This window comes from Copadichromis virginalis, linkage group LG3 (assembly GCF_057382275.1).
Source record: "Copadichromis virginalis isolate Kocher_CV1m ecotype Utaka linkage group LG3, C_Virginalis_male_GT1.1, whole genome shotgun sequence".
Lineage (NCBI taxonomy): Eukaryota > Metazoa > Chordata > Actinopteri > Cichliformes > Cichlidae > Copadichromis > Copadichromis virginalis.
In genome coordinates this window covers 11,350,642-11,422,730 of record NC_140620.1, presented here as the reverse complement: position 1 = coordinate 11,422,730, position 72,089 = coordinate 11,350,642, and the positions used below count along the sequence as shown (strand labels likewise).

Sequence of the window (72,089 nt, the reverse complement as noted above, 5' to 3'; positions counted from 1 at the left end):
CAGGTGTCTTTTATACAGATGATGAGTTCAAACAGGTGCCATTCATACAGGTAACGAGTGGGGGACAGAAAAGTGTCTTACAGAAGACGTCACAGGTCTGTGAGAGCCAGAGATTTTCCATGTTTGAGGTGACCAAATACTTATTTTCCACCCTGATTTACGAATAAATTCTTTACAAATCCTACCATGTGAATTCATGGATTTTTTTTTCACATTCTGTCTCTCACAGTTGAAGTGTACCTCTGGTGCAAATTACTGACCTCTGTCATCATTTTAAGTGGGGGAACTTGCACAATCGGTGGCTGACTAAATACTTTTTTGCCCCACTGTATATATATTTTAGGGGTGCAACGATATTCGTATCGATATTGAACCGTTCGATACAGTGCTGTCTGTGTTGAGCGCTCAGTGGATCTGTGCTCGACAGTGCAGCCTAGGCGGAGTAGTCGAACGCAGATTCACTGAGCACAGGGCAAGCTAGCGAGAATGAAGTTAAGCTCTCATTGCAACATGGCAAATTGAACCTCCCCCACCCTCATTCATTCACCCTCTTTTCCAAAGATGAGTGATTCCTCGATCAGATAGATTTATTTATTTTATTACTTTGTTGTTTTAGCAACATTAAATCTAAAAACTGTACTTTTGAGTTAAAATATATATTTATAATTTCAATAAATGACAAATTTATTAAAAATATCTAACCGTGACACCAAAGTGTCGAACCGATCCGAAATGTGAATTTTGTGTATCGTTGCACCCCTAATACAGGGAGTGCAGAATTCTTAGGCAAGTTGTATTTTTGAGGAATAATTTTATTATTGAACAACAACCATGTTTTCAATGAACCCAAAAAACTCATTAATATCAAAGCTGAATGTTTGTGGAAGTAGTTCTTAGTTTGTTTTTAGTTTTAGCTATTTTAGGGGGATATCTGTGTGTGCAGGTGACTATTACTGTGCATAATTATTAGGCAACTCAACAAAAAATATATATATACCCATTTCAATTATTTATTTTTACCAGTGACACCAATATAACATCTCCACATTCACAAATATACATTTCTGACATTCAAAAACAAAACAAAAACAAATCAGCGACCAATATAGCCACCTTTCTTTGCAAGGACACTCAAAAGCCTGCCATCCATAGATTCTGTCAGTGTTTTGATCTGTTCACCATCAACATTGCGTGCAACAGCAACCACAGCCTCCCAGACACTGTTCAGAGAGGTGTACTGTTTTCCCTCCTTGTAAATCTCACATTTGATGATGGACCACAGGTTCTCAATGGGGTTCAGATCAGGTGAACAAGGAGGCCATGTCATTAGTTTTTCTTCTTTTATACCCTTTCTTGCCAGCCACGCTGTGGAGTACTTGGACGCGTGTGATGGAGCATTGTCCTGCATGAAAATCATGTTTTTCTTGAAGGATGCAGACTTCTTCCTGTACCACTGCTTGAAGAAGGTGTCTTCCAGAAACTGGAAGTAGGACTGGGAGTCCTACTTGACTCCATCCTCAACCCGAAAAGGCCCCACAAGCTCATCTTTGATGATACCAGCCCAAACCAGTACTCCACCTCCACCTTGCTGGCGTCTGAGTCGGACTGGAGCTCTCTGCCCTTTACCAATCCAGCCACGGGCCCATCCATCTGGCCCATCAAGACTCACTCTCATTTCATCAGTCCATAAAACCTTAGAAAAATCAGTCTTGAGATATTTCCAAACTGGTGGCAAGTGGCATCTTGGCAGCTGCACGCTTGACTTTTCTCAGTTCATGGGCAGTTATTTTGCGCCTTGGTTTTTCCACACGCTTCTTGCGACCCTGTTGACTATTTTGAATGAAACACTTGATTGTTCGATGATCACGCTTCAGAAGCTTTGCAATTTTGAGACTGCTGCATCCCTCTGCAAGATATCTCACTATTTTTGACTTTTCTGAGCCTGTCAAGTCCTTCTTTTGACCCATTTTGCCAAAGGAAAGGAAGTTGCCTAATAATTATGCACACCTGATATAGGGTGTTGATGTCACTAGACCACACCCCTTCTCATTACAGAGATGCACATCACCTAATATGCTTAATTGGTACTAGGCTTTCGAGCTTGGAGTAAGACAACATGCATGAAGAGGATGATGTGGACAAAATACTCATTTGCCTAATAATTCTGCATTCCCTGTACATTGGGAAGATGGCCCCAACTGACCGAGTGCTCAGTGAATACCTCAGGCAGCAGAAACCCAAGAAAGAGGAGGGAGACTAGGAACCATCATGGAAGGACAGGCCCCTGCACGGTATGTACCACTAGCAGATAGAGGAGGTGGCTGATATCCAGAAATCCTACCAGTGGCTGGACAAAGCTGGACTGAAAGACAGCACAGACGCACTAATCATGGCAGCACAAGAACAAGCTCTGAGCACAAGATCCTTAGAGGCTGGGGTCTATCACACCAGGCAAGACCCCAGGTGCAGGCTGTGTAAAGATGCCCCAGAGACAATCCAGCACATAACAGCAGGGTGCAAGATGCTAGCAGGCAAGGCATACATGGAACGCCATAACCAAGTGGCCGGCATAGTGTACAGGAACATCTGTGCCGAGTATAACCTGGAAGTCCCGAGGTCAAAGTGGGAGATGCCCCCAAGGGTGGTGGAGAATGACCGAGCTAAGATCCTGTGGGACTTCCAGATACAGACGGACAAAATGGTGGTGGCTAACCAACCGGACATAGTGGTGGTAGACAAACAGAAGAAGACGGCCGTAGTGATCGATGTAGCGGTTCCGAATGACAGCAATATCAGGAAGAAGGAACACGAGAAGCTGGAGAAATACCAAGGGCTCAGAGAAGAGCTCGAGAGGATGTGGAGGGTGAAGGTAATGGTGGTCCCCGTGGTAATCGGAGCACTAGGTGCGGTGACTCCCAAGCTAGGCGAGTGGCTCCAGCAGATCCCAGGAACAACATCGGAGATCTCTGTCCAGAAGAGCGCAGTCCTGGGAACAGCTAAGATACTGCGCAGGACCCTCAAGCTCCCAGGCCTCTGGTAGAGGACCCGAGCTTGAAGGATAAACCGCCCACAGGGGCGTGCTGGGTGTTGTTTTTATATATATATAAACAACACCCAGCACGCCCCTGCGGGCGGTTTATCCTTCAAACTCGGGTCCTCTGCTGCAGCTTGTTGCTATGTCAGCTCAAATCAGTGATGTGATTTGGAGATGCAGCACAAAGAGGGTCAATTACACTCACCTTCATTCCATTTACAGAGTGTAACAACTAACCACCTGTGTGAAATCTGAAATGCTCAAGGTGTTGATTCAAATGTGTTCTGGCACAATCATAGTCATTGGCTGCTGCTGAAAACAAGACATAAAGATGAAAACAATGAATTCCCCCTAATAAACTGTACAGTGCCATGAATCATAAAGACAAATGACAAGCACAGACTCCATAATCCTTCCCCACTTCTTGCTACTCACACCATGTTGTCTGTTCCTAGAAACACGTCTACCTTATTTGCTTTTAGGATTTTACCTGCTTTAACAGCTTGATTTCCCTAATGATTTGCATGTTGGTGAAGTAGGTTCACCTTTGATAACCTTGCTTGTGTTTCTTTTTAGCCCAGAGGTGCGTCATTTCCAGATATGTTTTCTTTTGGAGAAGCACAGGTATGAACACATGGGCAATAATACCACTATATTTAGTTTTCAGAGCAGCACAACTACATGTAGTTGTTTTATTGTCAATAAAACTCTTTGAAACATGAGCATTATAGAATGCTTTATTGGTCAATATACCATAGAAACGCGTTAAATAAAAGCTTAAAGTTTACTTTGGTGCCACTGCGAAAACATTTAATGACATAAAAAACCTGTTGGCTTTATAGAACATCTGCAAGTCCACTTATTACCTTTTTAAAAATTACAGATAGGCCAGAATTAGAAAAGGTAAGGTGATAATCAATAAACTGGTTTTGCCTTTGATCAAAGTTCAGAAAATGCACTAAACATAATACTGCAATAGTTTAGATTAAAGTGTTTATAGCATTTGCTTATCTACACGAATACAATAATATTATTAATTAGCATTTCTTAAAACATTTTTATTACCATACCATTTTCATAACTCCACACGTCTTCACTTTCCACAGAAAGTTCACTCCCTCCTGATGTCCTCATTTGACAGTAAAATATATTAAGAGATCAAATCAAATCAAATCAAATCACTTTTATTGTCACATCACATGTGCAGGCACACTGGCACAGCACATGCGAGTGAAATTCTTGTGTGCGAGCCCCACAAGCAACAGAGATGTGCAAACACAACAACACAAACGAGCAAAATACAAGAATGGCCAACCTGAAACTAATAAATATATGTACAATATATAATAGTGTATGCATTTCTGGATGTGTATACTAAATATTTTCCTACGTGTGTGTGTGTGTGTGTGTGTGTGTGTGTATACACATTTTTACAAATTAAATAGTAAAAAAAATAAAATAAAATAAAATAAAATAATAATAATAATAATAATAATAATAATAAAATATATAAAATATACAGAGTTGAATATGTGCAAAACAAGTGGCATTTATATACAGTGTGGAGTGCATAATGTTGAAGTTCCAGTAGTGAAGCTGAGGTGTCTATGACGTGTTCAGCAGTCTGATGGCCTGATGGAAGAAGCTGTCTCTCAGTCTGCTGGTACGGGACCGGATGCTGCAGAACCTCCTTCCTGATGGAAGCAGTCTGAACAGTTTATGGCTGGGGTGACTGGAGTCCTTGATGATCCTCCCCGCTTTCCTCAGGCAGCGCTTCCTGTAGATGTCTTGGAGGGAGGGAAGCTCACCTCCAATTATCCGTTCAGAGCACCGCACATCAAATAAACACCTTGTTAAACGTCAGCCCCAGTCAGCAGATGATCAGATGAGCTGCTTTACTGTGAGCTTAACTAAAAAACTTAATAGACTGGAGATAAGAAACCTTAATGTTAAAAATGTGTGATAAAAATGTTGGTACAATAATAATTATGACTATATCTGTTATACAGATTCCAAGACTGGATGGAAGGTGTTCACTGTTCATCCTGCTGCTCTCAGGTCAGTAATATTAATATCTTCAACATTTGAAATATAGCTTTTAAACACACTAAAGAACACTGATGTGATTTAGGTAATCAGATTACATGTAGAGTTAAAAAAAAAACGTCTATTCATTAACACATCAACCACAAGAACAGAGAGAAAGTCTTTGCCTCACCATACCATGATTCTTATATTCATTTTAAGTTATGTTACATATAAAAAAATAAATATTGGATTTATTGATTTATTTATTTGGGTGTATTTTATTTATTTATTTACTTTTTTACAGCTATTTCTATGATAGCTATTGAACCAAATAGTTACTGTGAATTACTGTCATGAACAACAGCCAGTTTATCCCTCTTGCCAGTCCTAAGCCCAGATAGAATAATTACATTTCCATACTGGATTGTTAGCACCCCGAGTTAACACTTGCCAACACCAGTGCTGTTGATGAGCTTGGTGCTGGCACAGGAGGAGGATAGGTGAATGTGTGTAAAGGAAAGGCAGTATGATGGTGAGAGTAGGGATTTTGAATATAGTGACTTTGACTGTAAATGGAAAGAACTGGCTGGTGTGTTGCAGACAATAAAGGTACAAACATTGGTACTGGCATTAAATAAATTAACGATGTAAACTTAATTTAAAAAACAATGCTGATGAATAAAATTGTTTTAATTAATTAAAATGTTGTAATTATATTCAAGATCATCTATTTTCCTTCATTTGAGATAGTTCAACTTATTATTTTTGATCAACTTCAACTATTTTGCACCCAAGTACCTTCTAGTTTTTGTTTTTATTGGTTTTCTTTTTTGAAATATTACATAAACATTGTAAAAAAAAAAGCTCTCCGCTTGTTTACTTTTGTTTGAGTTTTGATGTTCATTTTAACAGCCACAATAAAGGCTCGCTTTTTGTTTAACTTCAGTTCAGTTGTCCTGTGTCTGCTGTTTGGGTCCGTACCTTAAACACACCGGCTATCCAGCCGTGACATCTGCGAAGCCTTAGGTCGGGTTGCTGGCCAGATCAACCTTATGGGCTCAAAGTGTGGTCATAAATATTTTGTACTTGTAAATAAGCTTACCAGTACGAATTTTGAGCCAATTTTTCCTCCTTTCAGCTGATTGTTCAATCAAAACATTTTTGAACAGAACAGATTGGTTGGTGGGGTACTGAAGCAATTGATTGCCTTAAAATTTTGACCTTTTCTCTGACATGTTTCTTGAATTTTTTCATGTCCAGATCTTTGATTTTTGTGTAATTAAAAAAAAATACAAAAGTGAAAAAGAAATATTGAGTTTTGCTAAACAAAAAAATGACTCAATCCTTTTAAGTTATGTTCCAAAAATGCTGTAATACTTGTATTATTATTTGTACTATATTAGTTGTACATGGTTGCACTACACATAGTTGTTGCAGTTTAACTACAGAGAAGAGAAAAAGAAATAGAACTAAAATATAATTAAAAGTATAGGTCACTCACCAGGAGACTTTTTTATGTTATTTTCCCTCCATTTAGACTCAAAGAAGCTTGATGTCTGAAGGCGCGCCGTGATGTGAAATACAAACTTCCCCCAAATATGTTGAACAAAGAAATGTGATAGATCAAAGGCTATAAAAAAAAGGGCAGAAATCTATCTAAAACAGTAAGGAGTAAAAGCAAAATACCTGAATTCTACTTAAGTACAATAACAAATTACTTATACTTTGTTACTTTTTTTAGTTACTTTTACTTCCTGCCTCTGGTTAGCCTTACACCAAGATGGCCACATGTACATCATGTGAGGCCCAGTGTCTCTTCAGATTGTACCAATTTGCTGTGTTTTTCCCGCTCATTTCGTGTCTGCTCATTCAGAACTTTTACATATTACACCTGACAAGAGCTTTTGGATTTAGGTGTCATGGTCCTGGGTCATTGACCCAGCGTTTTGTGTTTTGTGATTATTTTCCTCTGTTCTAGTTATTCTGTGTCCTCCCTCCTTGTGTCCGGTTTGGGTTCTAGATTTCCTGTTTTGTTCTGAAAGTCTGTATCTGTTGTCATTGTGTTCAGCTTGTCTCCTCCGGTCCTCATGTGTATTGGGTTCAGCTGTTCTTCCCTCCTGTGTGTGATTACCCGATTACCTTGTGTGTGTATGTCGGTCTGTGTTCATTGTTGGCTCGTCTACGTTCATCGGTATCCTGTTCCTTAGTCTGCGTCTCTCTGCTCCGTTATGATTTCAGGTTTGCTCTTTAGTTTTTCCCAGTTTAGGTTTCCATTAGTAATTTCTCATGCTTCGTTGCCTGTTTCTGCCACTGCCACTTTGTAAATATTTATATTTATTTATTTATTTAGGACAGTGCATGTTAATGAACATAAATGTAAAGAAGAAATTACATGAATGTAAACATACCAGATTATAGCCAAGGGCTAATTTCCATCTGTTGTCCTTAAGCATAAAAATAGACATAATAAGTCATAAAAATTCATCATTCATTCATAAAAAAAAACTCCATCACCAAACTTACACATACACACCATTGTGTTCCCAAATAAAAATATTAAAACTATACAACTCATACATGATCACACACTTGATTTGTCCATAACCAGTTTTTAACCTTTGCCTTAAACAAGTTGAATGTCGAGCATTCTCTTATGGGTTGAGGAAGACTGTTCCACAGATGGCCACCCTGGACAGAAAGGACGTTCTGCCCAAATGCTTTCCGTCTGTGGGGTATAAACAAGTCTCCTCGGATTGAAGCTCGAGTGGTCCTGTCTGAGCTTTCTTTATGCCTAATGAACTGCTTTAGTGGTGGTGGAGCAAGGGAGTGTAAGACTTTATATATTAAACTCACTCTTTTAAGTTTCACTAAGTTATTGAAGTTCAGTAATTTATGTTTTTTTAACACATGACAGTGGTGGTGGGAAGTCGGTTTTTTGTCAAGTAGTTTTAAACTTCATTTATAAATGTTTTCAATAGTTTTAAGTGTTGTTGGACAAGCAACTGACCAGGACGTCAAACAATAGTCCATATGAGAGATGATCATTGAGTAAAAATAAGTTTTTGCAACATTCATATTTAAATTATTACGTATATGATTAAAATTTCGATTATTAAATTTAAGTACCTGGGACACTTTATTTATTTGACTCTTGAAGGATAATGTTGGGTCTAGAATGACCCCAAGATATTTAAATTCTGGAGCTAATTCAAGCTCTACTCCATCCAGGAATATGTTTGACTGCTTCAAGTTTAAGGGGCGTTTTGAAAAATACATACAGACAGTTTTTGAGGTGTTCAACATTAGGCATGAGTCCTCCAGCCAGCTATGCATTAATGCTAAAGCAGCTGTAAGATCTTTTGCCACCTGCTGGACACTATTTGCTTGCGTATATATAACTGCATCATCTGCATACATTTGAGTAAATATATTTGGACAGACTTCAGGTAAGTTATTAATAAAAAGAGAGAACAATAAGATAAGATAAGATAAGATAAGATAAGATAAGATAAGATAGAACTTTATTAATCCCTTGGGTGGGTTCCTCTGGGAAATTCGACTTCCAAAAAAAAGCACAGCAACGACCGAAGTTACAGTTACAGAATTGTTATATATATATATATATATATATATATATATATATACACACACACACACACACACACACACACACACACACACACACACACACATATATATATATAAATACAGAGACAAATATAAATAAAATATACAAAGGGGATAAATAGAATAAATAGGAATAAAAAATAAAAATACAAGTGAATTGCACATTTCAAGTATTGAGTCTATTGCACTGTTGACTATTTACAAAAAGTATTGCACAAGGTATTGTACAGTGAGGTGCAGAGGCACTACAGCTTAGTTGTTCCCCCCTCCTTTGTCCTCCTGTTTCCTGTTTCCCCTCCCTCTCCCCTCCAGAGAGGAGTTAAACAGTCTGATGGCGTGTGGGACAAAGGAGTTTTTAAGTCTGTTAGTTCTTGTCTTGGGGAGAAGCAACCTGTCACTGAACAGACTCTTCTGGTTGTTTATGGCCGTGTGCAGAGGATGCCCAGCATTGTCCATAATGTCCAGCAGTTTCTTTAATGTCCTTTTCTCTGCCACTGTCACCAGAGTGTCCAGCTTCATGCCGACCACAGAGCCAGCCTTCCTGATCAGTTTCTCCAGCCTGGATGAGTCCTTCTTTGCTGTGCTGCTCCCCCAGCACACCACAGCATAGAAAAGTACTTCAGCAACCACTGACTGGTAAAACATCCTCAGGAGCTTCCTGCAGATGTTAAAAGACCTCAGCCTCCTGAGGAAGTACAGTCGGCTTTGGGCTTTTTTATACAGGTGCTCTGTGTTGCATGACCAGTCCAGTTTATTGTCCACCCACAGCCCGAGGTACTTGTACTTGTTGACCACCTCCACCTCCTCCCCCTCTATCTGAACCGGCAGTGGACCTTCTCTGGACCTCCCGAAGTCCACAACCAGTTCCTTAGTCTTTGAGGTGTTGAGTTGCAGGTGGTTTGTGTGACTCCATGCGACAAAGTTCCTCACCAGACTTCTGTACTCCTCTTCCTGATCATCCCAGATACACCCCATGATGGCCGTGTCATCTGCAAACTTCTGAATATGGCATAATAAGGGCCCAAGAACAGATCCTTGAGGAACCCCTGTATCACAGTCTAAATATGGAGATTTAACCCCATCCAACACCACACACTGTTTCCTGTGTGAGAGATATGAGGCAAACCACTGAAGAGCCTAACTGGAGATATTAAACCGAGTCAATCTGGACAGCAATATCTTATGGTTTACAGAGTCGAAAGCCTTCCTCAGATCTAAAAATATAGCTCCAACACAGGGACTCTTGTCCAGCAAGCTCTTCAAGTTCTCCACTAACATACACAGGGCAGTATCTGTGGAGTGATGTGCCCGAAAGCCAAACTGCAATGGATGTAATGAGGGTTGGGTGTTTTCTAGGTGAGCAGTGAGGAGTTTAACCACCCACTTCTCAGCTATTTTAGATACGACCGGGAAGTATGCTTATGGGGCGATAATTAGCCATGTCAGTCTTCACACCTGCTTTGAAAATTGGTGTAACTGCAGCAATTTTCCAATCTGTTGGAACAATGGAGTGTTTGAAAGACATATTCAAAACATGAGTTGTTGGACGTACAAGCAAATCCATATGTTCCTTTAGGAAGTTTGTGTTAATACCATATACATCAAGTGCTTTTGATTGTTTTAAACCTGTAATTAGTTTAGCAACTTCAGTGTCTGAAATATAAGTTATGGTGAACAAATTTTGACAACATCATTCACATTATCAGAGCATACGACTGAGTCAAAGCTCTGACTGATCTCCTTAACAGATGAAATAAAGAAAGTGTTTAAGTTACTGGCAATAGATAGAGGCTCTCTCATCACCAGTCGCTTGCCTGCATTTTGGGTCCTTTTCCTCCTACACCACACGGCTCACCCCGCCCAGCCGTGGCATTAGGACTACAAAACTTGAACTGTTTTATCAGTAACCTTTGGCTTATCCCTGAAATATGAAGAACACCAGATGCTTCGCAGGCTGCTCTGTCGACTGGAAGTGCTCGAAGACAGCACAGGGATCATAAACAAAGGCAGGGGAAATGCGGACAGCTAACAGCTAAGCTAAGGCTAACACCATGCCGCATTTCTCTACCCAGCATTTTGCTTGCTAACATGCAGCCCCTGGTGAATAAAATGGATGAGTTACAACTGTGGATCACTGACAACAGGACACTTTGAATTGTAATGTCGTGTTAAGTTATGTGCATCTTAGGTCAGCCCATAACTGCTCTACCACCATCACACTGGCACTCCACAGAGCTGTGTGCTGAGCTCATTCCTCTATCACCTTTTGACCCATGACTGCAGACCTAGGGATGGATCTAACTCATTCATCAGTTGTGCAGATCACATGACAGTGATTGGTTTCATCAGTGACAATGATGAGTCTGGCTACAGGGAAAAGGTAAAGCAATTAGCTATGTGGTGCGCTGACAATGACCTGCTCCTGAATACCAGAAAAACCAAAGAGCTCATTGTGGACTTCAGGAGAAAGAAGAGAGACACCCATGTCTCCATCTACATAAAGGGCACAGCTGTTGAATGGGTCTCCACCTTCAACTTCTTGGAGATCCACATATCTGAGAGCCTATCCTGGTCAAGGCTCATCAGCGCCTCATCAGCGCCTCTTTTTCTTGAGGACACTGAAGAAGAGCCACCTATATACTGACATTCTGCTAACTTCTACCGCTGTGTGCAGAGAGCATCCTGACCAACTGTGTTACAAGTATGGGAATTTCTCTGTTGCTGATTGAAAGACACTGCAGTGGGTGGTGAAAACCACCCAACACATCACAGGGACTCCACTTCCTGCTATTGAGGATGTCCACAAGAAGAGACATCTACGCTGAGCATGCATCATTCTAAGGAACTTCTCCCATCCTGACAATAAACTCTTCCAGCTCCTTTCCTCCGGAAGACGCTGCAGGACCCCACTGACTAAAGCCAGCAGATTTAGGAACAGCGTCTTCCCCACAGCTGTCACCCAACTGTATCCCCTGTGTCTCCCGCCTTTCCTTCCACAATCATTAGCACTTCTACACTCCTCTTCCCCCTTATCCCTCCCAATGCCTGTGATCATGACTGCCATTCATTCTCAACATTCATGCTCACATTGGTTATTTCTATGGTTTTAGGATACCGACATAGCATAGTGTCTGTTATAGTGCGTACACTGTTCAGAGCGTTTCACTTCAACTACTGCAGTTTTATTCATATTCAATTACACCTTAGAACACACATGCATCAACACTACAATGAGCGGGTGGAGGGAGGTTTGGAGTCTTCTCTCACCCCCATTCTCTGCGGCCTGCTGGAGCGGGGGGGCTAGGAGGAGTTGGCCGTCCGACTGCGGTCTGGGGTGTGGGGCTTCCCTGCTGCTGCGGAGTCGGGGCGGTCTGCCTCTCCCCACCGCAGGGAAAAGGGTAACACCACCTGGGTCTGGGTGCAGTTCCCCCCTCCAGGGGCAAGGGTACCTAGACCCGGTTGGTAGAGTACGCTTGGGGAGTGTGATCGTGTATACAGCGTCTCTTTATGTCTGTCTCCACGTCGGTTGAGTGTGGAGTAAGTGCATATGAGAGCATGAGGGTGGGAATGGATGTTTGTGTCTGTGTGTGCCTGTATGTCTGTGTTTATATGTCAGGTTGGGTATCAGACGCCACCTCTCTGGGGACATCTCAGGCCTCCAAACCTTGGAGGGCCTATCTCCACCCACCACCACTTCCCCTGCCGGTGGCGGACTCCCTCAGGTGTCGGTGCGTTGGTGGTTCTTTGTGTCTGGGGGTGGGCGTCCGGGTACACACCGGCTCACTCCTTGGCGGCCGCTTATTGGGGCTCGCTCAGGCCATTTCGGAGGTGGGGTGCCCCCGGCCTCTCGGCCTGGGGCTCGGTCACTCAGGCACAGCTGGCTGCCGGCGGAGCTCACGGGCAGGTCACTGCAGCTCCCCCTGGCTTCTGCTCCGCGGCTGCTGAATGAGCCCTCATCTGGGACTCTCCTCAGCTCTTACTAGAACAGTGGCGCGGCTGCCCCTCTGTGGGTCTTCCTTGGTCTCTTGTGCTCTGGGGGCCTCTGGATGTCTGGAGTTTTGATCTCCTCCATACCTGCTTCATACCATAGAGGACAGGGCTGTGGCTCCCCACACTCCCTAGCAGATCATTACATGGAGAAACCTTTGGAATGCAAGCATGCTGATCCACACAGGTATGCACACATGGGTATTCACAGACGCGGACTACAGCTTTCTTGGCTGCTGCCTCAAAGCACATTGTGCGCTGTCTATCTTGCGTGCTGCACAATATCGTTTATTATTTAGTAACTATTGATATCTATTGCTAGCTAGTTTATTGTTCTCTTCTGGTTTTTTTTCTCCATACAGGTGATCCAGGTGTTTTGTTTTTTTTGTTTGTTTTTTGTTTTTTTTTTTTTTTTTTATCTCTTCCCCCCCTTCTCACTGTCTCTTCTCCCTTTTGGTTTTCTTTCTCTCCCTCTCTTTCATTCTTTCCCCCTGTCCTATCCCACAGTCATGTCTGTCCCGTTTGTAACAACTGAAAATAAAATAAACTCATAATTATAATAAAGGTCAATCAAATGGACCAATATGGCAAGGCCACGATGATCCACTTGGTAAAATAAATCTGCTTGGCATCTTTCTTGGCCTTAAGACAACAATTCTGATGGCTAAAGATCCAAACGGGACAAAAAAAAAAAAAGAAAAAAAAAAAGATTTATTCATAGGACTTTGTAGATCTGTTTAACACACACATGGTGCATCTGTATATATGCAGCACATGTGTATATTTGTTCATAGAACATCCGTATATGTGCCCATCTGTATAGCAATATAGAACATCTCTATGCTATACAGATATCTGTATATCTGTACATTTGTATACAGCTGCACATCCGTACATTAATTACTCTGTAGTTCATCTGTATAATTCGTCTCTCTGTAAAGTGTAAAGTTTGCGTGTTAGTCCCCATAGGGAAATAGTTCCTCTGCATTTAACCCATTCACCCAGTGAAGCAGTGGGCAGCCACCAATGCAGCGCCCGGGGAGCAGCGTGTAGGGACAGTACCTTGCTCAGGGGTACCTCAGGGTAGCTGTTCAGTGGTGTTGAACCCCCGACCTTCCGATCATGGGGCCACCACTCTACCTAATGAGCTATCCCTGCCCCATAATCTGTTCATAACTATACCATTATTCTAACCTTATCTGTATATATCAGTATATCTATACATTTGCCCTTAGTACATCTGTATATTTGCTCTCTTCTTATCTGCATATGATCTTCTCTTATTGCACTTGCACTTCTGATTAGCTGCAAACTGTATTTCACTGTGTAATGACAATAAGGTTGAATACTAAACAAAACACTATGTGACTATTTCAATGGTTGTAAGTTTTCAGTCTTTTTCAGTGATTCAGTTTCCACAATAAAACCTTTTCATTTCTCTCAGGAGGACTTTCCACTCTTCCTCCCCACTCCAGAAAATACCACTTTGTGAACCAGCTGATGACCTGGACTGACGCTCAGAGTTACTGCAGAGAACACTTCACTGACTTTGTCACCATCTACAACAGCAACATCAACCAACTGCTTCAATGTCGCCAAGGATCAGTGCTTTTGCTTGGATAGGGTTCTATGATGATCCTTACAGCTGGAAGTGGTCCATGGAGGGAAAACTTTTTTATGTTGGCAGCACACATGAGTTTTTGATCTGGGCTAACGGCCAACCAAACAATGAAAATACAAATGAATACTGTGTGGCTCTTCAGGGACAAACACAGATGGATGATAGACCCTGTGGAGCTTCTTACCCTTTCCTGTGTTACAATGGTAGGAAAAATGACTTGTTGCCATAGTTATCCTACAATTTTAGGAGATTCATAATGTGTGTTTGAAAATTCATCCTTTTTAATCTTTCACAGCAAAAAACACAAGTTATATCTTAGTGAAGGAGAGCCGCTCCTGGTCAGCGGCTCAGTCGTACTGCAGGACATACCACACAGACCTGACCAGTATAAGAAGCAAAGAGGAGAAATCCAACATCACGCTCGCTTTGAATGGATCAGGGGTTCAGTATGTGTGGATTGGTCTCTACAGGGATCCCTGGGCCTTCTGGTCTGACAACACCACCTCCACATTCACTAACTGGTGGTCCTCTCAACCTGATAACTTCAATTCAATTGAGTACTGTGGAGCATTTAATTTAATGTCAGGGGAATGGGCTGATGGCTTCTGTGGGTTGAGACTCTCTTTTTTCTGTTTCAGAGGTGAGGTCCAGAATGCAAACACTGTAAGATCCTGTCATCATGTAAAACACTAATGTTTGTGTTGTTATATGTGGTTCATTTTTAGCAGTGACAAAGCAAACAGTGGTGAAAATGAAGCTTCAGTCAGAGGCAGACATGCACAGCACAGAGATCCAGCAGCAGGTTTCACAGCAGGTCAGCAGTTCAGTCACCAACACAAACTTGACACAAGTTCAAACTATGCTTCATGTTTTTCATCATCTGCACATTTTGTCCAGCTGTCAGGCCTCATGCTGTCAGAAGGACTGACAGACTTCAGGATTCGTTGGAGGAAAGTCCAGAGTTACCGTGACGACCAGTCAAAGAAGCAGGATGTGGACGGTGGCTGCAAAACTGAAGTCTGACTGGACTGAACCACTTCATGTGTGAAGTTAATAACATGCTGTGCTGAGCTGTCTCATCCTTTGAATCTTTCAATGTTTCAGAGTGTAAAGTTCCACCAACAGCTCATTTGTTCAGCTGCAGTTGTAGTTTGGTAGAAAGTCTTTAATCAGAGGTCCACTCACTAGTTTTCCTGATAGGCTCTAGTCTCTTGTTTTCTTTTGCAGCATCTCTTTCAACACTTTAGACTCTGTCCTTCTGTATAAGTCACTGTACAGGCTTTGTCTGTGTGCAGTTTATTAGGATCCATAGTTCCGTTTCATTCTGACAGCAACCTCTGCTGACTTACACAAATGGTAAAGAAAACAATGGATCATGTAGGCAGATATACACGAAGTAATACTTAATGACTGAGTCCTCTGTGGGTTTTTACACAGAGTAATAAATCAGGTAACATTGTTACAGATCCATGAACACAAAAACCTTTGACGCTGAAGTTTTTTGTTTCTTCTGTTTGAACGTTTGAGGTCCATGTTAAAATCAGAGGTATTCAACTGTAAATGTAAAATGTAAAAATCTGAATGTGATTTCTTCAGTCTAGGAAAGAACAGCTGTAGTGGAAACGGGAAGGCTAAGAAAAAAAACCTGACTGAAAACTCCAGAGAAACATATAGTTAAACCGGTCTTGGAAACTATGTTATACGTATGTTGCACTTGTGCTTTATAGTAGAATTGTGTTTAATATGTAACTTTACCACTTTATATTTTTAACATATGATATTGTACTTTATAAATGCATTATAAATGTCCACAATATCAATCGGAGCTTTGTTGTAAAGTGTGAAACATGTCACCATTTATTTATAACCAAAAAAACATTTGTAAAAGTATAACTGGGCCTTACTATAAAAAGTAGAAAGCACCTACAGTTATTTATTATTGCTAAACTTACATACAAGCCTTTTAAAGATAGCTAAAACTATATAAAGGAAACAAATCATATCCCTAAATTCACCACTGGCATAAAACAAAGGAATGCATGCCATGAAAGAGTTCGGGTCTTAGGAGGCTAAAATATGTGAATGACAAAATTCAGCCATAATAAAATTGTTTATGGGAGAAATGACAACAGAGAAGAATATAAATTGACACAAAGTAATGGCATAACCTTTATGCTAATTAGTGAATGACATCATAATCTAAATGTTGTTAACTTTGTTTTGGAAAGATTATGATAAATGAATGATAACTAGTTCTAGTTGGAGCTTTAATCTTATGAACTATGAAAATGAATCAATCAAGTTAGACCTGGCTGAACTCAATTTGGAACCAGATGTCTTTAGGAATGAACTGTCACAACACTTAAAGTTAACTGACTAAAATCTTTTAATCAACACAATGGCAGTAAGAGAATTCCACTGGGATTTATAAATTATGTAATGTTTATTTGAAGACTGTAAAACAAAAAATAATGCGTATGGAACAAGTCTAGTTTCATACTTGTAAGGAATGATAGCTGACTTCGGAGGACATCTCTCTCTCCTTCCAGTTCTTCAGTTCTTATCTTTTGCCACTCCAGTTTCTCCTTAATAAAAGTTTCTCTCGCTCCATGTTAAGAAGGGCAGTTGCAGTAGAGCAGGATTAGAAGAAGAATCTAAAGAACAAACAATTATTAAATTACAGTGCTAAAATAAGTTCTAATCTAAACTTGGGAAACTCAAATAAAATATTGATTAAAAGCGGATACAACTTGAATTTATAAAAAGCCACTTTGGAAAAAAGTTGGGAGACATACACTAATGGAATGGTAATGGTAATAAAGGGCAAAAAAACAAAAAGCAACAAAATAAGCAAACAAAAAATACATATATAAATCACCTGGATCACCTGTTGAGAAAGAAAAAAGAAAACAAGCAGAAGAAAAAGAGAGCAATAGAATAAACAACAACATCATGATGATATATGGGAATATAACAGTAAAATACTAAATATTAAACATTATTGTGCAGCACGTAAGATCAGTGTGCTTTGAGGTAGGAGCCAAAAAGAGTGTAATTTGTGTGTGTGAGCACCCGTGTGTACACCTGTGAGCATGAGCGCGCTTGTATTTAAAAGGTTACCTCATGTAATGATCTGCTAGAGGGTGTGGGCAGCCACAGCCCCGTCCTCCAGGGCATGAAGCACACCGTAAAAAAAAATCCTAAAAATACAGTAATATTCTGGCAGCTGGGGCACCAAAATAATACCAGAAAATAACGGAAAATAACTTTCTAATGAAAATACGGTGATTTTCAGTAATGACAATAGTCTGTTGCCCTAATTTTACATTTTTTTTCATTTACATTTCATTTAATTTCAAAAGGGATTTTGACTTTTTCAAATGCTTTTAAACATTAAATTAGGAACATTTTAATGTGATTAAACAATGAAATTACCTATAAACAAGGTCAATGAATGCGGCAATATGAATCATAATACGTAAATGTACAGAAAATTTAAATAATAATGGATTGCATTAAGATAAGATAAGATAAGATAAGATAAGATAAGATAACCTTTATTAGTCCCACACGTGGGAAATTTGTTTTGTCACAGCAGGAAGTGGACAGTGCAAAAGTTATGACGCAAAAATTAGAATACAATAAGAATAAATACAGTACACAACTGTACAGAATAGAATAAAATAATATACTATATACAGTAGAATAAAATAGAATAAAAATATACAATAAGATAAAAATAGAATACGAATGCTATATACAACTGAGTAAAAATACAACGATGCCAGAAAAGATTATTGCACTTAGTGTTATTGCACATGTGTGGATGTGTGTGCTTGATCAGTTAAAGTCTTTGTTGTGGAGTCTGACAGCAGTGGGGAGGAAAGACCTGCGAAATCTCTCCGTCCCACACCGTGGGTGCCGCAGTCTCCCACTGAAGGAGCTGCTCAGTGCTGTCACAGTCTGCTGCATGGGGTGGGAGACGTTGTCCAACAGGGATGACAGCTTAGCCGCCGTTCTCCTGTCACTCACCACCTCCACTGGGTCCAGAGGGCATCCTAGAACAGAGCTGGCCCTTCGGATCACCCTGTTCAGTCTCTTCCTGTCCCCAGCAGAGATGCTGCCGCCCCAGCAGACCACACCATAAAAGATAGCAGAAGCCACCACAGAGTCATAGAAGGTCTTCAGGAGTGGGCCCTCCACCCCAAACGACCTGAGTCTCCGCAGCAGGTACAGCCTGCTCTGCCCTTTCCTGTAGAGGGCGTCTGAGTTATGTTCATATAGTGTTCATCTTTTAATTGCAAGGTTGCCAGTTCGTAGCTTGCCATCACCAGTGTATGAATGTGTGTGTGAATGGGTGGATGATTGTGTATAGTGTAAAGTGCTTTGGGCTCCTTAGGACCAAGCGCTATACAAATACAGACCATTTACCAGTTTACAGTTGTGCCATATGTTGTGAAATCAGTTTTACCTCGGTTCTTTTTATTCCTCGAGCATCCAGAGATGGCAGCGGAACTCAGTAGTTATTTTCACAAAATCTTTATTCATCTTTACTCATCTTCATTTATCTTTACTCATCTTCATTTATCCTCATTTATGCATGCACTTCTAGAAGGGAAGATGAGGCCGGTGTCCCTCTCCAAATCTTCACCCCTTTGTTAGTTACAGCCAGCTTTATAGAGGCTGTCCCCATCGTAAAACCCCCCACGGTGTGCTGCAAACTCTGTGTCTGTGTCTATGTGGACGAGCACATGAAACCTACATGTGCGCGTTCCCGCGTGCCTATGTGAGTGCTCGTGTGTGACTGTGTACGCATACCTGTGTGTATGTGTGGATGCACATGAGTGAGTGTGCATGTGGATGTGTGTGCGTGACAGTTAAAACACTGTGGGTGTAGGTGACTCCCTAGAGGTCATAAAACCCATCTCCCTTCCAGACCACAGTTATTCAGTTACAAATGTTGAGACCCCACCCCAAACATCCTCTGGGGAAATTCCACTCTGTTTTAGTCAAAGGAGCTTGCAAAGAAAAGCGTCTGGACTTCTTTAAGTTACTTGAAGACGTTTCACCTCTCATCCGAGAAGCTTCTTCAGTTCTAAGGTCAAATGGTGGAGAGTCCCAGATATAAACCTAGTGGGAGTGACCCCCCACAGAGGGACAAAAGGACCCCCTGATGATCCTCTAATCGCCTGAGCCAAGGTGTGAAATTGGGTGTGGGTCCCAATCAGCCAGAGTTTCGGGTGAGTTCATTGTGAAACCTGGCCCCACCTTATCATGCGAATTCCTGAGGTCAGATGGCCCAGGATGTGAGTGGGCGTTAAGGCGTCTGGGAAGGGATCTCAAAACTGGATTATAGATGGCAGAGAGTTGGTGTCGTAAACCCCCGCCTCTGTTCAAAGATGGTAGCTCACAGTGGACATAGATGGCTTCTTTCACTCCTCTTTCAAACCATCTGTCCTCTCTGTCCAAAATGTGAACATTGGCATCCTTGAAAGAGTGACCTTTGACCTTTAGATGCAGATGGACTGCTGAGTCTTGTCCTGTGGAGGTGGCTCTTCTATGTTGTGCCATGCGCTTGTGAAGTGGCTGTTTGGTCTCTCCAATGTAGAGGTCTGGGCATTCCTCGCTGCACTGTACAGCATACACCACATTGTTAAGTCTGTGTTTTGGCGTTTTGTCTTTCTTTGCAAGCTCCTTTGACTACGATGACCTGGATGACTGAGAACCTTCACAGACACTCTGTTTTACATTCACAGTTCAAGTGGGGGAGGGGTCTCCTACAATCTACACCTAAGTTCACGACACAGTCAGCCTTTATTATACTGAGGGCAGTGTCAATGTCTCTACAATAGTTCTACATTCTATGTTTACACATTTCTAAACTCTAAAATAAGCTAAACACTCCTACACATACTCCTTCCATTTCTGAATGATGGCTTGAACAGTGCTCCGTGGGATGTTCAAGGCTTGGGAAATCTTTTTGTAGCCTAAGCCTGCTTTAAATTTCTCAATAACTTTATCCCTGACCTGTCTGGTGTGTTCTTTGGACTTCATGGTGTTGTTGCTCCCAATATTCTCTTAGACAACCTCTGAGGCGTCACAGAGCAGCTGTATTTGTACTGACCAGTGTTGGTCAAGTTACTTGAAAAAAGTAATCAGTAACTAATTACTGATTACTTCCCCAAAAAGGTAATCCCGTTACTTTACTGATTACTAATTTTCAAAAGTAATTAATTACTTAGTTACTTAGTTACTTTTTAAAAACACGATTTACACCCTGAATAGGTGATAAAGTGATAGATCTTTCAGCCCAATTCTACTTTTTCTACATAATCCATCATACAAAATGTAATCAAATGGAAAAGTCTCTTTTTAAAACTTGTTTTATTAGTTTTAATCTTATAACTTTATGCATCAAGCAAAAATTTAACTATATGCAACATTCTCTGACTGGAAGAAATTTGTTTAATATTTAAACCTATTTTCTGCACATTCCAGCACATAAAATATATATATTTTTTGTGTTTACACTCAGTCTTTCAAATAGATGCAAGTAAAACACAGCAGAAAATAAATTAAGTCAAAGACTAGCGGTCCTGTCGCTCTATTTTCTCCTGTAAAGCAGGAGCAGGGTAGGCGGAGGTTTACCCTGGTGCAGGTGTGCCGCAGCGGTCAGTGGAAGAATCCGCGAGTTTCTCTGTGAGTTTCCCATTACGTCATTGCGCACTCGGTGCTTGCTTGAAAGTTTAGGGGGTTTTTTTGCAGTAAAAAGAGTTGTAGAAAAAATATTAACGCAATGTAAATTTAAGACGATGTATTTCTGCTTTATTCTTTATTTTTCACAGGTTTAGTTTTTGGTCCAGTCCCAATGTGCAGCATAAGATCATTAATCAGTAAACCCTCACAGACTTAAATGACATCACCTAGCCAAGAGAGATTAAAAACATTAGATTCACACTGTATCCCATAACAACCATGTGTTTCTACACCTGTTTGGACCAGATCCACATCAGCCCAGAGATTTTCCCTATCTGTAGAAGGGAAAGTATTTACTGTTTACATCGTCAGTGTGGTTAATGCAAATGTCATTATAATCAGGCTTAAAATGTCAGAAAAGTGGTGCTATGTGTGTTTTATTCTTTGATTTGAATTTTATTAAATCTTGCACATTCCAGTTATATTTAAATAAATAACATCATTTGCAAGGCATTTGATGACATCCAATGTAATATGTGTTTTAGATATGTAAATTTACACATACATGTCATTTTAATCATGAAAAATATAAAAATTTCCCTAAATAATGATTTCCTTAATTAGTTACTTGCAACAGGGTTTTCTGTGTCTCCCAACATAACCTTAAGAGTATGGCAACAATATCAGGTTATGGACTAACTCTCCAAGTCCAGGTTGGGTCGTGCAGGCAGACTCCATCCTTTTGGGGTGGTGCTCTGCATTTCCCGCTCACAGTCAGTCCACCTGTAACTCATCAGCCTCACCAACAACAGTCTTTGCAAGATTATCTGCCATCATAGTGCGATAAGTAGGCTAAGCCAAGTTTCCTTGTATTACCTTTTATGCTATAACCTTTCTCTTCCTCTGCTTCCACTCACCTGTTTCTAGTGATGGGCAAGGCAAGACTTTGTGAAATGCTGAAAAATTCGAAGCATTTGTGCCAGAATCGTATTGAGGTTGAAACAACCTGAAACCATCTCCACAGTGATGCCTGCTGGACACTTTGGCATCGCCACATCTTGATGATGCTGTTCTGTGAAACAGTGACACAGACGAACCTGCAAAATTCAGAACTAATCTATTTATTATACTAGACTGTTAATAACTGTGATCATCACAGGTTTTATAGAAATCCTCAAACAAGGAAATAAAAATAATCAGACTGCTAAAGCCAGGAAGATGTAATTGTAGTGATCAGTGTGCTTCAGCAAACTTCCCCCTCTGTTAGCATTGGTGTTGCTTACAATAAATCAAATTATGAAGTCAAACATACAGAGGAAAGACTACTGTGTTTACTGCAACACAGATTTATAGATGTTTTTGGCCTCAGGCAAGGGAGTCACATGTTTCTGTAAAAGTCACTACAAGACACTGATTTCATGGTTCTATAGACTCTGATCTGTAACTAAGATTCCACGGTAAACACTTTTACATCACAATTCATCTCACAGTAACTGAGTAAAAGCATTCAGACAAAATCATCTCAGCTTATTACAATAAACTCATGAACATTAAAAAAAACAAACAGAAATACAACATTCCCACTCAAATAGTAATAAAAGCAAACTGTGGAGCATTTTACAACAATCACTTATTCAGATCTTCAGATAAATGACACCCTGATGATCCGAGGGTTGCAAGGAGGATGTTCTGCTTTGACCCTGAATAACTGATGAGATGCTGAAACAGTAACGACTCTCATGCAGCTGTTTGTGATCTATAATTACGTTAACATCAGAGCCGGGAGCTATTCTCGTTTGGATTCAGTTATAGCTTCAGTTTATGTTCTGCTCATTTCCAGAGAAGCTTTGATTGTTTTATTTTTTCATTATGGATTTGGAACAATTATACATTTGCTACTTATATTTATTTATTTTATTTTCTTCATGATCAAGGATCTTAAGGAACCGCCTGTCTGATCTGAACACGTTCCAGGCTTTCGCAAGAAGAAATGATCAAGTGATCAATTAAATGATCATTAGGCAAAAACTGTCACAAACATGGATTTACAAACTAATTGCATAATATGGTCCACTGATTTCTTGTGAACTTCTGTTTGCTTGATGTTTATGAGTGGCTTTCTTACATGTTTGCTTGGTTACATTTTCTTCCTCTTCCTCTCTCCCACACCACACCTTGACCCACACATCAAAGTGTGAGTGTGCTGATGTTTAGGACCAATATACAGCACTGTCACTGAGGAGACATTACAAGTGTAAGTTTATCAGAAACATCAAGTCCCAAAGCAGAATTGTTAGCTTCTCTGAAACCTTCACGCCTTTCCATTAATCTGAGAGAAAGCTTCAAAAAGAAATAAAAACAACCTTATTAATGTTTTAATATGCAATCAGATCCAGGTGTTTGCCTGGAGTGGAGTTTCACTCTTCCTGAACCAAGTTCCGTGGAAGCGGAGCGGAAAAGCCGGTGTCACGGCTGGGGAGGCGAGCCGTGTGGTGTGGAGGAAGGAGGACCCAAGATGCAAGCAGTGGATGAAAATACTAGTGAAGTTTATTTACAAGGTGGTGTAGTGGCAAACAAGCAGTGGGGCATGACAAAATAACTGAAGACACCTAAACTGGGAGAACTAAAAAAACAGACCTGGGAGCATACAACAAAGGGATGAGAGGCAGAGAGGCAGAGGAAAAGCAGCACACCAAGGAACGCAGACTGACACGGAGAAACACAGACGAAACTAAGCACACTCACGTAAGACACAGACCTTCACAATAAAACAGGAAACTCAGACACAGGGAACCAGACAAGATGCTGAACTGAACAGACAGATTCACAAACAGACGGGGTGACACCATAGACAGACAGAGATACAGACGCAGACTCAGAGGCAGACCGAAGAGAACTCAAACAATAATAATCATCATAATAATAAACTAGAAAATGATAATAATAAACTTAAAGCGCTGGGTCACCGACCCAGGACCATGACAGTTGTGGCCACAGCTGGATGAGGGAGCCCCTGGTGTAGGTGAGCCTTGGGGTGATGTCGAAGTGTCGGAAACAACAAAATCAGAAAAATGAGGAAAAAAGGAAAAGAATACAACAACAAAAAGAGCATTAAAGCTAGTAAAAGAACACAAAACTGCTCCGCTGACTGGCCGGTCGACCACATGAGCAGCGACCCGGGACCCGCATGTCAGTAATAATACCTGTGTGAACACATTTTGAAAACTAGTCATTTGCATGCGTTTTTTCTTTGTTTTTCTCATGTTGTGTGTTCCAAGAACCACATTTGAGCTTATTTGCTTATGAATATTTTCACCTCTGTTGTCTCTTCCTCAGAAACTGGTCTGAGCTTAGATTTTCATTTGATTTGCATGTTGGTGAAGTAAAATCACCTTTGTGTAACCTGGCTTATTGTTATTTAAGCCTTTAAGCACATTATTTACAGGATTTATGTTTTATAGAAACAGGTCACTTGAACAAATATACCACCACATTCAGTTGTGGCAGTCGCACCACATCCAGAAGTAGATGTTGGTTTATTTTTAATCTTTAAGTCAATGAAATGCATACATTTGTTGGTCAATATCTCAGAAACATGAAATAATTAAAAATACTTGTCAACATGTCATATATAGAAATTGTAATTTTGAAAATCATCTGTTATATTTCTTTATTCGCTATATCTCTTAGATATCTCTAAGGAGCTTGGAAAGAAAGGTTTCTGTACTTCTTTGAGCTTGTTGAAGAAGTTTTCGGCTCCCATCCAAGAAGCTTTGCTTCAGTGGAGAGATCCTACAGACAAAAACATTGATGTGCCATAGGCTCCCTAGTGTCAGCCATCGTAGCTAAACTTTACATGGAGAAAGTGGAAAGTAAGGGTTTTGGCTCTTGGTCAGGTTTAGAGGTGTGGATGATTTTGGTAACCTTGTCTGAGGCATTTCATTTACAAAATGTATGTTTCCATAGGTAAAGCGCTATACAAATGCAGGCCATTTTTTTTTGTATGGTCACATAACCAAAAATACCATGATATTTGGTTTTGGCCCTGACCACACTTCCAAAATTACATGTTGGTTTATTTGTCAGGAAAAGTCTTAAATCATCAAGTTTTATCTAAATAAAGGGGGGTTGGTTTAGGGCCCGGATGGGGATAGAAGCTCCTCTTGAGTCTCTCTGTCCTTGCCAGAACAGTTCGTTGCCAGGATGGGACGGGTCCTTCAGTATCCTTTGACTGTAGGTCAATATATCATAGAAAGTTAAATACTGGCTCACTTACACAGGATATCAAAGCTGACATATACAGTATTCCACACAAGCTTAAAACATAGACAAATAAAGTACGCAGTTCTCTTTCACTAAATTATTTTTACTTCCCCTCACACACTAACTCATCTTCACTGTATGTTACCATGCTTTCTATTGAAATTCACTTCCTTCGGGTGTCCTCATTTGATAGTGAAATATATGAAGGGATCAAACACAGACTTCTTTAAAAGTCAGTTTCACTCACCACTTGACAAGAGAGGCTGTCGGGTAAGTTACTCCTCATTTATCTTTCAATTAATGAGACTTAAACATTTTAAAATATGAACACGATCATGTTTTTGGTTTCTGATTTTTTTAAAGACATGATAGAGTTGAATAAATATTGCAAATAATTATTTTAGAGATGTGCACTAAACTATAAACTAAATAACGTATTATACTATGGATTATAATTATGATACAGTAATAATCATGATGACTCTATTCATTACAGAGAAGCCAAGAATGAAAAAAGCCTGTTTATTGATCATCCTGCTGCTCTCAGGTCAGTAATTGTAATATCTTGAAATTGAAACCGTAGCCTATAAATATACTGGAAGAGACATTTGGGTCATCCGTTTACATGAACAGGCATTTATTTCATATCACAATAACTACATTTATTTTAAATGCAAGGGTTTTTTGTACAATATTTATATTTTGATGAAGCGAAAAACGTGTTATAGTTTCTATGATCATATATCAAACTAAATAGTTGTTCATGTTTTGAATGCTATAGCACAGTTATAATTCTTTTTCCTCCTTCTACTTCTTTTTCTCCTCATTTTCATTTTTACTGTCATCAATCACAATACAGTCCTAGTGTCGGTTAGCCCGGATAGGAGAGTTGTGTCAGGATTGGCACCTGGCATCAAGTCTTTGTCAGATCAAATTGTAGATAAGAAGGAAATTTTAATACCAAATTTGGATGTGAGAAGAGGAATTAATTTTGCTTTCAATTGGCTCATTAAGCTTAATCATGTTCCCCAATAAAGCAGCTTGGCTCATAAGAGCTTTCTGTACCGTTCAGTGTGTGCTGTAGTGATGGTAGATTTGATTCCTTTTACTAAATCCAGTTTGAATGAGTCACTCAGCAAAATAAATCTGTTTTTTTGAATCATCTGAGTCACTGAATCAATTGCCCAGAGAGTGCAAAAACTGTACATTTTCACTCAAGCTTCATTTGTTTCTCTTTTCATGTAAATGCTACTGCTAAGACGATTGATTGAAAAAGAAAACTATTATATAGAGCAAAAAAGAGCAAGAAAATTAAGATTTGTAAAGGGAACATTTATTTTTTTTCTGTAGAATATCAATGAAATTGTTTGTTTTAATAGTTTTGGAACTGAGTTCATATATTTTTTTCCTTTTGTCTACTTATAATCTTTGCAAAAAAAACCAAAGTGTAGACTGAATGTAATATTGCATCAGTCAGACTATTAGATTTTATCTCAGGTGAAGGAGCGACTCTCCACGGTAACGCGCTCAGCAGCTGAGAACCGGGAGCGAGGGGTGAGTGAGTTGTATGCAGCACGAGCGTCCACTGTGCTGTGAGCCAGGGGCCACTAATGCACCTTAATATTGGTTGTAAACCAAGAAGAAGAAGATGAATAAGATGAGCCAGGCGGGAGGGGTTGGGAGTGTCCGTTGTGGCCCACCATATCCTAGAATTCATAGCGCGGCTCAGGCAATTCCAGTTTTCAACAATGGCGGCCGCTACTAAGTTTTTAATATTACTCTTATTAATCTTTCTGGATCACAAAATAAACTTTTAACATATTTTCAGGCGAGAGTATCACATATTTGTAAAAGTGCTCCGACGTTTTCAGAGATGTCTGTTATCCACCTGCTCTATAGCTAGCCGAGAGCTCGAGGGTGATTAAAGCTGAAGAGAAAGGCACAACTCCTGTACGCATGCTGCGTTACCGAGTTACCAAACCGTGATTTTGTTTTTGAGAGTGTCTCATGGCAATAACGTAAGCACATGCAACGTTAATGGTAACAGACATGCAGCTCAACAATGGATAATATCGAGTGCAGGAGAGAGTATGAGCGTGCAGCATTTAAAGCGTGGAAGTACTGACCTTACTTTGAGGTTGATTCCGTAAAAAGTGACAAAAACATTAGCGACTGCTGTTCACTGCGTGGGAAGAAAACTTCTTTTTACAGCGAAAAAAACCCCTAAACTTCCAAGCAAGCACCGAGTACTCTGCCACGGGAATGGGAAATTCACAGAGAAACCCCGGAATCCCAGACGCTGACATGACAGCTGTGGCACCGGTCAAACCTCCAACTGCCCCACTTCAGTTAAACGGGTGAAAATAGGTTTAAGAGAGACAGGATTTAGTGCCACTGAGTCTTTGATTTTATTTTATTTTCTGCTGTGTTTTACTTGCATCTATTTGAAAGAGTGAGTGTAAACACAAAAATCTTTATTTTATATGCTGGAATGTGCAGAAAATAGGTTTAAATGTTCAACAAATTTCTTCAAGTCAAAGACTGTTGCATATAATTACATTTTTGCTAGAACCAATGTGTATGAAGTTAAAAGATTAAAACAAATGAAACAATTCTTTAAAAGAGACATTTCCATTTGATTCAGTTTTATATGATTATGTTCAGCACCTCCACTGAGGCTACAAACAATATCACTCTAAACTTTAATAATAATTTATGTACTCAGCTTGAACAATGTTAAGTGAAATATTAGGAAATAGAATTAATAATATGGTTGTATTTTTTTTCTTTCTTTAAAAATATGTTCAAAATGTAACCATGAATTATAAGTTCTTGCCTCCTTTATGTCTTTGAATGTGATGAGTGTGATAAGCGCTACTGATGGATACACCATAGTAAGTTTGATATTTGAAGGCTCAGAGTAATGTAAAAATACAAACTTCCTCAAATGTGTTAAACCAAAAGTAATGAGCCCTATGTTGGAAATGTTAGGAGTAAAAGTACAGATATCTTTTTATTGTACAGAAGCAAGGTAATTGGTTTATATTTCAAATTTTTATGTTTGTGAATTTGCCTTTTTCTGTGATTTGTTTAGAAACCCAGTTTCACCAAAAAAAATTATTTCTCTCAGGAGGACTTTCCACTCTTCCTCCCCACTCCAGAGAATACCACTTTGTGAACCAGACAGTGACCTGGACTGTAGCTCAAAATTATTGCAGAGCAAATTTCACTGACTTGGCCACCATCTACAACAGCAACATCAACCAACTCTTTGTCGCAATGGCAAACAAAATTAATGATTGGGCTTGGATAGGACTCTATGATGATCGTTACAGCTGGAAGTGGTCCATGGAGGCAAAACATTTTTATGTTGGCAGTACACATGAATTTTTGATCTGGGCTAACGGACAACCAGACTCTGTAAATGCAAAGGAATACTGTGTGGCTCTTCAGGGACAAACACAGATTAATGATAGACCCTGTGGAGCTTCTTACCCTTTCCTGTGTTACAATGGTAGGAAAAAAGATTTCTTGCTCTTGATATCCCTACAATTTTATGAGATTCATAATGTGTGTTTGAAAATTCATCCTTTTTATTCATTCACAGCCAAAAACACAAGTTACATCTTAGTGATGGAGAACCAAACCTGGTCAGCGGCTCAGTCGTACTGCAGGGCATACCACACAGACCTGACCAGTATAAGAAGCAAAGAGGAGAAATCCAACATCATCCTCACTTTGAACGGATCAGGGGTTCAGTATGTGTGGATTGGCCTCTACAGGGATCCCTGGGCCTCCTGGTCTGACAACACAACCTCCACATTTACTAACTGGATGTCTGGTCAGCCTGATAACCTCAATTCGAATCAGTACTGTGGAGCATTTAATTTAATGTCAGGGAAATGGGCTGATGGCTCCTGTAACTACAAAAGCTATTTTTTCTGTTTCAGAGGTGAGGTCCAGAATGCAAACACTGTAAGATCCTGTCATCATGTAAAACACTAATGTTTGTGTTGTTATATGTGGTTCATTTTTAGCAGTGACAAAGCAAACAGTGGTGAAAATGAAGCTTCAGTCAGAGGCAGACATGCACAGCACAGAGATCCAGCAGCAGGTTTCACAGCAGGTCAGCAGTTCAGTCACCAACACAAACTTGACACAAGTTCAAGTTTCTTTATTTGTCATATGCATAGTCATACAAGTATAACACACAGTGAAATGTAGCCTGACACGCTCCTCGACATGTGCAAAAATGGGGGGGGGGGGGGGGGGGGGTAGAGGAAGAACATTATATATATATATATATATATATATTAGGGGTGTAGGGGTATATTAGGGGTGCAACGATATTCGTATCGATATTGAACCGTTCGATACAGTGCTTTCGGTTCGGTACGCATATGTATCGAACAATACAAAATTTGTAATTTATTTTATCAACTTTCCTTCTGACGATGCTGTCTGTGTTGAGCGCTCAGTGAATCTGCGTTCGACTACTCCGCCTAGGCTGCACTGTCCAGCGCAGATCCACTGAGCGCTCAACACAGACAGCATCGTCAGAAGGAAGAGCGCAGGGCAAGCTAGCGAGACAGAAGTTAAGCTCGCCTTGCAACATGGACCTCCCCCACCCTCATTCAGATCTGCCGTTTGGAATTATTTATTTTGGTTTTCATGTGACGTATGACCCTGAAGGTAAGCGAGTCATGGACTAAAGTAAAACAGTATGTTGGATGTGCCATGCAATGCTCAATTACATGGGTGGGAGCTAGTGTGTTAGCGCAGTTAGCTCGTTAACGTGTTGGCTGTCTAGCCCCATGCATGGGGCGATCGGCGGTAGCTCGTTAACAGAGATTTGCCGTGTTGTGGCGTTGAGGTCATTTCAACGAGATTAACCTGAAAGCACTAGTGGGAACACAACGAATATGACTCCACATTTACGCCGACATCATCCTAGTGCAAAGACAAGTGGAAGCAGACAAAAACAAGCAAGCATGCTACTAACTTTAGCCGAGTCATTTAGACAGCTGTTAGCACATGATTCTCCTTATATGTTTAATATGCTGCTGAGAATATAGCCCAGAAGAAGCGGATAGTATAGCTTTTATTTTGGAAAGAGACATTTCTCTGTAATAAACTCTCTTTTCCAAAGATGAGTGATTCCTCAATCAGATACAGGGCTCGCAATATCGCTAGCCCGACGTCCCGGGGCTAGCGATTTTTTTCAGTCAGGCTACCAAAATCTATCTCTTCCCTGCCCGTCGGGCTATTGTAGGAAGGAAAAATATATGTCAATGCTTTTGCATTCTTTCAGAAATGTAGCTGGGTAATTATGTCATTGGCATCGGTGAGCCACTGTCAATATGTGACATATTGAAGTCGCGTTTGAATTTGTTTTCACTTTGCAATCGTGTGAACTGTGTATAGAGAGCGACAGCACTGATCTGTGAGTGATGATAATTTGTGCACCAATTCCTCTGACATCGTCTTATTAATCGTTAGCTTACTATGCAAACATGACAAGTGAAATCTCCCGCAGCAAGCTTAAACATGTGAGAGGTTGATCGCACAGATAATCGCTGAGCTTATGTGAGTGTGTGTGTAAAAGCAGCAGGACATATATTTTAGTTCTGCTGAGCCAAATAAGACAGGTCAGGGTGAAGAAGTGACAGCCAAAGAAAAGCTTACCACAAAACGGAGAAGTTATGACAAATCAGACTATAAGGCAAAAAGAAAGTGCAGCTTTATGGTTTCATGGACAAAGGAATTTCTGTGGCTGCAATATGACGAGCTAAATAACCAGGGGTGCACATAAGTGGTCCGCAGGTGCGCATTCGCTGTCAAAATAAAAAACACGCACAAGGGTTAGGGTTAAATTTAAAAACTGTACTTTTGAGTTAAAATATATATTTATAATCTTAATAAATGACAAATTTTTTGTATCGAAAAAATATCGAACCGTGACACCAAAGTATCAAACCGAACCGTGAATTTTGTGTATCGTTGCACCCCTAATATATATATATATATATATATATATATATATATATATATATATATATGTATAGTATATACACTGGGTGAATGTGCAGTAGTAGCAGCAACCAGGTGAATTCTGTACAATAATATGAATAGACATCTGACGATCTTACAGGATAGACAATATTGACATATTTACAATTAAAGGAATTTGAAATGTACATTGTGCCTTGGTTTAGAGTGTCTGGAAGAGAGTCCTGTCTCAGTCAGTTATAGATGATGTGAGAGGGCGGGTGTGTGTGTTTAGGGCCCGGATGGCTTGGCGATAGAAGCTCCTCTTGAGTCTCTCTGTCCTTGCCCGGATGATGCGGAACCTTCTACCAGATTGCAGAAGTTGGAACAGTTTGTTGCCAGGATGGGACGAGTCCTTCAGTATCTGCGCTGCTCTAGTCTGGCATCTCCTGGTGTAGGTGTCCTGAAGCGGGGGGAGAGCAATCCTGCAGCAGCGTTCTGCTGTACGGATCACTCTCTGGAGAGCTTTATGGTCCTTCACACAGCTGTTCCCAAACCACGATGTCATGTTCTGTGTGAGGATGCTCTCCACAGCGCCTGTATAGAAAATCCTGAGGATCTTTGGAGAGACCCTGAACTTCCTCAGTTGTCGTAGGTGATACAGGCGCTGCCTAGCCTTTTTGGTCTGGACCTGAATGTGGGCAGCCCATGTCAGGTCTGAGGAGATGTGGACACCAAGATACTTGAAGGACTGCACCCTCTCCACTGGAGCTCCATGGATGATAATGGGCTTGTAGTCTCTGTGCTGACCCCTTCTGAAGTCCACCACCAGCTCCTTGGTCTTGCTGACGTTCAGCTGGAGGTGGTTGTCCTGGCACCACGATGCCAGATTCTTCACTTCATCCATGCAGGCCGCCTCATCGTTGTTGGAGATGGCACCCAACACCACTGTGTCGTCAGCAAACTTCACAATGGTGTTGGAGCCATGGGTGGCCACACAGTCTGAAGTGTAGAGGGAGTAGAGCAGTGGCGAGAGGACACATCCCTGAGGTGCTCCTGTGTTGATGGTGATGCTGTTAGAGACGCATCTACCTACCCTCACCACCTGAGTTCTGCCAGTGAGGAAGTTCAACACCCATGCACACAGACGGCTCCCTCAGCTTTGTGAACAGTCTGCAGGGCACTATTGTGTTAAACGCTGAACTGTAATCAACAAACAGCATTCGCACATAGTTACCCTGTTTCTTGTCCACGTGGCTGAGAGTGGTGTGCAGGACGTGGGCGATGGCATCCTCTGTGGATGTGTTGGATCGGTAGGCGAACTGCAGCGGATCTGTGGTGTCTGGGATGGAGGATGAGATGATGTTCTTCAGCAGCCTCTCAAACACCTTCATTACTACCGAGATCAGTGCAACTGGCCGGTAATCGTTCAGGGATGAGGGTTTGCTGTTCTTGGGCGCAGGGATGATGGTGGATCTTTTGAAGCATGTGGGGACCACAGACTTCGCCAGGGACTCGTTGAAGATGTAAGTGAACACACCTGCTAGCACAGCAGCGCAGCAGACGGCCGGTGATGCCATCTGGCCCCGCCACTTTCCTTGTGTTCACTCTCCTCAATGCCGCTCGGACGTCATGCTCCGCGATGCTGGTCACCGGTCTTTCGCTGATGATGTCACTGTCCTCGGTAGTCAGGCGATAGATAGCATTAGCTGCCTGGCTAACCTCGAAACGGGCATAGAACGGATTCAGCTCGTTGGTGAATGCAGAGTCGGCGTTGATCGGCGCAGTGTCCCTGGCTTTGTAGTGCGTAATGGTGCGTAGTCCGTGCCACATACTCCGTGTGTCGCCCTGGTGGAAGTGGGACTCTACACATTCCCGGTACCGCCGTTTGGCATCTCTCACCGCACGCCGTATGAGGCCGCTTTGTAGGCGCTCATATCGCCAGTGGCGTTTACCCGCGTTGTAGGAGGCGGTCCTGGCGTTTACTGCAGTGTGGATCGATCTGTCCACCCACGGTTTCTGGTTTGGGAATGTGGTGACTCTCGCAGTGGGGATAATCTCCTGGCTAGCATATTGACGAAGCATACTGCTACTTCCGTAAACTCGTTGATGTCGACTGCGCATGCTCTGAACATGTCCCAGTCGACGTCGTTGAGTGCGTCCTGTAGCGTAGCTTCTGATTGGGCAGTCCACCGTTTTACCTCCCTCGTGGTCACGTCTTCCCTCCGCATGTTTTGTTTATACTGGGGAATGAGGAAGATGGCGTTGTGGTCAGACTTCCCAAAAGCCGGGTGTGAGACAGCTTTGTAGCCCTGCTTGTATGGCGTGTAGCAGTGATCCAAAATACGATCCCCTCTCATTGGACACAAAACATGCTGGTAGAAAGTTCAAACTATGCTTCATGTTTTTCATCATCTGCACATTTTGTCCAGCTGTCAGGCCTCATGCTGTCAGAAGGACTGACAGACTTCAGGATTCGTTGGAGGAAAGTCCAGAGTTACCGTGACGACCAGTTGAAGAAGCAGGATGTGGACGGTGACTGCAAAACTGAAGTCTGACTGGACTGAACCAGTCAGACTTCATGTGTGAAGTTAATAACATGCTGTGCTGAGCTGTTTTGTATATAAATCTGTTTCAGAGTGTAAAGTTCTACTAAAACCAATTTAGTTAGTTTAGGTTGTAGTTTGGCAGAAATTATTAGATCTGGCCAATAGTTTTGTGGTTAATCTTGACATTTTCATGAAAAGCTTGGATTCATCATTTTAGACACTGTCCTATGTAAGAAACCGCACAGGCGATTTGTGCAGGATGTATAATAGGAACCATAGATCTGTTTCATTGAGAGTGGCCTCGGTTGGCTTAAAGTGTGGACAACAAAACATTGCACTGTTTATGTCCTGGTTCTGCTTTAAATGTTTGACAACCATTTCAATGGCAGCCGTAAATGGCACCACAGAAGTGCCAAGCCTTACTTGATTTTAATATGGATGATCCCTTTCAAGGGACTGTAGTTGCAGTGCATGCTGGATGTCCTCATATCGGACACTTAAACTTGATTAATGTTGGAGGAGCAAACAAAGACACAAGAAGCCAACTTATAAATAAGAGAGCAAAGCTTGCACTGATGTTGCCATAGTTACTGTTGGAATCTTAGTTTTGTAATTTTTCTCCCAGCTACGCTATCATTTTTGTGTACTTTTGTTTTTGGGTCTTTCACATTTCTTCAAGTTATATAGATTGCACAACCTGCGCTGTATGTCGAACACCAGACTCAATTATAGGTTATTTCTATCAGTTCTTTACTCCCTGATGTTCATTCGTGTTATACTCGTTTCAAACATGAATTTTGAAATAAACCAACATGGAAAACTTGTTTAAGGAGGAAAGAGAACATTTTGGTCACAGCATGTTGTCTGTTCATAGATTCGAAAGTCTGGTGTCAAACCTGCTTCGGAAAAGATTCAATTATCTCTTTTAAAATCATTTATTCAGCTGTATTCTAAACACCAGCTGGCTGTTATAAGTTTTGAAGTCTTTGTGTAATATTTGTGATTATTAGTAGAATAAAAATGAAATCTTATTAACATCTGATGTTTGTGGTTTTCTTTTCAATAATCAGCATGGGTCCTGTATACCACGGGGTAAGTTCAGCATATCCAGGATATCTTTCCATTACCTCGATTCACTGACCCTAACATGATAAACGTTCACACACAGCAGGTTATCATCATGCTCTTCTACAGAAAAGGATCCTTATTATTGGCAACTATTTCACTGAAAAATCTACAGTACAAAGAACATAAAAATATAGCAGTCTAACGCAACACTATTGTAAAATCCAAAGACATGAATGCTTCAGTTTGTCACAGTTTAAAGTGGATTGAAAATAATTGGCTGAAAAGTGTGATGTTTATTCTGTGTTATCTGCATTTCCATCAGTGACTCAGCAACACATCAGAATCAAACAGAGCAAGAGTAAGACATTAAATAAATTAAATTAGTACACAGACCTTTTGACCTCATCTGACTCTGTCTGGCTTATGCAGAGAGCTAAACACTAAACGGCTTCAGTGAACACTCGGGAAACTGTGTCGTATTTTTCAGAGCTGATTTGTGCCATTTGTAAATACTTTCATTCTTTGTAAAACATTAATAACAGAAACAGTAAGGTGTATTTAGTCTCCAATCATTACACAATCTCAACATCACATTATTTTATTATTGTAAAAAGCCAAATGTCACAGTTAAAAGATTATCACTTCTCCCACAGTAGCAGATGATTAACCATATGATTTTATAGGAGAAATTTCTGGAATCTGTCTACCCAGAGCTGACCCATGCACTACCGACTAACTCTGAGGGTCTTTGTGGATGATTCAGCATCACACAACCCAGGGGAACAAACAGGATATGCAGCGGTCACAAAACATTTTTCATGGATGGATGTAGCTCATCCATCCATGAACCGGAGGGTTGGTGGATCAAACCACCAACCCTCCACCTACTGACTGGTTTGCTCCAGTCTGCATGCCAAATATACTTGGGCAAGATACAAGATACTAACCCCAAGTTGCTCTCTGACGTATCCATTGAAATATGAATGTGTGTGCAAATACATAGATAGAAAGCAATCATGCGCATGGGTGAGATAGATTGTGCAGGATTGTGTGCTCAATGGATAAGAACCAGTTAATTACCATATAGGTAATGATAAATGGTCATAATCATAATATTTCTGACTGATTTTAATCCATTGAATTGAATTAAATCTGGGATGGAATTTGACCTTGTGAATCAGAATTGAATCAGTTGTAGAAATCAGTGACAACAGCCAGCCCTAGTCTGCTGCTCTCTGTGTTAAAACAAGTGTTAACATTTATTTAGCATTAAGTTGAAACATTTTCCCATTCAGCATATCAGAGAAGATAATGTAGCAATGGGAATTGCATTTACCTGTGTGTTCCACCCGGAGTCTGCAGAGTGTAACACCGGAAGGTGAGAAGCAGAGACTCATGACTGTTTATTAAGAGTTTAATAAAAGTTTACCTTGGAGGAGGGAAAGTTCAACTGAGCATCTTGTGAAGTTTATAGAGAGAACAAGATGAAACAGATAAGGTAAAGTAACAATTAACTGGTTTCGGCTTTGATCAAAGATCGGAATGCAATAAACAAGACATTTAGTTAATATATTGTCTCCTAATGCTGCAGTTTCCCATACTGATGGTGGGATGAAGCGCCATGAATGGCTCTAATTTTCCATACAATTCCTTCACCTAAAGGGAGATCATACGAAGCCCGGTTGAATAGCTCATTTTGGAACTACTATCAACTGCTGGTAAAGATGTACAGCAGCTCTGCTGTGATAATATACGTGGGTACATATGCGACGCCCGCAATTGTATGGTCACAATTGTAATTTTTTTGTAAATTGTTTTTTGATGTAAAAGACCTGATTTTATGGTGGTATTGCACTTTCATTTAGAGTTATGGAGAATATAATTGCGTGGCATTGACACAAGGGGCAAAATAGTGGTGAGTGCGATAGGCCATTGCAACGCTTCTCTGCCTCAGACGAGGAAGAGCCTGCAGACTGAACGCAACTGTCTGCTGCTTCTGTCTCTGCTTTTCTGTTAAAAAGACAAGTTAGTAGTTCAAGTTTGCTAACTACAACGCAGATATAAAGGCAATAATCCTTTTTCTGTCTTAGTTTAAAGACCGCGAATGTTGTGTGAGAGTGTGTTTTCACCGATTGAGAGAAAGCTAACTATGTTGTTAACTAGTATGTAGCTTTGGGTTTTTTTTTGCTTGTTTTCTATTCTTCTCTCAACAGGTGATCCAGGAAATTTTTTTTCTCCCCCCCCTTTCTCACTGTCCCTCTCCCCTTTTGTTTTTCTTTTCCTTCCTCTTTCTTTCTCCCTTTCCTATCCCTCACTCATGTCTGTCCCGTCTGTAACATCTGAAAATAAAATATAATAAATAATAAAAACAAAGGTCGATCAAATGGACCAATACGGCAATGTGGCATGATCCATTTGGCAAACACATCGGACTACAAACACGCACATTACCAACTCCGGAAGACGATCAAAGCAGCCAAACGTGAGTACAGGGACAGGGTGAAGCAACAGTTTGACAACCCTCGGAGTATGTGGCAGGGACTAAACACGATCGCAGACTTTAGAGGGAAAACCAGCACACCGCAGACCACGGCCTCTCTGTGTGAGGATCTAAATGTATTCTATGCTAGATTCGACACAGCATAGTTGTTGGCATAGTTGTCCTACAATTTTATGAGCTTCATAACGTGTTTCAAAATTCGTCCTTTCTTGAATCTTTTACAGCCAAAAACACAAGTTACATCTTAGTGATGGAGAGCCGATCCTGGTCAGCGGCTCAGTCGTACTGCAGGACATACCACACAGACCTGACCAGTATAAGAAGCAAAGAGGAGAAATCCAACATCACGCTCGCTTTGAAGGGATCAGGGGTTCAGTATGTGTGGATTGGCCTCTACAGGGATCCCTGGGCCCCCTGGTCTGACAACACAACCTCCACATTCACTAACTGGAATCCTGCTGAGCCTAATAATAATCCGAATTTTGTTGAGTACTGTGTATCATTTCATTTAATCTCAGGGAAATGGTCTGATGGCATGTGTAGCGGCAAAGTTCGTTTTTTCTGTTCTGTTCTGCTTTTGTACAAGCAGTAACTATCTTTTCTGTTTCACAGGTGAGGTCCAGAATGCAAACACTGTAAGATCCTGTCATCATGTAAAACACTAATGTTTGTGTTGTTATATGTGGTTCATTTTTAGCAGTGACAAAGCAAACAGTGGTGAAAATGAAGCTTCAGTCAGAGGCAGACATGCACAGCACAGAGATCCAGCAGCAGGTTTCACAGCAGGTCAGCAGTTCAGTCACCAACACAAACTTGACACAAGTTCAAACTATGCTTCATGTTTTTCATCATCTGCACATTTTGTCCAGCTGTCAGGCCTCATGCTGTCAGAAGGACTGACAGACTTCAGGATTCGTTGGAGGAAAGTCCAGAGTTACCGTGACGACCAGTTGAAGAAGCAGGATGTGGACGGTGGCTGCAAAACTGAAGACTGACTGGACTGAACCACTTCATGTGTGAAGTTAATAACATGCTGTGCTGAGCTGTCTCATCCTTTGAACCTTTCAATATTTCAGAGTGTAAAGTTCCACCAACAGCTCATTTGTTCAGCTGCAGTTGTAGTTTGGTAGAAATAATTTTAGACTCATTAATTTTGTAATCATCTGAAGTGACAGACTTACATTCATCATTTTCGACACTGTTCTTCTGGAGTCACTGCGCAGGTTTTTGTGGAAGCATTGTATTAAGATCTATACTTCTATTTCTTTCCTCTGCTGACTTGAAGAACCAAAATATAACTTAGGGAGGATTAAAAACACAAAACATTGCACTATTAATGTCAGTTTACTGCTTAGATAGACTTTTTGATTCCCATAACAATTGCAGCGATAAACTGCACCATAAGAGTCCTAAACCGTACCTAATTAAAATTTGGATCACAGCTTTCAAGTGAGTCCAGTTGCAATGCATGCTGGACGTACTTGTATCTGACACTTTACCTTAACTGTTATTTTGCAGAAGCAGAGGAAGCTGACTCTACTAAGCAGAGTAGGTGATGTGTGAAGTTCTTTTTGCATAGTTACTGTTGTGGTCGTAGTTTTGTACTTTTTCCCCCATTCATGTTATCATGTTTGTCTATTTTTGTTATAGTATCTTTCAGATGCATACATGTTATATTTTACAGGGTTTTTATGTGGTCTTTGGGTGTTTGCTGTGCTTTAATATTTAGCAGCTCTTTGGATAGATGAGACATAAAGTAGGTATACAAAAAGACTAAATATGAGGGTTCTACTTAATAAAAACATCTTCATTTAGAAACGGTGACGTGTGTTTACTTGTGTTATCTTTGTGTGATTAAATGAAAATGTATATTTTATTGTAAAATGTATCTATTTTGATTGTAAGCCCAACAAGGGACAATTGTTGAAAATTAGCAATAGCTATAAACTTATGTGCGTTACATCAGCTTCATGTTTTGTACTTGGACTATGTTAAACTGCACTGTCCCTTTTAAATAAATAAATTCAAATTCAAAATTTGTTTGATAATCTTCAACATTGAAGTATGAGAAACAAAAAAAGAAAATCAGGAAGGGGACAAACACTTTTGTAAATATGTAAATCTGAAGTGAAAATAGTCATTACAATAAAATAAATCATCTTAGTTAATTATTCCTTACCAGTGTTTTCTTGTCAGTCTGAAAATTATTGTTATATTAAGTAGTCCGTTATAATATTATAGTGACGTTGACCTTCAAATCAGTGTTTTTGTCACGGCTGGCGGGGTGAGCCGTGTGGTGTGGAGGAAAAGGAGGACCCAAAATGCAGCAGTGACTGATGATACGAGTGATGTTTATTTACAAAGTAGCAATGGCAGAAACAGGCAGTGAGGCATGACAAAACGACTGAAGAAACCTAAACTGGGAGAACTAAATGACAAACCTGAGACCATACAAAAGGGGTGCGGGGCAGAGAGACGCAGGAACAGGAACACCATAGAACACAGAGATACACGGATGAATGCAGAGAACGCAGGGAACGCAGACGAGCCGACAACGAACACAGAACGACACCCACTAAATATACACACACACACACAAGGTAATCAGGTAATCACACACAGGAGGGAAGAACAGCTGAACTTAATACACATGAGGACCGGAGGAGACAAGCTGAACACAATGGCAACAGACACAGACTTTCAAAACAAAACAGGAAATCTAGGACCCGAACCGGACACAAGGGGGGAGGACACAGAACAACCAGAACAGAGGAAAATAATCACAAAACGCTGGGTCAACGACCCAGGACCATGACAGTTTTGACTTTAAAGTAAAAGTCAGAGGTCAAATGTGATATTAAATATTTGAATCTTTAAACCTGGGCTAATCCACTAAAATTTAAAGAAGTGTACTTGGAATTTTATTGATCATAATGTCAACTGTTAGATTACATACACACGCACTTAACAACAACATTAGATAAGTAATTTGACAAATAGTTAAAAAACTATTTTTCGTCACCCAACATATAAGTGAACAAATTTCAAATTGTGGATGTTCAAATGAAGTGCGTAACTTCAGAAAAATGAAACAAAAAGGGAGGAAAAGCTTGAATTTCCCTCTTTTCCACTTCCTGATTAAACAATCTCAACCAACGTTGCAAATCTCAACAAAGCTTAAGAATTTGAAACGTGCCAGAGTTTCCCCTTCTTCTCTCCCTATTACTACTATTACTACCATGGGCAATTGTGGCTCAAGAGGCTCAAGAGTTGGGAGTTCGCCTTGTAATCGGAAGGCTGCCGGTTCGAGCTCCGGCTTGGACAGTCTCAGTCGTTGCGTCCTTGGGCAAGACCCTTCACCCGTTGCCTACTGGTGGTGGTCAGTGTCCGGCAGCCTCGCCTCTGTCAGTGCGCCCCAGGGTGGCTGTTGCTACATGAAGCTGCCATCACCAGTGTGTGAATGGGTTGTGTAAAGCGTTTTGGGGTCCTTAGGGACTAGAAAAGCGCATTTACCATTTTAATTAGAGAGAAATGACCACACGTAAAAACGATTTTACAAATCATATGCTCAAACCTGAATACTGATATTTTATGCAAAAGTTCAGCTTCATGAATTTGCTCATTTTCTCTTCTAAAACACTTTCTTTATATAAAGGATCTACACACCTGTGTCCAGTTCATTTTATGAGAGAGAAGAAAAATATGCTGAAATTACACGTTTTCACAATTTCTTGTTAAACTGTTAGAATTTCAATTTAGTTTTACATGGCGCCATTGACCTCCACCTCCCCAAACTGCTCAGAGTGACACACACACCCAAGCTGTAAACACTTTAATTGCGTGTGGTAAATAATAAAATAATTGCGTGATAAAAGCAGAATTTTTATTATCATTACTATTATTTATTATGTTTGTTTTATTGGTCACAAAGTTGGGGGAAAACCCTAGTTCCCCTTATTTGCTTTGAATCCAGTGTCCAGCTCACGTTTCATGTCTTGCGCCTTTCATATCAGGATGACGCCTCTCACATCACCATGGCAACCATAGTACAAACCACACTACATTGGTTTACAACCACCATCCACATTCCTGAGAGGCAGTCGTAGTTTTGTGTCTGTTAGTATCAGAGTGTAACAATCTTAATCCAAAGCTATTCTACAATACACGTGTGAAAGTAAATGATAAAACAAATGTGTTGTATGAGTTATGAGGTAATTGTGAAATTTTAAAATAATGGGTTATGTAAATGTCAAAGATAAAAAGTAAATTCAAACGTGTGATCAGATTGCTTCGTGATTATGTGTGGATTGAAGCACGCAGTTGTAAGTTACACAAATCATTTTACACATTTGTAAGTCTTAGTTTATGCTTGTGGAGCGTATCAAACATTTTTGCAATACGTTTGAGTCAAATTTCCCCCATTTTTCTGCTCAGTGGGGGGATTTAGCTCTAGCTTATACAGCCAGGATTTTAAACCTTGGCGTGAATGGAGTCCTCATACACATGTGGAGTAGCTCATTGATGAGCTGGGAATGATACTATCTTCACTGTGGAGAAAACTGTTGTCTCTTTTGTGTGGAGCTAAACATAGTCAAGATTCACAGATCCTTTTTTTTTTACCTCATACCTGAGAAACTTTTCTCTCTAGAACGGAACAGGTCAGTTCTTACAAACTGCACTTTTGTCTCATTGTCTTAGAGAAAAACAAATTGCATCTGAAGAGGCCCACCACTGACCCACGGAGGTTTCTTCCTGTTAAAAGGGAGTTTTTCCTTCCCACTGTCGCCAAGGTGCTTGCTCATAGGGGGTCATGTGATTGTTGGGTTTTTCTCTGTATCTATTACTGTACAATCTACTGTACAATATAAAGCGCCTTGAGGTGACTGTTGTTGTGATTTGGCGCTATATAAATAAAATTGAATTGAAAATTGAAATTGAGTTTCTACGGCATCATGCAGTATATCACCATAACCACCTACAACAACCCAGACACACAGTTATGCAGAAGTCTGTGACCCCAGCAAGATAAAGACCTGGCAATCTGGATTGCACTTGATTTCCAACCATTTTTACTTGTGGGTGATAAAGGATTCAGAAAGTTTATTCATGCATTGAATCCTATGTATGCACAGAAAGTTCCACAGAGTGGAATATAACGCTGTTCCCTCTGAAAACACCATTCTTGATCCAAGATTTAAGAAGCTGGTCTTTAATGACAACAGAGCGGTGGATGAAGCTCTTCAGAGAATAACTGCAGCAGCAAGATCCAGCAAACCAACTCCACTGCCAGGGGACCAAGAGGGAGAAGAGGGTAAACAGAAGGAGCAACAAGCATCTGCTCTTTGGAGGTTCTTTGAAGAACAAGCAACTACAGACAAAGGAGCTTGCAAAGAAAAGCATCTGGACTTCTTTAAGTTGCTTGAAGACGTTTCACCTCTCATCCGAGAAGCTTCTTCAGTTCTAAGGTCAAATGGTGGAGAGTCCCAGATATAAACCTAGTGGGAGTGACCGTTAAGGCGTCTGGGAAGGGATCTCAAGACGCCTCCAGACGCCTTAACGCCCACTCACATCCTGGGCCATCTGACCTCAGGAATTCGCATGACAAGGTGGGGCCAGGTTTCACAATGAACACACCCGAAACTCTGGCTGATTGGGTCCCACACCCAATTTCACACCTTGGCTCAGGTGATTAGAGGATCATCAGGGGGTCCTTTTGTCCCTCTGTGGGGGTCACTCCCACTAGGTTTATATCTGGGTCTCTCCACCATTTGACCTTAGAACTGAAGAAGCTTCTCGGATGAGAGGTGAAACGTCTTCAAGCAACTTAAAGAAGTCCAGACGCTTTTCTTTGCAAGCTCCTTTGACTACGATGACCTGGATGACTGAGAACCTTCACAGACAAGCAAGTACAGACACTACCAGAAGGAATCCCTCAGCAAATGCAATACTGGAAGTGAGATCCTACATTGATGGGGCCCTTTGCCAGAGAAGTGCAGACCCACTGAGCTGGTGGGATACCAAGGCTTCAATTTATCCAAGTTTTGCCAAAGTGACGACACCGACACTGTGCATTGTGGCAACATCGATACCCTCTGAGAGAATCTTCTCCAAAACAGCATTTTATCTATTTATACTTGTATTTTTTGTCAGTGCACTTAGGACTATTGGGATGCTGATTGAAAGAAGGTCAGTAAGTCTAATGCAGATTAAAACCTAACATTCATTAAGTGATACCACAACTCACTGTTGCTGTAACACAGGACACTTTACTAAAGTGGATGAAACAGCAAATCATAAAAAACAGAGGTTTTGCACCCATGACACTTTGGCTTCTACATCTGAGTGCAACCACTAAAGCAGAGTTTGCAACAGCATGTTCACACTTAAACCCCCGGAGAGCAGCCATTTGGCTTTTCTACCTTTAAAACCCGGAGAGCAGCCAAATGGCTTTTAGCTAGGCTTTAGCTTCAGCCAAGTGGAAGCTAAATTGGCTAGTCATTCATATGTATATTAGGTTGTTACCTGGGAATTCTGAAAGGAGGGGAGTGGGGGTGTGTGAATGAGGGGGTGGGGGAGCTGCTAAAAGCTGTGAACTTCCTTTTGTGTTTCATCGTCCTTTGTTGCTGAGATTTATTGATAAAAACAGTACAAAAAACCAACCATTTGTACACATATTTACAAATAATAATAAAAAGTGAGTGAGTACATTTCAACATTTTCAGCAATCACTCACAATCCTGGCACTGCCATGGTATCTGTAGTCTGCATTTACCACATGTGTATCTGTTGCAGTGAACACATCGCACAGTGGCATGTGTTAGGTTTGTAGCATAAACCTATTCGCTGGAACGTTAAGACAATATAATTACACTGCTAAGCAAGACACAAATAGGCAAAGTTCTTCATGTTACTCGTGCACGGGAGAGATCCGGACAACCGCTTGACTCCAGTTGGTCTCGTCCGTCCTCCCGTAACACTGTCCTTTTATTGAGGTTACATGAATATGCATAGGTTCATTAACATACGACGTCTACATACAAACAAAGAGTACCTTGCCTGTGTGTGTGTGTGTGTGTGTGTGTGTGTGTGTGTGTGTGTGTGTGTGTGTGTGTGTGTGTGTGTGTGTGTGTATGTATGTGTGTGTTGCTGATCAAAGGGTCAAACATCCTTGGTCAGGAAGAGGGTAGCCTCCCCCTCACCCTAGATGGTTCATCCTAGATAACACGGTGAGGAAGTCCTGCAGTTCATCTAAACAAAGAGCACTTAGACTAGAACAGACGTAGCTACGTTAATCCTACCATAAAACAATAAGACACGGTATGACCTCTCATGCTCCCAAAGTGCTGTCTAATACACACAAAGTTTGCAGACTATCAAGGATCAAAACCTCTACCAATCTACAACTAATTACAAAACTCTAAGCATATATAAGTAAATATTTCTAAGCATAAATGACAATCAACAATACAAATCTAACAGCATGATTGTTCTTGCATTTGTGTTTGACCTGACACATGGCTCTTTTTCCAGGGCTAGGTGTGGAGGGTTGTGTCCAAAGCAACTGTTCTTTTCTTGCCTTCTTCGCAGCTACATGAGAGTGAGCCAACTCTCTTGCAAGCTCCACCAGGAAGTCCACCTGTCTTTCCTTCATCCCGGTGCATGCTTGATACAGCACATGTGCATTCAGTGCTGCCATGTCAATCATGTTATAAAACACGGCAACTGGCCAGCGCCGTGTTCCTCTGCGGACAGTGTACTCCCGAACCATCTGGTCCATCACATCCACGCCACACTTTGTTTTGTTGTAAAGGGTGACAGTGTTTGGCTTCCTTTTGGTAGTGTTATCAGTCTGAACCACGCTGTGCATGCTGCTAAGAATATAGACTGTCTTCTTCCGTTTGGCCGCATACGCCGTCAGCGTGGCAGCAGAGGTTGAAAACACCTAAGAAATAAGATAAATTGTTATTTCCATAGCCCTTTTACACACAATGAAACACATAAACATAGAACCACAAAAGACCTGCAACATACCTGAGTGGTGAATTCATTGCGATCTGTCTGTCTAGTGGATTGAGGAATTTCCCTGCAAATCTTGTTGACTGTGCCGAGGATGTTGGTTTTCAGTCTAAGAAGTTTTTGCGCAAGTGAAAGCGATGTGAAAAAATTGTCCGTGGTAACATTTCTGCCCTTGTCTAGGAATGGTTCCATCAGCCTCATGACTACATTTTCAGAAAGTCTCTCCCCAGTGGGACGATTGGGGTCCTTGCCAAGATATGGGAAGACATTGCAAATGTACTTGGATTTTAGGTCGCAAGCCACCCAAAACTTGATCCCAAACTTGTCAGGTTTACTTGCAATATACTGCAGGAAACAGCACCAGGTCTTTGATGGGAAAAGCTGTTCATCAACGGTGATATGTAGACCAGGGTTGTAGCACCTGATGCAGTTGGTGACAAATGATCCCCACACACTGGAAATTTATATATATTATTATATATATTATTATATATATTATCATAACTAAAGCTTTTTGCGCTATTGGGGGTCTGGGGACCCAGAACCGGTCAGTATCTGGTGTGACCACCATTTGCCTCATGCAGTGCAACACATCGTCGCATGGAGTCTATCAGATTGTCAATTGTGGCCTGTGGAATGTTGGTCCACTCCACTTCAATGGCTGTGCGAGGTTGTTGGATATTCGTGGGAACTGGTACACGCTGTCATATACGCCGGTCAAGCACATCCCGAACATGCTCAATGGGTGACATGTCCGGTGAGTATGCTGGCCATGCAAGAACTGGGACATTCTCAGCTGCCATCTGCCCTGAACAATGTGAACCATGATTCATCCGTGAAGCGCACACCTCTCCAACGTGCCAGACGCCATCGAATGTGAGCATTTGCCCACACAAGTCTGTTACGGCGACGAGCTGGAGTCAGGTCAAGACCCCGATGAGGACGACGGGCATGCAGTTGAGCGTCCCTGAGACGGTTTCTGACAGTTTGTGCAGAAATTGTTTGGTTGTGCAAACCAATTGTTCCAGCAGCTGTCTGGGTGGCTGGTCTCAGACGATCTTGGAGGTGAACCTGCTGGATGTGGAGGTCCTGGGCTGGTGGGGTTACACGAGGTCTGCGGTTGTGAGGCCGGTTGGATGTGCTGCCATATTCTCTGAAATGCCTGTGGAGACGGCTTATGGTTGAGAAATGAACATTCAATGCACGGGCGACAGATCTGGTTGACATTCCTGCTGTCAGCATGCCAATTGCACGCTCCCTCATTGCTTGTGGCATCTGTGGCATTTTGCTGTGAGACAAAACTGCACATTCCAGGGTGGCCTTTTGTTGTGGGCAGTCTGAGGTACACCTGTGCACTACTCATGATGTCAGATCAGCATCCTGATGTGGCACACCTGTGAGGTGGGATGGATTATCTCAATATAGCAGATGTGCCCACTACCACACATTTGGACTGATTTGTGACCACTGTTTGGGAGGGATGGTTATATTGTGTATCTGGAATGAATTTTAGGTCTCTACGTCCATCCCATGGGGAATGGGAGCAGTAACAAAGGTGTTGCGTTTATATTTTTGTTGAGTGTATATTACTTCGTTAGAGTTATTAATACTATGTTTTGCACTATCCTACTGCTGAATATTAATTCAATTTTCAATTCAATTCAATTTTATTTATACAGCGCCAAATCACAACAAACAGTCGCCTCAAGGCGCTTCATATTGTACAGTAGATAGCACAATAATAAATACAGAGAAAAACCCAACAATCATATGACCCCCTATGAGCAAGCACTTTGGCGACAGTGGGAAGGAAAAACTCCCTTTTAACAGGAAGAAACCTCGTGTGTACAACGTCTCTTTATGTCTGTCTCCACGTTGGTTGAGTGTGGAGTAAGTGCATATGAGAGCATGAGGGTGGGAATGGATGTTTGTATCTGTGTGTGCCTGTATGTCTGTGTCTATATGTCAGGTTGGGTGTCAGGCGCCACCTCTCTGGGGACATCTCAGGCCCTCCAAGGTTTGGAGGCCTATCTCCCCCTACCACCACTTCCCCTGCCAGTGGCGGACCCCCTCAGACATCGGTGCGTTGGTGGTTCTTTGTGTCCGGGGATGGGCATCCAGGTACACACCGGCTCACTCCTTGGCGGCCGCTTATCGGGGCCTGGAGCCTGGGGCTCGCTCGGGCCACTTCGGAGGTGGGGTGCCCCCGGCCTCTCGGCCTGGGGCTCGGTCACTCAGGCGCAGCTGGCTGCCGGCGGAGCTCACGGGCGCGTCACTGCAACTCCCCCTGGCTTCTGCTCCGCGGCTGCTGAGTGAGCCCTCATCTGGGACTCTCCTCAGCTCTTTCCGGGACAGTGGCGCAGCTGCCCCTCTGTTGGTCTTCCTTGGTCTCTTGTGTTCTGGGGGCCTCTGGATGTCTGGAGTTTTGATCTCCTCCACACCTGCTTCACGCCCTGGAGGACGGGGCTGTGGCCCCCCCACACCCTCTAGCAGATTATTACATGAAGGAACCTTTTAAAAAAACAAAAAACAAGCGCGTCCATGCTCACAGGTGTACACACGGGTGATCACACCCACAAACTACACCCTTTTTGGCTCCTACCTCAAAGCACACTGTGTGCTGTTGATCTTATGTGCTGCACAATAATGTTTAACATTTAGTATTTACTGTCATATTCCCATATATCATTGTGATGTTGTTTATTCTATTACTCTTGTTCTCTTCTGCTTGCTTTCTTTTTTCTTTCTCAGCAGGTGATCCAGGTGATTGATATATGCATTTTTTTTCTCTGCCCGTTCTGTTGGTTTTTGTCTTTTGCCCTTCTCCCCCGTCCCTCTTCTCAGCTGTTTCTCTTTCCCTCTTTCTTTCTCCCCTTCTTTCCCCCAGTCAAGTCTGTCCCGTATTCAGCAAGTGAAAATAAAATAAACAATAAAAGGTGAATCAAATGGACCATTACGGCAAGGCTGGGATGGTCAGTTTGGTAAAGTAAATCCGTTGGGCATCTTTCTTTGCCTTTAGACAACAATTCTGATGGCAAAAGAGCCAAACGGGACAGGCCAAAAAAACAAACAAAAAAAAAAAACAACCAGGAAGAAACCTCCGGCAGAACCAGGCTCAGGGAGGGGCGGGGCCATCTGCTGCGACCGGTTGGGGTGAGAGAAGGAAGACAGGATAAAGACATGCTGTGGAAGAGAGACATAATGCATAGTGCAGGTGATATTAAACACTTCCTGCCCATCCACAAGCCGGGCGGGCAGAGGGGGCCTGAAAGTAGGGCACAACGGGCTGGACAGCACGCGTTTGACCTGGGAGACATGAAATACATTATGTATACACATGTTGCGAGGAGCAGGGACCTGGCGGCGGTCAGCATCTTGTTGCACTCCGCTGTCTGTAGCAGAGCGGCTTCGGTGGCACGCCATGCCCAGTGGTACCTGCAGAAATGGTGTTGCACTGAAGGGATGGCATGCTCACCCTCCACGGCTGGGAACAGTGGTGGTTGGTAGCCCAGAGAGGCTTCGAACGGCGACAGTCCAGTGGCCGATGAGGTCAGGCAGTTATGCGCACGCGAGAGAGAGAGAGAGAGAGAGAGAGAGAGAGAGAGAGAGAGAGAGACAGCACAACAGGAAACACTTCTAGCCATACAGAGTCAGCTAAGAAGGCACAGGGACCATGACAAGCAAACAAAAACTGTTGTGAGCCGCCTCCCTTATTTCGCCTTTGGACTTTTGGAGACTTGACCTGGCTTTCAAAAGATATTGCAAAAAAAAAAACCATCATGCAAACATCGTCGGGTCTGCCGTGGTATGTTTACAATGGGACTTCTGCTCCAGAACCTCTACGCACAGCGTCTGCAAATCGGGGCTTTACTTTCATCTTTACGCAGGACTGTAAGCTGCCATCTGTGAGGCGCGAGCGGTGTTTGTTTTTAACATAATTCACGGTGGAGAATAGCTGCTGACATAATGTGGATCTGAAGATCCATAATAGACCCTGTGCACAAGAAAATGCTAACTTCCTGGTTTGAGACCGGATGTGGGGTTATACATTTCCTGTAGCTTTACTTTGCGGTCAATCGCTACTGCGAAGACATCCTCCAAAATCATGTCCAAAACTCAAAAACTGAAAGATTGCATTACGTTACAAAGAGCATAAGGTGGGAACACTCACCACTGTTGTGTCATAAAAAATCTAATGATCAATTTTGACGTTTAAAGAGTTTAGATCGATCAGTTGTTTACATCACTCAACACAAGCAGAACGGCATCACTGCAGCAGAAGACACATCGTCCACATTCAGAAGCACATCTCTGTATAGTGACTGGTCTCATGATTTAAACAGGCAAATGTTCAGCATTCAAACTACAGGTGAACAATAGTCAAACCAGATGTTTCCCCATTATGTCGATATCAGCTAGTCAAGTACACAACTACACAGCATGTTAACAAACTGTGAAAAAAAAAGCCACACAAAAAATGAACGATTGCTGGTAAGGGTTTCTATACATTAGTATTTACGAAGGGTATGTTGTGACTTACCTTCAAAATTACAGAGGTCCCTCGCTATAACGCAGTTCACCTTTCACCTCGCTGTTTCACAGATTTTTTTAGTGCAAGTTTGCATTTTTTTTTACATCACATTGTGTCCTGATCGCTGCAAACGATCTCCTCCGTGCCGTCTCCTGTACAGTACAGAATCGCTGCATCGATCGCTAGCAGTGTGACTCTGACGTGCAGTGCTGTATGTCGACGATGTTGACGAAACATTTTGCACCGTCAAAAAAATAAAATTGGCAGCGGGATACATCAAAGAGAGGCCTGCTCAAAATGAGACCCTTGAGCGAAAGTTGGATCACATCGCAGAACGGATCACCGCAGTTGTGGGGTCTCACCAACACCACGGAACAGAAGTTTGATACCATCGTGGGGAGGCTCGCGGCTATCCAACGGGAGATTGAGAGACCAGTGTCGGACTGTTAAAGAACAGCTTTGAAATTCTCCTGAGCTGCTCGCAGAGAAGAAAAATCAACGACATCAACATATGGACACCACGGCGCGAGCTGCGGGTCCAAGGCTGGTGCTGAACAAAAACAATTCCCTGATAACAACTGTGTGATGACTATCCTTCCCATTCTGTGTAAGGCCACCCGGGTTGGCTTGCAGACTGTTTACTTAGCCTGATAGGGCGAAGGACACTGTCCCCGCTGAACTCTGGACACGCACACACATACATTTACACTGAAAAGCAAACACTTATCCCCCTCCCTTTCCAAACGCCTTCGATCCTTTTTTCCTGTGGGGAAACAGAGAGAACAGATGGCTGAGGTCCTTCACGATCTTCCTGGCCTTGGCTGTGGTGTCATATCAATGTATGCTCTCGGTGTTTTCTGATATCAAACTGTGGTATGAGGACCACTGTTGGTAATCTTTGTAGTGATAGTCAAAAGATCTATCTTATAAAGTCCTTTTTTAAAATTTATACTTGGTTTAAATCTGGCATAGAACCAGTTGAATATTTGTATATAATCCCTGCAGCTGTCAGACTCAATAGCAGGGGTCACCAGCCTTTCTTAAAATTGAGAACTAGATTAAAATTGTCAACAGTTTGATTCGTCTTTAGTTTTATAGTAACAATTCTCTCTTGATATGGTATGTCTTATTACAGGTTAATTTTTCAAAAAAGGCCTTCCACTTTTAGCGAAATGGGCTAAAATCACCCCTGATTATCTCTTTAATAAAGTTCATGCGTTTATACAAAGGATACGCTGATTATTGAACAAAACCCCAACGATCGGATGTTAATCTGATTTATTTGCTCTCTGTCCTCCATAAACAGTGATTTTAAATCTAAACTACGAATCCTTTAGGCCAAGTCCATAACATGCAACTGTTTCAATTAGATTGATTGTCATTTTAACTGACTTTTTATTTTATTTGAATTTTATTGAATTTTATTTTTATTTTATTTGTATTCTTTCACTTATTGTTGCATGTGTGTTGTTGCTGCCTGTGTTTGAGTAATTTCTGTAACTGTGAGACATCTGCTGCTGCCTATCTTGGCCAGGTCTCCCTTGAAAAAGAGGTTTTTAATTTCAATGGGATCTTCCTGGTTAAAATAAAGGTTAATAAATAAATAAATAAATAAAACATGTTTTTAATGTTAGTTATAATTCAGAATTGGCGACTGAAACATGTAGGACATATGGGCAGACATCTCCAAAATCATCGAAGCACTTATGCAAAGAGGCTCTCTCTTGACAAACCAGCCAGATATGTGAAGATTAAACGAGTGAGAGGAGCCAAAAACACACATTTACAATCCATTTCACTTTTAAAAGTCTGTCACAAAGTACATCCACCCTGTTTGTGAGCCTGCATTACACTCCCAATGCTGTGGAACCTGAACAATAACCAGAACAAAGTCTGAAATAAAAAACTGCCAAACAGCTGCACCACCGAGTCACACTTTGTTTTCTGAGTTTGAGAAAAGGTTTCATTTCTGACCTGCAATATAACTCTGCGCTCTGATGTCACACTCACACATTTATAAGAGGAAGTTGAATGAAGCTCCGCCCCCCACATTACTCAAATGCAACAGACCAGGAAACAGGCTGTTTTTCTTCCCCCGTAAAGAGAGACGCACAGACGATCAGACTGAGCTCAGACCAAACTAGCAGCTTCCTCTGAGTGAGTCCAGCTACAGGAGAGAAAAGTGGAAAACTCCAACACTGCTGCTTCAAGCTGCTGACGCTCCACACACTGAATGTGAGTTTGAGCAAAAACACGACTCAAAGGAAGTTTCAGTGAAGGTGGTAGAGGAGGGAGGGGAGCCAGGACTGACTGTACTGCCTGTCTGCTGTTTTCAGCTTCACTCACAGACTCAATGGCTTCCAGATCAGAGGAGGATCTCTGCTGTCCGGTCTGTCAGGAGGTCTTCAGATATCCTGTTCTTCTGTCATGTAGCCACAGCTTCTGTGAACACTGTCTGAAGAGACGGTGGAGAGAGAGACCAACACACGAGTGTCCAGTTTGTAAGGAAATATCAGTGGATGATCCACCTTCAAACCTGGCTTTAAAGAACCTGTGTGAGTCGTTCTTACAGGAGAGAGATCAGAGAGCTTCAGAGGCTCTCTGCAGTCTGCACTCTGAGAAACTCAAACTCTTCTGTCTGGACCATCAGCAGCCAGTGTGTGTCATCTGCAGAGACTCAGAAAAACACACCAATCACAGATTCAGACCCATCGATGAAGCTGCACAACAACACAAGAAGGAACTTCAGGAAACTCTGGAGCCCTTAAAGAAGAAGTTAAAGGTTTGTGAGGAAGTTCAAGTGAAGTTTGATCAAACAGCAGAACACATTAAGGTCCAGGCCCGACACACAGAGAGGCAGATTAAGGAGCAGTTTAAGAAGCTTCACCAGTTTCTAGCAGAGGAAGAGGAGGCCAGGCTGGCTGCACTGAGGGAGGAAGAGGAGCAGAAGAGTGGGATGATGAAGGAGAAGATGGAGGCTCTGAGCAGAGAGATAGCAGCTCTTTCAGACACAGTCAGAGCCACAGAGGAGGAGCTGAGAGCTGAAGACGTCTCATTCCTGCACAACTACAAGGCTGCAGTGGAAAGAGTCCAGCGCTGCCCCCTGCTGGATGATCCACAGCTGCCCTCAGGAGCTCTGATAGACCAGGCCAAACACCTGGGCAACCTGACCTTCAACATCTGGAACAACATGAAGGACATGGTCTCCTACACTCCTCTCATTCTGGACCCAAACACTGCTCATCCAAACCTCATCCTGTCTGAAGATCTGACCAGTGTGACTGAAGGAGAGAGGCAGCAGCTTCCTGATAATCCAGAGAGATTTGAATTATTCAGCTCTGTCCTGGGCTCTGAGGGCTTTAACTCAGGGACTCACAACTGGGATGTTGATGTTGGAGACAGTAAATGGTGGGGACTGGGTGTATTTGCAGAGTCTGTGCAGAGGAAGGGAATCATGCTGTCTGGATTATGGAGAATAGGTTTCTTTTTAGGTAAATATTCAGCACGTTCACCATCAGCAGATTCTGCTCTCTCAGTCCAGAAGAAGTTCCAGAGGATCAGAGTGAATCTGGACTGGAACAGAGGAAAGCTGTCGTTCTCTGATCCTGATACTAACACACACATACACACCTTCACACACACTTTCACTCACAGGATGTTCCCATGTATTAGCACTGTTGGTAAAGTGAAGGTGTGTCCGTTGAAGGTGTCAGTGCAGCAGATGAGTTGAGGATGATGATGTTTCTCATGTTGTTTTCTGTCAGTGAGTTGAAGCTGTTAAACTGCAGCTGTCCTCCTGCTGCCTCGTTGTTCCAAAGCTCTTTGTTTCTCTTTTAGTTCTCACTGTTTCTTTCTTTCTGATTTAGTTTGCTGGGATATGGACTGACATGTGTTGAATGGGAGGAGCAGTTTGTTGTTGTCTTCTTGTCTGTTTATGACAACAATAAATATATTATTGAAACAATGATTCATGTTTAACTCCATACATGAAATGTTTCTGATATTTAAATTGTGGTTGTTTGTTTTTAATTTACTTTGTCTGATTACAATGGAAATTAGATCCTTCTATTGTGGAAGTAATGAGTCAGTAAACTGGAAAATGTAAAGGAAATCATGTTTAGGCAAAACCTGTTAAAAAACAATTTTAAAAAAATCAAGTGCTTTCTTTGAACTTTCAGGTGTTTTCTTTTGTGTCCTCTATATTAAAAGTGCCAACATTACAACAATATGTCAGACGTTATTAGCCATGTATGGGCCCAAACTCCACTGCAAAAGTGCAATAATATGATCACTGCAGCATTACCGAGAGTTGAAAAACTGTCTAAATTTGTTCATCTGTAATAATATGATCAGTGTGGCTGCTTTGCCAGGTGTAACAATTAAGTTTAACATCCAGGCATCCATGAAAACTGAATTTATGAAATTTAACGGAGTTAGAAGTTAGCAGGGAGTTAGCTCGCTAGCTTCCATCTAAATATAATATACCATGTTCTGACTGGGAGATTTACTAAACAAATTAAAACGTACAACTCTGCTATCACTTCCAACATAAATGACAAAAGGAATGTAAACAGCAGCGACGTTTGTAGGGTTACTGAAGTTGGGCTAGCTGGTATATAATGATGTGCTATTTGATCGCTAGCGCGACAAGCTATGTTAGCATAAGATAAACAGTAAAGCTGGAGGACAAACGCTAACAAACGGTGGACTTTTTTCCACTCGATAAAGGTTAATATGAGGGTTCCTAATGGCTAGGAGCAATGCTCCTTCTAAGCTGCGCGCGTGCGCTAGTGAAAAGGCTCTTAGAGCCGGATCTTTGACGTGAACGACGAGAGCTGGCTCCTTATCCGGTTGTTCAGTGATGACGCGACGAATCCTACTTCCGGGTCTAAAGTAGTCTGCGTTTAATATGGCTTTTGTGTTGTTAACATGTTTAATGTTATGTATTTTCTTCTATTTGACCTCAAAAAGCTCCTAAAACAGTCAGTGATCACTGTTGACCTCCCTCGGCTTTTATTACAGCTAATCATTTATTTAAGCTCAGTTTTTAAAACCTTAGGATGTAACTACAGCCCAGCCCATGCAGCAGTATATGAATGACTAACCTCGTATTGTGGATGGATTATCTCAGTTGTTCTCCTGGCTGAAGTTTTACAGCATCCTGCCATGCGATTACATTTGTTCCTGACCACCGAGAACACTCACGTTAACTTTTATCGAGTGGAAAAAAGTTAGCTTGTTTATATTATGCTAACATAGCTGTGTCGCTAGCGGTCACGTAGCACATCATTATATACCAGCTAGCCCAACTTCAGTAACCTTACAAACGTCACTGCTGTTTAGTTTTCTGTCTTCATTTATGCTGCAAGTGATAGCAGAGCTGTACGTTTTAATTTGTTTCCAAAACCCCGCAGTCAGGACATGCTATATTGTATTTAGATAGAAGCTAGCGAGCTAACTCCCTGCTAACTTCTAACTCCGTTAAATGTCATAAATTCAGTTTTCATAGATGCCTGGATGTTAAACTCAATTGTTACACCTGGTAGAGCAGAACGCTGATCATTTTATTAAAGATGAAAGACTTTAGGCAGTTTTTCAACTCTCAGTAATGCCATAGTGATCGTTTGATATATGGACCTGCAGCAGAGTTTAGACCCAGACACGGCTAGTGACGTCAGACTAGTGTTTTTTTTTTCTTTCTCTCACCCTCTCTCTCTCTCTCACTTTTTTTCGCCTTCACTCCGCATGCGAGCCTTGTGTTTTGCGCTGGGCAAAGGGGGGAGGGGCAGTAGTTACACTTGCAGTAGCACAGGAACAGAGCGGGAGGGAGAGAGAGAGAGCCAGGGACAAGAACGTCACATTAGAAAGCTATATTAATCATCCACAACTATTTTCAGTTGCAGATGATAAAGGATTCAGAAAGTTTATTCATGCAGGCCCATATGACTCAGGCCCTCAGAGTCCGCGAGGGCTCATATGGTAAAAGCAGATCTGAGAGATAAGAAGGCCCAAGACCATTAAGACATTTAAAAACCAATAAAAGAACTTTAAAATCAATCCTGAAACATACGGGGAGCCAATGCAGCGATTCTAAAACCGGTGTAATGTGGGCCCGCCATCTGGTCTTCGTCAGCACACGAGCTGCAGAGCTTTGTAAAAGTTGTAAAGGTGAAATATTCTTCTTCTTCTTAGGAAGACCAGAGAGCAGGGCATTACAATAATCAATGCGACTGGTAATAAAAGCATGCATCAGCATCTCCGTGTTGGCCCGAGAGAGAATAGGGCGGACTCTGGCTATATTTTTTAGATAATAAAATCCCATTTTGGTTACATGTTTAACATGTGGGATAAAACCAAGCTCAGAGTCAAAAATAACACCCAGGTTTTTCACTTGTAGCGATGGACAGTGAAAATGCCTCTAATTTAGACAAGAGTTTCTCTCTCTGAGCCTCGGGACCGATGATTAAAACTTCAGTTTTGTCCTGGTTAAGCTGTAAAAAATTTTCTGCTATCCAAGATTTAATATCTAGAATACAGTTAAAAAGAGCATCCATTGGTCTGGTGTCATCAGGAGACACAGAGATGTACAGCTGCGTGTCAACAGCGTAACTGTGGGAGTTCACTCCATGCCTCCTGATGACACCGCCAAGAGGGAGCGTATACAAATTAAAAAGTACAGGGCCTAGAATCGACCCTTGGGGCACACCACATGTAATTTTATGGATCTTAGAGGAGCATGTATCCATATTCACATAAGTTCTGTCTGAGAGATAGGAAGTGAACCAGTTCTGTGCGCCACCAGAGAAGCCCACCATGTGTTTCAGTCTGTTTAAAAGAATAGCGTGGTCTACTGTATCAAAGGCTGCCCCAGTAGCACCAGGACTGAGAGCTTTTGGGAGTCCCAGTTACATCTAAGATCATTTAAAACCTTTAGGAGAGCCGTCTCTGTGCTGTGGTTCACCCTAAATCCAGACTGGAATATCTCCAGGATCTGTCTATCATTCAAAAAGTCATTAATCTGAGTAAAAACAAGTTTTTCTAAGATTTTACCTAAAAATGGTAAGTTGGATACAGGTCTGTAATTATTAAAATCATTACAATCCAAATTGCTCTTCTTCAGAAGGGGCCTCGCCGCCGCCGTTTTAAAGGCAGCAGGGAAGACATCCAACTGAAGAGAGTAATTCATCATGTATAAAAGCTCAGCCTCAAAAAATCCATAAAGTGTTTTAAAAAGTGAAGAAGGGATTGGATCTAAAAGACATGTGGTGGGTCTCACTGTGGAGAAAACTTTCTGAAGGTTCTCAGCATTAACCAGGACAAAGCTGTCCAGTGTCTCCTCAGGTACAATCGAGCCCTCAGATGTGTTTAAAATCATATCACAATTAAATAAAATATCAGATCTGATGGCGCTGATCTTTCCCCTGAAGTGGTCTGCAAACTGCTCACAGAGCGAGTCTGTGGGGTTTTTTTGGGAGCTGTTAAAATCAGGGTTAAATAAATGATCTATGGTGGAAAAGAGGACCTTGGGATTATTTTTGTTATTACTGATTATTTTGGCAAAGTATGAATTTCTTGAATTCCTTAGTGTATTATTGTACATTTTAAGTTGTTCTCAGAGTATTTGATGGTTAATTACATTTTTATTTTTCCTCCATCTCCTTTCTGCTGCCCTGCAATTTCTTTTGAGTGTTTTGACTTCTTCGTTTCTCCAGGGTGATGCACGTTTTACATTAATCTTTTTGGTGGTGAGTGGAGCAACGGAGTCAAGGCTTTTCTTCAGTTTGCTGTTAAAATGATTAAGAATCAAATCACAGGGTGCAGGTAGAATCAAAGGGGGGCATTTGACTAAAACCCTGGTAAAATTTGCAGCCTCTTCAGAGGTTAGATAGCGCCTCCTCACAATTCGCACCGAGATCTCTTGCTGACTAAAACAGGTGATGTTAAAAACACACAGTAGTGGTCAGAGACAGCCAAGTCAACAACAGAGGACACACTGGTGAACAGCCCATGGGTCACGAGGTCCAGAGTGTGTCCTCTGTTGTGAGTCGCTGCGTGACGTGCTGGTAAAATCCATACAGTGAAGAATGTTTAAGAATGCTTTTGATGCAGGGTGTTAAAATCTCCCAATTCTTTGAATCTTTGGGCTGAAGGAAGGACAATACTCGGTGTATAAATGCTCAATCAACAATCCTTTATTTCCATACAATTCAACACTTATGAGCATAAGCCATCCGGATGGGGAGACATGCGTGAAGAGGGTCACAGCAAATCTCAAAATGGTGACGGGCTACTCCGCTTCTTATAGCCTCTAGTGGCCCCCACCTAGTCGTAAAAGCCTAAACATTACATTCTTTCTCTCTTACGGCGCCTAAGTTATGATCTTGGCTCCTTGTTTCTCTGCTCTCTGTAAAGGTGGGGGTATGGAATGTGGTCAGTCTCTTCTATTATCGGCACAAGGTCCTCTGCACACAACATTCTCTTCATGATTCAGCAGTATGAAATGTCAAGAAACAGTGTAACACATTCACAGCAGATCAAGGGTACAGGGTAATGCACGCCTGTCTAACAAATCCAAAAATGGTCACATTCTTTTAACCCAAGAATATAATGGAAACTAAGCTACATACACAGCACACAATCTAGACTAAAGGATATTATATGACCTACAGCAGTATCCTAATTCAACTACTTTAACTACAAATATAAGATAACATATGATTACAGAATAATCTCACAAGGGTCGGAAGGATTATCTATGTGCAGGTTAAAATCACCGGTTAGAATTATCATGTTATATTTTGAGTGTATGTTTTTTAAAAATTCGGAGAATTCCTTGATAAAAGCAGCGCTGTCTTTAGGTGGTCTATAAATTGTGACAGATAAAACTGGAGGGCTGCAAAAAACAATAGCATGGAATTCGAAAGTGGTAAAATGATCAAATAAAATTAAATTTGGATATCAGCTCGTCTCACAGCTGCTAATAGGGCTTTGGAGCGTGATGTCACGGGGGTGGGCGTGGAAAGGATTTTGGCCCGATCCGCCATTTTGGGGGTCTAGCGCAAGTGAAAAGGGAGAGAAGGCACACACAACAGCCATGGTTCATATTTGCTGTGTGGTCGGCTGCAATGTTCGATCGCACGACCAGCAAGAAAATAAGCTTGAAAATGGTTTATCTTTTTGTTGCACACTTGAATTAAAATGAATTGAAACCAGTGTGGCTTTGTGAGTTTGCCTTTACTGCATCTGCAAATATATACATGGACATAGCACAGCGTTACACACTTTTGCAGTCTCACATAACGCTTATAGGCGCACTGCCTTATGGGTAGTGTTTAAACTCAAACCACTAATATTTCTTACAGTGGAACAATGAAATAAACATAAACACAAGGTAGTGTGATCCACCAGTCTACATCTGCTGTGATTAGAGCCCGGTACAGGTATAAATCCACAAAAGTGCCACGAGGTTTCCGCACAAACTAATGAATCAGATCTAGCTGCTAATCGTTAGCATCACAGCTAATTCACATCGCTACCAATAACTTATACACTAATGACACATAGTGGGGATTAACGGCCAACTTTCCCACATTCTCTGCAACCCCGTGGACTCATCTGTAGACACATTTTAAGTTATTTACCATCTTGTATCTGCTTACCTGCAAATATATACATGGACATAGCACAGCGTTACACACTTTTGCAGTCTCACATAACGCTTATAGGCGCACTGCCTTATGGGTAGTGGCTGGCTTCTTTACTCCCGCTAGAGCTGCTCATTTTAGGGGATACTCCCTCTTGTGGTGTAACGGAGGAATAACTACGCTTCCTGCACTATGTCATTTTTGGAGACTGGGGCACACATTATTTTACCACAATCAAAGAAAATACAGATTTGAACAATCAGACCATTTAACTAACTACAATATTGTCACTAAAGATTATGGGGGGTGTCTTGTTTTGTCCACAATGTCTTTCTTGTCCTTACATTTTCATTCTTTCCCAACCTGGAAGCAACATGAGGCAGCTCGTGTATCGATGTTAGCAAACGAAGGCGTCCAGCCTGGATAGCAGCTGTGAGACGAGCTGACGTGCAGTTCTCTTCCATCTCCAAATATCTGTTGGTGCTCCAGACATTTTCATTCCGGTAAGTTCGAAATATGTTCATATCACTCTTTATAGCCTATTAGTTTTATTTTCTATGCGCTCTGAGCTCATAGCAAATTAGAACAAACATCCTACTGAGTGATTTTGCAGAACTACCTTCTATTTATAGAGTTGCTAATTATTTGGCATTATTGCAGCAAACCAGCCGATGAAATGGATGAAACACATCGTTACTGAGTTCCAGCGCTACACAAGGGACCTGCTTCAAACATACCACCATGCCAATCAGATTACTTCTTCCATGTGAGGGTGAAGAGGTGACCCTTCAGGATAAGATGGTGAAGGTTTGCTGCGTTTGGTGAACAGTGTGATAATAAAACCAGGGAAGAATGAAACCTGCTCCTGTTAAATATTCTTAAGTCTTGTGCTGTTATTTTTTCAAAAGATACAGTAAATAAAGTAATGTTAGTAGTGGGTGATATCATGTAAACACTCATGATTTGGTGTAAACATTTTGTCATTTGTAAACTATAAATGACATGGATTCTACACTGTAACTGATGTGATGTTCTATAAGGTGGTTTTAATAAAAAAAATTTTAAAAAAGAGGCAAAAATTAGTTTGTTTCTTTATTCAACTTTTGAACAGGGGTACTCAGTCAGTACATATTCAGTTAATGCAAATTATTTACATGGCAGTGCACTTCAGGCATAAATCTAGACTCCTCCACAGTAGCAGGTGGGATTTTTCTGTTTTGAGGACGGCTCCTTTTACCTGTCACTACAGATGGTCTGTTTATGTTTTGAACAAGAGCCTTTTTTTTGGGCAGCTAAAGAGAAGTCCATCTTATGGCCAACCTCTGGCTGTATCTTGGTCATATTACCCAGCAAAACCCAGTATGCAGGTTCATCTGTAACAGTCCTTGTGCCACGGATCAACACTGCTGCTTCTACATTAAACAGAAGAGCAGTGACATGGCTGCAGGTCTCTGCGACTCCGGCCATACAGCTGCAGTGGGCGGCTTCAACCTTCCCTGTGATGCTCACAGTGACCCATGGCTGCAATGCTGGTTCATTCAGTCTTTGAGAGTGCAGGACCTGAAACACACACAAAGTTCTGAAACCTGTGTAAGAAACTCCATTCCGGGTTTCTCTGAGGCGTGGGCTTTCATCATCAGAGTTCATCCTTTAACCTATAACAATTAAAATATTCTCAAGTATGATCAACGGTTAATTACGGCACCTAAAGTATGTAATGCAAGGATGTCATCACTTTAGAGATGGAGAAAGCATAAAGTGACAATTATGAATCACTTAATATGATAAGGAGATTCTGCAGGTCATTAATCAATGTATAAAACTAAAATAAAATGTATTTTTAGTGACACAGGATACAAACATGGAAGCAAGATGTATAATTAGAATTATTTATAATAAATGTGAATAAATTAGTGCAATTTCTTTAACCATAAAGAATAACTAAATCCTTCAGGACAATGTCACATCAATGCACTGAACTCACTATGTTATCCCCCTAACAGCCTTTACATGTTCTCACTGTAATTTCCCCTCATGAATGAATTTATGCTGCACTAATGTGAATGTTTGCAGGGAAATCAAACGCATTTCACACGCAGTAGTCGAGCTGACTTACCTTTGTTTGAATGACGACTTGTACACACTGACTCCACAGACAAGGTACGAAAATATGTCAGGCTACGTCAGTAGCGCTAGGTGTTGGGGTTTCTACTCCACGGCCGTATATCATACGGGTCCACATTTACAATGCACGCTATTTTCTGCAAGTACCGCTGCTTCGCCTCTGGACGCAATCGGTCTCTACACAGTCCATTCTCTTTTGAGCTGCTTTTAAGCATCTTTCTTGTAGTCGTGGTTCCAACACAGTGTGTTTGTTTTAATTCGTAGACCCCGAAAATGGCGCTGCACTCCCACAATGCATTGCGGCGTGACGTCAACTCCAAAGCCCTATAGGGCAAAAGCCCTATTAGGCTAATTGTTGTGTCACTTCCGGTATTTCAGACAATCCTTTTCCGTCAAGGATTTTTAATTTGTTACAGTTTTTTAATTTGCTGTGGTTTTTTAATTTTATGCGGCTACCAGCTGCGGTCTCAAGACTGGAACTGAACATAACAAATAATCTCTCTTGATAACAAACTGTGTTTACACTCTCCGTTCCATGCAATGCGATACTTTTTAAGGTGCAATACTATGTTTTTCTGCCCAGCCGCTCGCAGGCGGGCACCGGCCTCTGGTGGAGGTGAGGCCGCTCTGCTCAGCCCGCTAACCTCGGGCTATGGTGGTGCGGACTCCCCTAGCACGGGCACCTCCGACTTATCCCGCGGCTTCTCCACCCCTCCCGGCTGGAGCAGCTCCCTGCACTGCGCCTCCACTGCTGCCTGCTCCTGCTGCGTGGCTGCCAGCTCGGCCACCATTCTCGAAAGCTCCTCCCTCTGTTGGCCCACTCCTGGATCTGCCGTGCCTCCCGTCCTGGGTTTCGGCACCACTGTAAACGACCACGGCAGATCTGGTGACATCAACATGCTTTGCAATCCTTTGATTGACACACGGTTGCTGTTTACAAGGCACACAGAGCTGCAGCTCTCCCGCTGCCCGCTCAACATAACGACCACAACAACAACGCCAACCATAAGACCCAGTACAATATTTAATTCGGCGGGTCATGATCGCGGATGCCGTGCTGCTGCGTCCGCCTCCTCTGCACGGCACCGCAGGCCACGCCCACCACAGACACCCCTGATTTACACCAGCGGTCCCCAACCTTTTTCGCGCCACGGACCGGTTCATGCCCGACAATATTTTCACAGACCAGCCTCTGAGGTGTCGTGGATAAATACAACAAAATAAAACTAGTACCGAAAAAAAGAAGATTTATTCATGACACACGTGAAGTCACCAAGGAAAACCGGGTTAACGATAAAAACGATAACAAAATAACGATAAAAAACGATAAAAATCCTGAAAACCATACATTTCACACCTGAGCCTCAACTCTCGCGGCCCGGTACCAAATGACTCACGGACCGGTACCGGTCCGAGGCCCAGGGGTGGGGGACTGCTGATTTACACTATAATAACCTGCCTGGAACGTCAGCATCTGTCCTCTGGGAAGCAGGGAAAGCTATGATGAGGTAAAATAATTTCATTTTATTTTACAAAGAAAAAAGAAAACAAAAATATTCAAGCATTGGAAAAAAAAACATAAAATCCTTTAAAGAAGCCTATGTGTCCCACCAGGAACAGGAAATACTGAACAAAATACATAAAACAAAACTAAAATTAAATGAAATGAAATCACTAATATGAGAAAAACACAATTCTTTGCACAAAGGCTTTGCTTGCAAAATTTTGAACATGGTAACAAATCTGGTCAATTTCTAGCGAACCAGTTAAAAATAAATACTAAAAAACAACTATAAGCAGGGTTTCACATAAGTGGTCCGCAGGTGCGCATGCACTGTCAAAATAAAAAATGTGCAACGCGCGTTGTGTACATAAGATTTTCTGGAGGAGGACAGAGATTTGTTTAGAACTCTTAAAGATGTCGAAGAACCAAGCTCCTTTAAGCAATTACTGTGATGTTCCTCCACCTCCAAAGAAATGTCAGAAGGAGTCTGAACCACAAAAGAAGCGCCTATTCTCAGAAAATACGCCAAAGTAATTGCCGGTAATCTGGTGTGTGTTTTTTTGTTTTGACAGTGCATGCGCACCTGCGTACCACTTATGTGCACCCTGACTAAAAGTTCTGTTAAAGATTTATCTGGGAACACAGTGTGTGTGTGACCCTGAAAGAATGAACAACACTGTTAGGGATTTTTACAACTTCATATTCAATACAAAGTAAACAGACATTGAGCAATAACACTGGATTCACCGCTGATATCAGGCGAACTTCAGCAGGAATTAGACAACCTATAGTGATTGAGGGCTTAAGATGCAAGAATGTGGAACATAAAATCAGTCTTCAGGCAGATGATGTGTTACTTTTTCTCCCAAACTCCCAAACCTCTCTCTGGGGTAATTGTTTTTTTGGGTTTGTTTTTCAGATCATTCGATGAACTGCAGTGATGGGTCGATCACGATCTTTGAAGTGAACGACAGGAGCCGGTTCCTTAATTGGAGCCATGTTTGTTTGTTCTTTCTCTTACTCTCTCACGCTGAGCCTTGTGTTTGCACTGAGCAGAGGGGGGAGGGGCAGTAGTTACACAGCAGCAGTAGCTGAGGAACAGACCAGGAGAGAAAGAGAGACAGGGGGTAACAACAGCAGACAACATCGACACATTAGAAAGGTATAGCAAAGAAAATAAGCGACACCAAGAAAAGATGCAAAATCTGGCACCATTTCAATTTTATTGACAAAACAAATGGCAGAGTGTAGAGTCTGCAAGAAAAGGAGCTGACATAGAGTAACTCCACAAACAACCTGCACTGACACCTGAGAACAGTCCACCCATCAGTGCACTGGAAAGATAAAACACAGTCAGTTATGTGTGATATGACAGAGAACGTGCATCACTGCGAGAGGGTTAAAAGAGCTACAGCAGTCTGTCCAACAACTGACAGCTGGACATCCCAAACCACCACATCCTTCTTGTCAGTTATGTGTCACCGACACAAATTATAAAACAGAGTTCTGTCTTCTAGATTGTTTTGAGATCAGCAACAGACACACTTCTGAGAACTTAGCAGAACAGCTCAAAGTGGCAAAAGAGTGGGATGTGGAAAACAAAGTGGTTTTGCTGGTGGTTATAATATACTGCTGAATTTTGAAAAAACAAACATAAATAACTTTGAGACTTATTATTTACCCTTTTTCAGTCATGTCACGGCCTCCAAATTGTTGTGCAAGGGTCTGCAGACAGTGAAGCTGAGCGTCAAACCAGAGTAACTACAGGAAAAGTGAAGTAGTTGGTGGATGCTCTCTGTGCACCATGGACAGAAAGTTCCACAGAATGGAATATAACGCTGTTCTCTCTGAAACCACCATTCTTGATCCAGGATTCAAGAAGCTGGTCTTTAATGACAACGGAGCGGTGGATGAAGCTCTTCAGAGAATAACTGCAGCAGAAAGATCCAGCAAACCAACTCCACTGCCAGGGGACCAAGAGGGAGAAGAGGGTAAACAGAAGGCGCAACAAGCATCTGCTCTTTAGAGGTTCTTTGAAGAACAAGCAAGTACAGACACTACCAGAAGGAATCCCTCAGCAGATGCAATACTGGAAGTGAGATCCTACATTGATGGGGCCCTTTGCCAGAGAAGTGCAGACCCACTGAGCTGGTGGGATACCAAGGCTTCAATTTATCCAGGTTTTACCAAAGTGACGACACAGACACTGTGCATTGTGGCAACATCGATACCCTCTGAGAGATTCTTCTCCAAAACAGCATTTTATCTATTTATACTTGTATGTTTTGACAGTGCACTTAGGACTATTGGGATGCTGATTGAAAGAAGGTCAGTAAGTCGAATGCAGATTAAAGCCCAACTTAGGCATTCATTAAGTGGTTCCACAACTCACTGTTGCTGTATCACAGAACACTTTATTAAAGTGGATGAAACAACAAAGCACAAAAAACAGCACTGCAATCAGTGAACTTGATTCTGAATGTAATGTGAGGTATTTTAAAAGCCAACTGTATAAAAAAAAGTGAAAATTAGAATGTTTTGATCATTGGATTGTAAAAGACAAGATGCCTCTAAAACCAACATCACACAATAAGAATGATTATACATGTGGTACGGGTTACCATACTGGGTCCTGCACTGGAATGGAAAATCCTTTTTATGTCCTTGGGTTGGCTGGTTGCACATTCTGCAAATGGGGAAGGTTTGCACCCATGACACTTCGGCTCCTACATCTGAGGGGTGAGCCCTCAGCTTACGCTTATACTGGGTTGCCCTTGTCCAGACTGAAGCCCTGCCTGCAGTGTCTAGATTGCTAATTGTGGGTGTTATGGCCACTGTGGAAGAGAGTGATGTAGGAGGGCCACAATCACCAGGGTTGGTCTGACTGCAGGATTTTTTTGGCAGTATGGAGGGTCCAACAGTCTCAGAGGTTGATGTACAAGCAGCCAGTGAAGACAAAGGTTGGGTGATTGTAGAGGTTGTGGGGCTTTTACCAAGTGGTGGTGGTGGGGGCGGTAGTGACACAGGTGGAAGAGGTGGCTGAGGCTATGAGACTGGCATCAGCAAGTCTTTCCTTCCCCTCAAAACCTTGGTCCCTGCAGTGCTGGGTGTGGGCACATAATTCAACAGGGGGTAGTCTGAAGGACTGAGAACTGCTGGACCAATGTTGGGCAATTAATTATATAGTTATTTCTTCAAAAAAGTAACTCAGTTTGGCAAACAACAAAGTTTTTTGCAGCTATTTTTTTTAAATGCAGCCAAGGCGTTTTAAAATAAACATTTCAAACTATTTACTGAACAATCAGCTGTTCTGCATCAAATCTGATGCCACACAAATTATTTGTGCCACTGAAAAAAATAATTTCTGTCCACTATGAGATAAAGGAGAACAACAGCCTGATACCTGCAGGCCTGACAACAGCAGATGTATCACTGCTGTAACTCCTGTAACATTCAGCAGTCGCCTCATTGTTCTGACACACACAACAAAACTATTGACACAATAACTACACAAGATTTGTGCTAAACGTCGCAAATCTCTCACATCTCAAAACACCGCAGTAACTCCTAACACTTCCCCACGTTTTCTTAACAACTTGCCATATCATTTTTTGATTGGTCGACATGGTACTTTTTTCGACCAATAGGAAAGGGTGGGGGTGTTTTTGTTTTTTGCTCACAGGCGGAGAGTGCTTTCGAGCCTTTCTTCTTGTAAAACGTTTCGTCCCGCAGGAAATATAAACAACGACAGTATTCAGGAAGAAAACCAAACATTGCAGATATTTTTATCATAACTCTGGTTTTACGTGGCCGATCAACACAATTTAAAAACTGGTATAAAGTCCAAACTGTTTCCGTCAATTGTTCCGTCTGTCCTGCTCACATCTCCAATGTTTGTACACGTTGTCATTATCGTGGCTTCACTCCACATCAGCCACGCCGCTTTGCTAAAACACCGGTGTCGGCACATAAGTACGGGCTGATCCGCAGGGCCAGCTCTGTTCTAGGATGCCCTCTGGACCCAGTGGAGGTGGTGAGTGACAGGAGAATGGTGGCTAAGCTGTCATCCCTGATGGACAACATCTCCCACCCCATGCAGCAGACTGTGACAGCACTGAGCAGCTCCTTCAGTGGGAGACTGCGGCACCCACGGTGTGGGACGGAGAGATTTCGCAGGTCTTTCCTCCCCACTGCTGTCAGACTCCACAACAAAGACTTTAACTGAACAAACACACACATCCACACATGTGCAATAACACTAAGTGCAATAATCTTTTCTGGCATCGTTGTATTTTTACTCAGTTGTATATAGCATTCGTATTCTATTTTTATCTTATTGTATATTTTTATTCTATTTTATTCTACTGTATATAGTATTTAATTTTATTCTATTCTGTACAGTTGTGTACTGTATTTATTCTTATTTTATTTTACTCCAATTTTTGCTTCATAACTTTTGCACTGTCCACTTCCTGCTGTGACAAAACAAATTTCCCACGTGTGGGACTAATAAAGGTTATCTTATCTTATCTTAGTATGTCTGCAGCCATTTCTTCTGATGGACAGTGTTCAATGCGGATTTTCCCTTCATTTACCGCTTCACAAAGTGATATTTCACATCAATATGCTTTGACCTCTCTGTTCACTGGATTTTTACTTAAAGCAATGGCCCCTTGGTTGTCCCCAAGCAGTTTAGTACATGTGTACCTTTTACAGAGGATGAACAGTCAGAGCCACTGTAAGCAATTAGATCTAGATCCTCACTGCTTTTCTTAAAGATCAGTTCAAAGTCATTTGTGCCTTTTAGGTATCTGAGGACTTGTTTTGCTGTTACTAAGTCCTCTCTCGTGGGTTGAGCTAGTGTTTGAGATAGTCTCCTAACAACACAGCTTATATCTGGTCTCGTACACGTCATGGCATATATCAGACTGTCCACAATTTCTCTGTACTCCCTTGAGTTAACAGTCTCATTTGCATCACTTCCTCCACATGTAGTAGTGTCCGTTTTTAGTTCACATAGTGTGGATCTGGGTTTGCATTCAGACATCCCAAAGCGTTCCAACATTCTTTGAATGTACCTCTTCTGATTCATCCTGATTTCACTCTCTTTATGTACAAACTGTATCCCAAGAAAACTGGATATTTTTTCCAGGTCTTTCATGTTAAACTTTGACCTCATTGTTTCTTTGAATGTGTTTAACAAGTTAGTATTGCTAGCCGCAATGATCAAGTCATCTACCCAGATGATAACCAGTAGTTTCATGTTCAATGTCCTTCCTGTATACACAGTGATCAGAAAGGTTTCTTTTGTTCAAGGTAGTCATTCAAGAGTTTGAACCAGTTTCTACCTGATTGTTTAACCCGTAAAGGGATTTCTTTAATTTGTACACCAAACTTTCTCCTGACTCTTGTGTTGATAGGACTTATGTGGGTTAGTTCAGCTTCACCACTAGGGGGCTGTCTAAACCAAATTGTGATATATACTGTGTCGGCAGGTTATGTTTACATGCATGGATGTGAGCCACGTTAAAATAAAGAAGCTTGCTCACTACTACTGATGTTTTATTAAAACACAACAACTCCGTTTGCTCAAAACCTTCTGGTTGGTCCATGTATATTTCTTCCTCAATGGGAGCATGCAAATATGCAGTTTTAACATCCATTTGGTGGGTAATAAGATCATTCTGGACTGCTATTTGCATTAGGGTTCGCACAGATGTCATGTTTGCTGTTGGTGCAAATGTCTCTTGGTAGTCTATTCCTTGTGTCTGGTTGTAACCTTTTGCTACAAACCTGGCTTTGAATATTTGTCCTTGTTCATTTTCCTTGAGGGCGTAGACCCATTTTCCTCCAATGGTATTTCTACCAGTAGGTAAAGTAGCCAATATGAATGTGTCATTCTCTTTCAGAGAGTTGATTTCTTCTGCTATTGCCTGTTTCCACCTTGGTGCCTCTGGTGACATCAGCGCCTCTTTATAGGTTTGGGGGATTCCACAGGTTGCTCTGTAACAATTATCAACACTTACAGAGGTTACATTAGCTAACTCTTTGCAGTTAGATGTGTAATCCGCAAAATATTTAGGAGGTTTCCTTTCTCTGTTAGGATAGCGCTCAGTTTGGTTTTGCTCATCACCCTCATGTCTTTCTATGTCAGGGTTTGGTTCATTTGTGATGGTTTCCTCTTCTCTAGGAGGTCTGTTCTCTGCTGCATTTTCATTTTGTTGTTCTGTACTTTCTTTTGAAGGCACTACATGCTCATCAGTCTGAATTTCTGTGTCATATTCATCAGTCTGTGTTGTTTAACAGTGTTCTTCTTGATAAATCTCAGGAGTCTGTGTTTTGACACTTTTCCTGTGTGGGGGTTATAAACCAGGTATGCTGGGCAATTTTTACTATAATCCACAAATATTCCCTTTTCACATCTGGGATCAAGTTTCTTGTGATCATGTATGTATGCATAACAGTCTGACCCAAATATCCACAGTTTTGAGAGATCTGGTCTTTTCCCTGTTAACATCTGATAGGGTGTACTTTTAGTCCTGTTACTGTAGCATTTCTTGTGGGTGTGTGCTGCATTTTGAATGGCATAAGGCCATAATCCTTTTGGCAGACATTTTTCTAGTAAGACACCTCCCCATTTCAAAGACAGTTCTCCATTGCCTCTCAGCTGTGCCATTCTGATGAGGAGAATATGATGCAGATGTCTCATGCTTTATGCCCTTTTCCCTTAAAAGAGACTGGAATGAACTGCTTGTGAACTCGGTGCCATTGTCCGATCTAATGCACTTAACACTGCCGTATGGTGCACAGTCGGCTAGAAACTTTGCTGTGGCCTCTGTGGTGTCACTTTTCTGTTTTAGAAAGTAAACTGACACTGCCCCTGAAAAATCATCTGTGAATAATATAGCATATTTATAACCACTTTGGCCACTTGGTCAAAGGGGGCTGGCTAGATCAGTGTGCACCAACTGTAATGGCTCACTCGCTTTTGGGTCGCTTTGTCTGTTTCTGTTGTTAGTGAATTTCTCTTCTGTGCACACATTACAATCTAACATGCCACTGCCTGTGATTTTCATGCCCTCTACAACATCAGGTAGCTTTAACACATTGCTAACATTAAAATGTTACAATGTACATTACAATGAATGTAAAATTTTGTGCCATGTTTTCACATCACAAGTCAGGCTGACAAACAGTCAGAGCTCTACTGAGCCAACAATCCCTTTAACGTTAACTAGTAATGACTTCATGAATTTCTTCACAAATAAAATTTTTATCATTAGAGAAAAAATTACCAATAATCATCCCACAGATGTAATCAGAATCAGAATCAGAATCAGAATCAGAATCAGAAAGGGGTTTATTGCCAAATGTTGAGCAGGTTTACAACATTAGGAAATTGCTGCGGTGCTTCAGTGCAAACATAGTGTCATAAATAGCACTTAAATAGACATGGAAAAAATAAAAGTAGGAATAAGAATTAAAAGTGCTACGTAGAAAGATATGTGCATAAGATATACATGAGATATATACATGAGAATAAGAATTAAGAGTGCTACGTAGAAAGATATATACATGAGTGCAGGTGGTGATCAGTGCCAAACATGGAATGATGCAGTGACACAGCGTAGGGTCACGTGTTAGTGGTGGGAACAGTCATATGGTTATTGTTCATGTGTCCAACAGCAGAGGGGAAGAAACTGTTCTTATGGCGAGAGGTTCTGGTGCGAATGGACCGGAGCCTCCTGCCTGAGGGGAGCAGGTCAAACAGACTGTGTCCAGGGTGAGAAGGGTCAGCTGAGATCCGAGCTGCACGCCGCAATGTCCTAGAGGTGTACAGGTCCTGCAGAGATGGGAGTCTGCAGCCAATCACCTTCTCAGCAGAGCGCACAACACGCTGCAGTCTCTGTTTGTCCCTGATAGTGGCTCCAGCGTACCACACGGTGATGGAGGAGGTGAGGATGGACTCGATGATTGCAGTGGAGAACTGCATCATCGTCCGTGTTGGCAGGTTGAATTTCTTCAGCTGCCTCAGGAAGTACATCCTCTGCTGGGCTTTCTTGATGACGGAGGTGATGGTGGGCTCCCACTTCAGGTCCTGGGTGATGGTGGTACCCAGGAAGCGGAATGAGTCCACAGAGGTGATGGGGGTGTCAGTCAGGATGATGGGGGGGAGTGGGGCTGTGTGCTTCCTGAAGTCCACAATAATCTCCACTGTCTTTTGGGCATTCAGCACCAGGTTGTTGTGGCTGCACCAGGACACCAGTCGTTCAACCTCCCTCCTGTAGGCAGACTCATCCCCGTCCGAGATGAGTCCAATAACGGTGGTGTCATCTGCAAACTTGATTAGCTTGACAGACTGGTGGGTGGAGGTGCAGCAGTTGGTGTACAGGGAGAAGAGCAGAGGAGAAAGAACACAGCCCTGAGGGGAGCCGGTGCTGATGGTCCGGGAGTCCGAGACATTCTTTCCCAGCCTCACATGCTGCTTCCTGTCCGTCAGGAAGTCAGTGATCCACCGACAGATGGGATCAGGCACATTCATCTGGGAAAGCTTGCCTCGGAGATGGTCTGGAAGGATGGTGTTGAAGGCAGAGCTGAAGTCCACAAACAGGATCCTGGCGTAGGTTCCTGGGGAGTCCAGATGCTGCAGGATGAAGTGTAGGGCCATGTTGATGGCGTCGTCTACAGACCTGTTGGCTCTATATGCAAACTGCAGGGGGTCCAGGAGGGGGGCCGTGAGGGTCTTGAGATGGGAGAGAACTAGGCGCTCAAATGACTTCATGACCACAGATGTCAGAGCCACGGGTCTGTAGTCATTTAGTCCAGTGATCCTAGGTTTCTTGGGGACAGGGATTATGGTAGAGGACTTGAAGCAGGCAGGCACATGACATGCCTGCAGTGAGGAGTTG

At 41.8% G+C, this 72,089-nt stretch overlaps 4 protein-coding genes across 4 annotated transcripts; all 4 read left to right on the top strand.

Moving 5' to 3' along the window:
* The first annotated feature begins 14,451 nt into the window (after window positions 1–14,451).
* LOC146712764 (C-type lectin lectoxin-Lio3-like) lies at window positions 14,452–15,487 on the top strand. The gene is made up of 4 exons (XM_085437019.1): window positions 14,452–14,500; window positions 14,593–14,937; window positions 15,023–15,111; window positions 15,195–15,487. Exons 1-4 carry the CDS (start codon window positions 14,452–14,454, stop codon window positions 15,318–15,320), a joined length of 609 nt encoding a protein of 202 aa, XP_085293145.1. The 3' UTR covers window positions 15,321–15,487.
* Window positions 15,488–25,511: 10,024 nt separating this feature from the next.
* Window positions 25,512–34,822, top strand: LOC146712763 (putative C-type lectin domain family 20 member A). The gene is made up of 6 exons (XM_085444242.1): window positions 25,512–25,526; window positions 25,753–25,803; window positions 28,387–28,770; window positions 28,864–29,208; window positions 29,294–29,382; window positions 33,677–34,822. Exons 2-6 carry the CDS (start codon window positions 25,764–25,766, stop codon window positions 33,800–33,802), a joined length of 984 nt encoding a protein of 327 aa, XP_085300368.1. The 5' UTR covers window positions 25,512–25,526; window positions 25,753–25,763; the 3' UTR covers window positions 33,803–34,822.
* Window positions 34,823–37,569: 2,747 nt separating this feature from the next.
* Window positions 37,570–39,533, top strand: LOC146712762 (C-type lectin mannose-binding isoform-like). The gene is made up of 3 exons (XM_085444486.1): window positions 37,570–37,926; window positions 38,052–38,147; window positions 38,231–39,533. The coding sequence occupies exons 1-3, from the start codon at window positions 37,612–37,614 to the stop codon at window positions 38,354–38,356; spliced, it is 537 nt and encodes a 178-aa protein (XP_085300612.1). The 5' UTR covers window positions 37,570–37,611; the 3' UTR covers window positions 38,357–39,533.
* Window positions 39,534–52,012: 12,479 nt separating this feature from the next.
* On the top strand, window positions 52,013–54,112 carry LOC146712761 (nuclear factor 7, ovary-like). The gene is made up of 2 exons (XM_085444124.1): window positions 52,013–52,143; window positions 52,245–54,112. The coding sequence occupies exon 2, from the start codon at window positions 52,262–52,264 to the stop codon at window positions 53,636–53,638; it is 1,377 nt and encodes a 458-aa protein (XP_085300250.1). The 5' UTR covers window positions 52,013–52,143; window positions 52,245–52,261; the 3' UTR covers window positions 53,639–54,112.
* The last annotated feature ends 17,977 nt before the right edge of the window (window positions 54,113–72,089 follow it).

Coding starts and splice junctions, on each gene's coding strand:
- LOC146712764 (XM_085437019.1), top strand. CDS start 14,452: ATGGATGATAGACCCTGTGGAGCTTCTTACCCTTTCCTGTGTTACAAT. Junction 14,501..14,592: donor CCCTTTCCTGTGTTACAATG/GTAGGAAAAATG, acceptor AATCTTTCACAG/CAAAAAACACAAGTTATATC. Junction 15,112..15,194: donor AGCAGCAGGTTTCACAGCAG/GTCAGCAGTTCA, acceptor CATTTTGTCCAG/CTGTCAGGCCTCATGCTGTC.
- LOC146712763 (XM_085444242.1), top strand. CDS start 25,764: ATGAAAAAAGCCTGTTTATTGATCATCCTGCTGCTCTCAG. Junction 28,771..28,863: donor CCCTTTCCTGTGTTACAATG/GTAGGAAAAAAG, acceptor ATTCATTCACAG/CCAAAAACACAAGTTACATC. Junction 29,209..29,293: donor CTATTTTTTCTGTTTCAGAG/GTGAGGTCCAGA, acceptor GTTCATTTTTAG/CAGTGACAAAGCAAACAGTG.
- LOC146712762 (XM_085444486.1), top strand. CDS start 37,612: ATGGAGAGCCGATCCTGGTCAGCGGCTCAGTCGTACTGCAGGACATAC. Junction 37,927..38,051: donor GCAAAGTTCGTTTTTTCTGT/TCTGTTCTGCTT, acceptor ATATGTGGTTCA/TTTTTAGCAGTGACAAAGCA. Junction 38,148..38,230: donor AGCAGCAGGTTTCACAGCAG/GTCAGCAGTTCA, acceptor CATTTTGTCCAG/CTGTCAGGCCTCATGCTGTC.
- LOC146712761 (XM_085444124.1), top strand. CDS start 52,262: ATGGCTTCCAGATCAGAGGAGGATCTCTGCTGTCCGGTCTGTCAGGAG.